At 37.5% G+C, this 72,089-nt stretch overlaps 4 protein-coding genes across 11 annotated transcripts in view; 1 reads left to right on the top strand and 3 right to left on the bottom strand.

Annotated features, from left to right (window-relative positions):
* CHRM5 (cholinergic receptor muscarinic 5) overlaps positions 1-5,885 on the top strand; it is a 62,764-nt gene extending 56,879 nt beyond the window's left edge. For all 6 annotated transcript variants that reach the window (XM_027708830.1, XM_027708815.1, XM_027708824.1 and 3 more), the window contains exon 3: positions 415-5,885. In XM_027708830.1, coding sequence (XP_027564631.1) covers positions 498-2,084 — 1,587 coding nt within the window. In that variant the 5' untranslated portion in view covers positions 415-497 and the 3' untranslated portion in view covers positions 2,085-5,885. The remainder of the gene's footprint in view (positions 1-414) is intronic.
* A 3,713-nt stretch (positions 5,886-9,598) lies between these two features.
* On the bottom strand, positions 9,599-17,103 carry LOC113981466 (fibrinogen-like protein 1-like protein). 2 transcript variants are annotated; one of them, XM_027708873.1, is made up of 3 exons: positions 14,168-17,103; positions 13,901-14,085; positions 9,599-11,603 (listed from the first exon to the last, which is right to left on the bottom strand). In XM_027708873.1, exons 2-3 carry the CDS (start codon positions 14,046-14,048, stop codon positions 10,903-10,905), a joined length of 849 nt encoding a protein of 282 aa, XP_027564674.1. In that variant the 5' UTR covers positions 14,049-14,085; positions 14,168-17,103; the 3' UTR covers positions 9,599-10,902. The 2 variants fall into 2 exon arrangements, with proteins under 2 accessions (XP_027564674.1, XP_027564666.1); XM_027708865.1 differs by having other exon boundaries at positions 13,901-17,103.
* Positions 17,104-33,046: 15,943 nt separating this feature from the next.
* On the bottom strand, positions 33,047-40,689 carry EMC7 (ER membrane protein complex subunit 7). Its single transcript, XM_027708887.1, has 5 exons — positions 40,421-40,689; positions 38,206-38,325; positions 36,202-36,340; positions 35,598-35,678; positions 33,047-33,524 (listed from the first exon to the last, which is right to left on the bottom strand). Exons 1-5 carry the CDS (start codon positions 40,660-40,662, stop codon positions 33,372-33,374), a joined length of 735 nt encoding a protein of 244 aa, XP_027564688.1. The 5' UTR covers positions 40,663-40,689; the 3' UTR covers positions 33,047-33,371.
* A 12,140-nt stretch (positions 40,690-52,829) lies between these two features.
* KATNBL1 (katanin regulatory subunit B1 like 1) lies at positions 52,830-70,361 on the bottom strand. 2 transcript variants are annotated; one of them, XM_027708851.1, is made up of 10 exons: positions 70,264-70,361; positions 63,232-63,359; positions 62,444-62,484; positions 61,792-62,071; positions 60,369-60,487; positions 60,155-60,205; positions 59,976-60,065; positions 59,335-59,424; positions 58,805-58,898; positions 52,830-57,281 (listed from the first exon to the last, which is right to left on the bottom strand). In XM_027708851.1, exons 2-10 carry the CDS (start codon positions 63,343-63,345, stop codon positions 57,249-57,251), a joined length of 912 nt encoding a protein of 303 aa, XP_027564652.1. In that variant the 5' UTR covers positions 63,346-63,359; positions 70,264-70,361; the 3' UTR covers positions 52,830-57,248. The 2 variants fall into 2 exon arrangements, with proteins under 2 accessions (XP_027564652.1, XP_027564658.1); XM_027708857.1 differs by lacking the exon at positions 70,264-70,361 and adding an exon at positions 69,913-70,091.
* Between the last annotated feature and the right edge of the window lie 1,728 nt (positions 70,362-72,089).

Here is a 72,089-nt window from a genome sequence, read left to right as displayed (position 1 = left end):
TTTCCAAAGATAATTTCTGAAACCTTGACATGCCTTCTACATAGTACTGTAGGAAACAACACAGTCACTCACTGTCTTATTGCACTGCAAAACTTCACGTCTGTCTTTGAGAATATGTAGAGTGTCTCCTAAGGTATTCAAAATGTAGGAGCTGGTGTGATTGACTACCTTATCAAACAATAGTTACATTGCTTTTTGAAATGTCATAGAGTGTCAGAGTACATTGTCTTAGGATGTACATCTGTGGGTTTTAGTTACGTTCGCAATGGTAGGAAGAATAACCTAAATGCAAAAGGAGAACATAAATAATTTGATAGGTTGCTTTACAGGTATTTTTATGGTAACTCTGATGGAAGTCTGTGCTATTTAATGAGGTACTTTCATTTTCTGTTTTTTTTCCTTTGATCTTTATAGCTATCTCCAAAAGGATGTTTTTGAATACAGAAAGCAATATGCAACACTGCTAAGATCCTGATGACAATACACCAAGAACAAGAATGGGAGTCAATTTATTCAGCAATTCTACTGTTGTAAACAGTTCATCAATCAACCATAAGCAGTTAGAGGGGCATAGCCTCTGGGAAGTCATTACTATTGCCACTGTAACTGCAATTGTAAGCTTAATAACCATAGTGGGAAATATTCTTGTAATGATATCCTTTAAGGTTAACAGTCAGCTCAAAACTGTCAACAATTATTACTTGCTGAGCCTTGCCTGTGCAGATCTCATCATTGGGATATTTTCTATGAACCTTTATACGTCCTATATACTCATAGGCCATTGGTCTCTTGGAAGCCTTGCCTGTGACCTGTGGCTAGCACTGGACTATGTAGCTAGCAATGCCTCAGTAATGAACCTTCTAGTCATCAGTTTTGACAGATATTTTTCCATCACAAGGCCTTTAACTTACAGGGCCAAACGCACGCCCAAAAGAGCTGGCATCATGATTGGTCTGGCTTGGCTAATTTCCTTCGTGTTGTGGGCACCTGTAATCTTGTGCTGGCAGTATTTTGTTGGTGAACGAACAGTACCACCTGAAGAGTGCCAGATACAGTTTCTAGATGAACCCATTGTCACCTTTGGTACTGCAATTGCTGCTTTTTACATTCCGGTGTCTGTGATGACCATTCTGTATTGCCGCATCTATAAAGAGACAGAGAAACGTACCAAGGACCTTGCTGAACTGCAGGGTTCAGAGTCTGTGGCAGAGTTTGAGACAATAAAGCCTCAGAAAGCTCTCCTGAAGTCTTGCTTCAGTTGCAAGCAACAAAACTTAGTCAAAAGAGAGAGGTGTCAGGCTTCTTGGTCTTCATCTAGTCGAAGTACGTCAGCCACGGTGAAAGCCTCTCAGGCAGCGAGTACTTGTATCGACTGGGCTAAGGCTGACCAGTTAACCACCTGCAGCAGCTACGCATCATCAGAAGAGGAGGATAAACTTGCCGCTGACTCAGTTTTCCAAGTAACTTATGGAAGTCCGTCTAATAGTAAGGCAGAAGAGTTTCATGAGAGTACAGATGTTGTTGTAAAAGACCAACCTGAAGAAAATGATTTTGAGAACCAGAAATACTTTTTGTCACCTGCCAAAGACCACATACAGAAAAGTAAAAAATGCGTAGCCTATAAATTCCGATTGGTGGTTAAGACTGATGGCACCCAGGAAGCCAACAATGGTTGCCAAAAAGTAAAAATAACTCCTTGTTCTGCTGCTCTGTCAAAGGATCCTTCCATCAAAAGCATGGATCCAAATATAAATAACCAAATCACCAAAAGGAAACGGATGGTTCTTATAAAGGAGCGCAAAGCAGCACAGACTTTAAGTGCCATTCTTTTGGCTTTTATCATGACATGGACTCCCTATAATATCATGGTTTTGATCTCCACATTTTGCCCTGAATGCATTCCAGTAACACTGTGGCACCTCGGATATTGGCTATGCTATGTGAACAGCACTGTTAACCCCATGTGTTATGCCCTCTGTAATAAAACTTTCAGAAAGACTTTTAAGATGCTGCTTTTCTGCCAGTGGAAAAAGAAAAAAGTGGAAGAGAAACTATACTGGCACGGCAATACCAGACTGCCATAATTGCTTTTGAATAAGGAATAAGGGGAAATATATATATTGATGTAACCTAGCAAATTGACTGTAATTCTGTCTTTTCAAAGCTGTTGCTTTATGTGTCTAGTGGTTAAAAAAATCTGCTGAAAAGTTAAATTTTGCATGAAAATAGCGTGTGCTTGGGATAAAAAGTCAGTGGCTGCTATGAACGACACAGTTTGTTTTTGACTATGCAGTAGATCTGCATTAAAGTTACTATGTTTGGGGTCTTATGTCCTTTCTTTCAGCCTAAGAATATGTAGAGTAAATTATGAACTACTAGAAATTAGACTGGGATGGTCACCCAATCATCAGGTTAGGTCATCCAGTCTTTCTCCCTGTAATTCCCTGTCTTTCTATAATTCCTTGCTAGTGTATTTTCTATTGAGTTTTCAATGTACCAAGCAATGGAGCTTGTATTACTTTTGTTTTGAGACTTTTCTACCTGCTGTTAAAATGCAACAAGGAATATGTAAAGGGATAAATGCTGTCATGCCCAATACTAAATGGTTAGGGAGATTATTAATACTCAAAATGAACACATATGGCAGGAGATTGTGATACTGATAAAATTTCCACTTTAAGGAGGACTTTTGTGGAGACATTGGAAGGGCTCATAGTGAAGGGAATAGATAATGTATCTTGTATATGAAGAAGCCAGTCCCAATCTCAGTCCCAATCCATCATAAAAGTGACTGTCATCTGCAAAAATGGTGTTGATTAGCAGATATCTCTAAATTTCTCCAGTTCCCAGTACCTCTGAATGAAATTTTAAAATTTTATGCAATACTGACAATGGTACAAAACAGAACTGACTGTAAAGCATAATGGATACCGTCTATCTACAACACAAGGAAAGCCTTTTTCCAAATTACCTTTGTTGTGCTTCCCCTGAGCCCAGAATTTTCCATTACTGATGGAATGATGCAGAACAAGAGAAAAATAAGTATTGGTACACTGTACGTTTACCTATATATAAACAGTGACAGAATTGGCATCCCTGAAAGAAGATTTTTTAAAGTAACTTTTGAATATTTCTATAAAACTATTAAGGACACTTTACAATTTTTGTCTTTGAATAGCTTTACAAATAGTAGTCAGTATCAGGTGCTTGGAAACACAAGTTACCTTCAGGCACTGTCTTTTGGTCCAGCAGAACCATATCTGCTACCGTACCGGGGGCTGGAGTCAACCCCTCAGGTGGCTATAGCTTCTGGGACTGGGTTGTACTGGCCTAGTTACAATGACCTGAGGCACTGACCACTAGCTGAGGTTTGCTGGGGCTTTTGGTGCCGGGGCTGAACTGCCTGTGCCTGACTGATGTCTGTGAAAGATTGGCAGGAGTCCTGCAGCACTTACTGGGTGCATAAGCAAGGGGCTGCCTTCAGCAGAAGGCCAGTGGAACAGAGCTGCTGACCTGCCTCTTTCTGGCAGGAACAAACAAGAAGCCTCAGAAAAGACTACGAGAAAACAAAGTTAATGACAACAGAAGTCACGAGGAATGAAGATGTAAAGGAAACAAATGTTTATGAATAAATGAGAAAGATCTTCATGTACTCAAAGTTCAGATTCAGTTCTAGCCTTTCTATTAAAATTCTGAGTGAGGTACTCTGGAATATTAGTTTGGGACAATCTTCATATAATATCTGCTATACACGTTAGTGGGACATTATAGTGGTGACATGACCCAGTTGCACATTTCAGGGATTGTATTAGTTATCATGAATGTACCATTGCTCTCAGTGAAATTGTTTGTATAATTTATTAAATTATCATACCATCAAAAATTTCCCTACATATGAATAATTCCACCATTTCAACAATCACAGTACAAGTAATTAACATTTTCTGTATCCCCAGTCTCCACAGGGCAGAATTGTGTCAGTGAAAGGTTAGCAGTGTAATAATGTAAAAATATGTTCTCTAAATTCACGATTGATTTTGTAATGCGTCATACGGTGCCTATTATTTTTTGTGCACTATGATTACTTATTAAAGGAAAGCAGAGGTTTTTATAAAGACCCTTTCATCAACTTTGCTCTGTCACTATCCAGAGCTTTTCCTGTGTACAGTAACTACGTACACATTGGTTATTATAGTGGGTTTATTTTATATTACATTGGATCAGACATTCAGTAAACTATGCTTGATTTTTAGCAAATGAATGTGCCCCTCTGGGGCAAAAGCTGTAGTTAATGGCAAAATTTATGAGGTAGTAACAGTTCCTGCTAGCTGCACTGTTATTGCTAAAATGAAGCATTGGCTTCTACTGAAATTAAATGGGATATTTTTTGTTGGTTTCGATTTCTGTTGAAGAATGTTCTGTAAGTTTTTATGGACTCTGTGCTCAGTAAATGTATTAGAATACATGGTGATGGATGCAACAATGTTGATTTATTGTAATTGTGAAATATGTGCTCAAATTTTGCTGCTAGCACTTAATCATGTGAGAGATTACATGGCCAAACATGAATACATTGTAAATATCAGGAATTATATAAAGAGTTGTGTGTTGCTTTATTGTTATGTAGGATATTTTTTCTTAAAAAAGAAATCAAAATCACAAAAAGACAAATGTGGTTGTCATCAGAGTATCGCTTAGTACTTAATTATATTTTGTACCTTTGAAAAGTGTTGTGGGACTTTTGCAGTGTAGGACAATCTTGTTATCTGTATTTCTGTACTTTTAATGACATTTTTACTGATCCTATAATTGGTTATGGTCATAGACTAGTGAAATTTTTTTGTAAAATTACATTTTATTTATACATAATTACATACACATACATATATATACATATATATGTATGTATTACCAATATAGATGCATAAATATACATCCCTAACTAAACTTTTCAGAGACCCAGCAGCTTTTATATTTTCGAGTATTGAATTTTCCCAGAAACTTGGGGTAGGATTTTTGCCTCTACCTTTTCATATATGCCAGCCTCCCTGTATGTTCCAGATCCCCACAAATTATCAACTAACATTAATTTTCTGTAAATATAATTTATGTTTGTAGATAAATATTTGGAATAGTTCCCAGAATTTTTAAACAGGTATAGAACACCTGGATACAGTTGTGCACTTTCTGTGACTACTTAGAGTGAAGAGCTTTGCAAAGGACAGAAAGTCATGATAGACCATAAATGCAAGGGTTTCCTTTACAGAAAAAATCTTGTTGAATTGCGAAAGAATGAAATCAAAAGACTTACAGAGAAAATAACCTAAGAACCTGTAAAATACGATAGAGAATATTTTTCCATTAATTCTATAATTCAGTTGCCAATAATGCTTATCCTACTCAACTATTCGTGTCAATTATTAACTGCTATTAACTGTTGAAAATTATTTTTATGTGTGGATTTTTGTTCCTCATCTCATTTGTATCTCTAATGAGACCTGCACTGGGAAATATGGACTTGAGGAGTCTAGATCCAGAGTCAGTGATGGACTTCAAGGCAAAATACTTCACTGTACTTTCTCATCACACTTTAGATATTGTTCCAGTTTCAGAGCTGAGTCTCATGAAAAGTCCCCATCTCTAATTCTGATCATTTTATCTGGCACATAGAGCTTTTTCTCAGTAATCTGTGACATTGCCTCCTTGTCATATTTGATAGATTACCTGAACATGTCAAATTAATTTAACTGATAAATCTTAATGCAAATGCAGGTAAGGATAGTCACATCCTTGAAGGAATAAAAATCTCACTGAGGTGTGGTAAGCATGTTAAATTTAACTGAGAAGTCATTACAACAAATAAAGAATCCCATATCGGTTTGGAAGGTGCTGTTTTCTCTTAGAATGTAGTTATTATGGAACTGGGTACCCAGTTTAAAACTGAACTTAAAAGCTGTGGACTTTGTTCAGATTCTGAATTTTGAATAGGATTTTGTAAGATGCTTCTTTACTTGTGGTAGGAAACAGTTTCCAAATTGCCCACTCGTAGTTTTAGATTCCCAAAATCTTCACATTGAAGGAGAATTTTTAGATGCTTCCTTTTTAAAGTTACTCTGTAATTTTTAGGGACCATAATTACTGCTGCCTTCCCTGGATTCTTTGCTCTAGGAAAACAAACAGATGTAGCTTTCCTCTGAAATTCATTTTCTTTCCTTTCTATACAGATAGAAATAATATGAAGAATATGAATATGTTTCTTACTTGGGCTTAGTGAGAAACAAAAACCTGTTTCCTCAGATGTACCTAACAATCAAGCTGGAGTTACTACAGTCAGTTTGCTGTGAAGTATACATCTAGGTGCCCCTCTGTTGGAAAGAACTCTGCCCGAAAAACTCCATACTGCTTCCTTCTTTTTGATATTACAAAAGGTTTAAAAAAACTCAAACAAACAAAACCCCCACAAGAACGGCCCACATCCACTACTTTTATGAGCTACAGACCAGGGTCAGAACTTTCCTCTGAAATGCCCGCAGTGTTTGCCTTGGGGAATCCAAGGCCTCCATCAGTTCCTGTAATGCTCCTGCAGCTGCTGGGTAATCAGTGGCTTTTCTATTTTGAAACAGCCTGCTAAATCTTAACTCCAGAAATGGATATTGTGCCTTTCCCCCCTACCAAATCGGAAAGAGGCCAATTATTTCATACATGGCCATCCCAAGTCTTCGTTGCTGCCTTTTGAACCCACTAAGAAATTTTCTTCCACATACAATTGTGTCATAATGCCTTAAACTCTGACCATTCAAATAAGCGTCTTGTTTATGATTTTATTAATAGTGATGTCATAACTATAACTACTTTAAAAAAATTGATAACATTGTGTTTTAAAACATGAGATAATCTGTGACTATTAGTGGTTTCAGAGAGGGACGATGTTGCAATTGTTCTTTCTATCTTGGCAAATGTATTTCTTCAGAATTAAGGAACTTCAGTTTTCATTACACTCAGTAAAAGTGCTGCCTTTTACTCAAGACTTTTGCCGTTAGCCACTAAATGCCATTCGTTTCTATGTGTATCTGCTGATACATCAGTCAGTCTTCCTCAAAAAACCCCAAATATTTGAAGTCCTTCAAAAGTTTTCTTCTCAACAGGTACTTCTCCAAACCCTGGTTGCTGATGGCTCCTGTTTCAGTAGACATTTTAAGTTTGGGGGTTATATAGAATCCCCGGATTACAATGCCAAGATATAAACTGTAATATCTTTTACTCCTTACATGGTGCAGCTACCTAGACATAGTGGAAGTCAGACAGTAGGTTTTACTGTATGCTGTCCATAAGGCCTCCTTAGGTGTGCAATTCTTCAGCTATGGGAGGAAGAGTGGAGAGAGGGTGCAGAGGAGGATACCAGCTGCGAAGCACAGCTGCATTCGACTCTGCCTGGGCCCTGATGCCTTCTGAAGTGCAGAAGATGTTAGAGTGACTAAAGGACTCCTTGTTAATTCTAGGAAATAAAAACGAGGTGGGGCAGCTAATGTTGTTAATTTATTGATGCACAGGATTTTTGGTCCTAAAACCACTTTGTCATACTTTTAAACCTATGGTTAACACATAAAAAAAGTTACATGGAAGGCCAAGAAATCAGAAACAAGAGCAAGCATTTTCTCATATGAAAATTGAATGATATTTAAAGACAAAAATAAATAAATTCTGAGTTGATTAATGTGGTATCGGTATGTGAGAATGTGCTTACCTTTCCTGCAGTTGAGAAAACAGGGATAGGGAGAAATGCAAAGTAGCAAAGAGGTGAAGAAAAGTATTTCATTGCTATTGTTAGGAGATTGCTTGTTAAAAAAGGAACGTCTCCCATTCACAGGTGCTTAGAGCTGAAATCTATTACTCTAGACCTTGTCATTTTGGAAAGATATTTATTTGACCGAATAGACTTGTTTCAGCAGATACTTGTGGGAAGACTCTCCTCCTTTCATACTGCAGGCAACAGTATAATCAGGAAAGGCTAAGAAAGAGAGAGCATAGGAGAAATGTGATGGGCAAAAGAAAACAGGAGTAGACAGAATGGGAACCCCCATGCCTCAGTCTGAGATTTCACTGACTCAGTGTTGAAGGCCAGCTGCCTTCTGGATTGCCTTTCTGCAATCTGGTGATTAAGGTTCAGCAATGGAAGAAAAAAAGTCTGTTAAGATAGTCTTTTGCTATGGAATTATGAAGTAGAATTTAGTCCACTTTTAACAGTTCCATGGTGGTGGGTGTTTTGGAATATTCTTACTTAGTCCCAAATTAAGCTCCAATAGTAATATCCATCCATACTTTCTTTAGAAGTGTGGAATGTACCTCAGTCCCTGAGTTCCATGAAATGTCTCTGTTTGAACTGAATTAATATTTCTGTCTTTTTTTTCCTCTTGCTTATATGTTGTAGACGACGGGAAAGTATCACACGACCAAGTGATTGATCATGACTAATCCAACTTTATTGCTGTAAGCTTCGTGCTTATAAAGGTTAATAATTAGCCTCATACATATTCCAAGCATAGGCTCATCATTGGCTTCTAATTACCTAAGGCATATTTATGCAAATGCTGCTTCTTTCTCATGCTTATAGTTACTTTATTTGCTACTTTGCTACTTTCTCTACATTTCCCATCCTGTTGCTCTAATTTTTCTATCACGTATGCATTTTCTTAGACAATGCAGCTTCACAGCAGACAATGCAGCTTCACAGTTTCTTAGACAATGCAGTTTCACAAACACAGTGAACAGTGACCTTCTGGTAGTTTTCCTTGCTTTAGCGTGTGACCAGAGCTATAGAATCTTTCTCATGCCCTCTTTCCAATAACCATGTTTCTGCAATACTTGTAGACTTCTTATGAGTTTTTACTGCATTTTTATCTAATTCCTATACTGGAATTCAGTATCAGCATAGGTTTGTAGGGCTCTAGTTAATACTAGAGTCCCTTCAGAACTGGGCAGCTGGATTTGGGCTGCCAGTGCCCAACTCATTTATACAACCTATTTGCGGAGTCCTTTCTTTCAAAACTCTCCAAAACAGGCCAAGGGTAGGCTGCAGAGCAGGTTACTTGCATTTGATGATCAGATGCAGCCTGTGGACTTTCTGTTATGTGCTTTGATGTCAAGGTTATTCAAAACATATTTTTGGAAGGTGTGTGAGAATCTGGCTATATGGCCAGGAATTCAGATAAAAGCTATGGGAGACTGGCAGCACTTAGGTGATTTTCTTGTATCCTCATTACAACTTTGGAGGCATCCTGATAGAGTTACAGCAGAATCCACATTACATTGACTCAACGATAGAAACCCAATTCAGGTATTAACTTTTTCTTCCTGTATCACGCTTCTGTCTTTGAACACAAATTCAGTGGACAAAAAAAATCAAATGCTGCAAAATCAACATGTGTGCTATGTTGGCCTCACCCAGGTAACATAGCTGAATCTCTTTCTGAAAATGTTGCAGTGCATCATGAAAAAATAAATATTACTTTGTTGGCTTTTCTGCTTCCCAATCCTGATAGTCTTGGTCTTCTCAAAACACAATATGATTTATTTTCTGTGAAGCAATTTTAATGAAAATGATGATATTTTATCATATTTTAAAATAAAAAGCAGGAATTTGCCAGTATTTGTTTGTTGAGTTTCTGTAACTGAAACATCTAAGAAAATATACATGATAATCTAATTATTATCCTGACACTTTGTATAATGCAACAATAAAACCTCCTCAGTTATCATTCAGCTATTCCAATGGCATAGAAATGTGTGAAGGCACTTAAACAGAGGTAAAAGAAAACAAGGTCTTTGAGGTTATCAAAGCTAAAATTCTTTTATTTATTATTTTAAAACAGAAGAATATATAATTTTTATTTTATTTTATAATTAGAAAAAAGGCAGTGTTTAAATAATGTCAGGTCTGAGTACCAAAACAATTGAAGCTAGCAAATGTGAAATAAAGGCAATGCTGTCTTCTTTTCTCACAGTGGAATTAAAAAAAGAGAAAGCTGAAGCACATCATGGAACAGGGAGAAGCAACAGTCAAATCATGGTAAACAAAGTGAAGTGATATTCAGGAAAAAATGAAGCAATAAATAAACAGTTGCAAAATCAATTTGATCTTTTAAAAAATGTGTTGTCTGAGTTTCTTGGGGAAAAATTCAGATGGGTTGTAAGCTTTGGATTAGTAGTTTTAAATGGCAAAGCTGACAATCCCATTAGTGCTGGGTGCTCTAAACTGAAGGAAGAAAAGCCTATGCTGAATATTTCAATGTGTATGGGATCATTAAAAAGTAGAGATAAAAGAAGAGTCAGTGAATGGGGAAAGAAGCCATGGGAGATAAGACTAATTCCAATGTTATAAATTAAAATACTGTTCACTAAAGTTAGAAAGAAAAGGCCTGTTGCTGCCCTATGGTACACAATACTCTTCAATATGCATTTTGTAAATGTAGGCACTTCACTGGAAATTTCTCTCATGCATGATATATGAAGATGTGCAATTATAGGAGATCAATCATGAACATTGATACTGGAACAAAACCTTCTGAAATGCATTTATATTCATGTATATGTTGTATAAGACATCATATCCTGGATTTCATACCTGGCTTGTCTTATGGCTAAAATACTATAAAATGAATTTTTTAAATCTTCTGTTTATTTAAATCTTGTGGTAGAGGCCTCAGTTTCTGACAGTTTCTCACTTGTGTGGTTGGCATATTTCTATGACATGGTCCAGTCCTGGACAATATGTTATCACAAATCCCTTGTAGAGGCCCAATTTAAATTTTCGACCATGTTTACTTAGTGTGATTATCAGTCAGTGAGTTCACTTCAGTCACTGGACAAAAAGTCCATGTTCCTTTCAAAGTACACATGGCTTATCTACAGTTCAATTTTCTGACACGGGCAGGACTTTGATGGAGATGACAGGTGGTGCTCAATGGGTTTGATCATCATCCATGCAAACTTGCATAGGCGTTGCTTGTTGCAGTCTTTTTGCCAGTATATCATGTTCCTACGGTTTAGATTTGCTCCAGCACACGCGTCGTACCACCAGCCTCCCCCAGGAATGTCATTGAGTTCCAGTTTAGCACAATTCAGAAAGTAGTTGTCGTTGTCTCTGTCCTTGGTGGTGAACTTCTGGTTGTCATGGAGATAGGCTTCTGTGTCCAGGGTCAGCGCATCAGTGGCATTACCTTTGTATAGACCAACCCTAATGCGGTATTGAGATTCCTCACCTTCAATAAGGAATGGTTCATACTGTCCCCATTTAATTTCAGCATTTAGGTTGACAAGTTTAACTCCAAGTATATATTGCACAGAGCTGCTAGTTAATTGATGCATATATTCATTTCCTAACCAGTGGTTCTCATGAACAGAGCCAAATCCATATTTGTAGTCCTGCCAGGTCCTGTCAAAGTCGACAGTACTGTTGGCAGTAATGTGCTGGATTATTGTCCAGCCACCATCCTGCATGTTACAAGAGACAACAATAGGGTCCTCTTTTGGTTGGATGATGTAAAGACCATCTCTGGAATTTCCTTTGGAGCGCTGAAAAATCTCAAAGCAATCTCTTGGATAGTCTGAGAAAAAAAATAATTAAAGTAAATTTCTGTTCAAATAGTGAATTTTAGAATTTGAACTCTGTCCTTTAGAGTGAGTGAATGATTGTCTTTTGATTGGAAGCTGACTCTGACTTCATCCCAGATGGTTGACACTCACTCAGCTAAAGAGGGAAGACTTCAGGACAGAAGATGCAGCAAATGTTCAGAAACTCAGAAAAGGTTTGTTACCCTGTGATACAACAGAAGTGGTATTGCATGGTCTCATGACCAACAGAGCAAAAGTACACTAAACAAACTGGTTAGTGTAAAAAGCAAACAAACAAAAATGACAACAAAAAAAAGTGCCCCCTATTTTCTGGAAAGACAAGGGGACCATGAGTGACTATTTTATCTACTACTGGTCCTGTAGGGAATTATATCATACAGTCTTCTCACAGAATAATTAAATTTCTTCTCTTCCAACTGAAAAGCACTGTAGACTTCAAGAACTGTCACTACGCTGACAGAAATCCTCATCTGGTTCCCAATCTAATTTCAATGACTTCCACTGTCCATCTTCATTTCTTGTGCCATAGTATTCTTTAGTTAAATAAGTGCTTCTTCCTGTGTAATAAGCCCACACGTACCATGACAAAACTTATATTTTTAATAAGTCTTCGTTTTGTTAGGGTAAGTTGTTAGGGTAAGTAATTTCTTTTATTATTTCATGTAAGATAAATCTTCAGTTCCTTATTTGTCTTAGTAGGTTTTCTGCACCTTTTCACTACATAATCTCCTGGAATGTGGGTATAATTTGCACACAGTATTGCAGATGGCCTTATAGGGTGACACTGATTCTTTCAAAGTCTTACTAAAACATCTTTATTGATATTTTCTAGGATTGCATTTGTATTGCTTAGTTTCCTTTAAGCTGGAGTTTGGTTCTTTGAAACTGGTAAGGTCCTCACCTTGCAGTAAAACCACCTTGCAGTAAAACTTAAAATTTTGTACTCTATTTTTTGTCTCAGTGGTATTACTTAAAAACATCTATGGGGTTTTCTACATAATATTCCTACTTTTTGTATTTGCATTTCTCTCCTTCATGGTATCATTAAATTCTATCATCATATTCCTATTTCTGCACTGGTATACTCCATAAGAATATTGAAAAGATCACTAATAAGCAAATACTTCCAGTCTCACCTTGACTTTATGGCTTACTTTTCTACCCAGCTCATTGTCATTTTCTTTTCAATGTCAGTGTAACTCTGTCATCTCTGATTTAATATTGTATTGTATCATAGGCTTTGTAGAAATCCAGATGGACTAAACCTGTTAAATAATTATTCAATATAGTCTTTTATATTTGATATTCAGAAGTTTATTGATACTTCTAAGCCACTCAAGACAGATTTACAGGAGTATATAGGCTTTCTGAGGTCTTAAGTTTTCTGCCTTTCATTTCCTAATAGAATCTACAACCATGAGTAGAATAAATTTAAATCTCAATACTATCTGCATGACCTTATTAAATATCCTGAAAGAGCAGACCTGTGTACACAACTCTGTACCCCGGTTGTTAGAACATTTGCCTGGCAGACATTGCCTGCCTGCCTCCAAACCTGATCCCATGATTTTATAGAAGGATTATTTAAGTCGTGTATAGTTATGTCCAAGTCAGTGATATACACAGTGACACTTGTATTTACCCCTCTCGGGGAACATTATAGAACAACTTCTATAGACAGATAACGAGAAAAATTTTTAGGCTGATTGTTATAGCCAATAAGATTAACTTGTAAAGTAAATTTTATAAACCCCGAAGTGCCATTAGTTAGAGGATGAAAATGAATCAATCCCACTACTCTTTGTGTACATTTTATGTGGGATCTACTCTGGTAAATGTATTAAAAACCTACCAAGCTGGATCTTGAAAGCTAGATAGGCAGAGGGTTGCTTCAATTATAGGTACCAATGAGATCTAGGTATTGAGATGTAAGATGTAATTTAGGTATGATTGTTCTAAGAGTAAGTCTTCAAATGTCACAGAATTTTATTTAAAAATACCAACAAACAAACAAAAACAAACAACCCTCCAAACAAAACAACAACAACAAAAAAATCCCCACAAAAAACCAACAATGTGTTGATTTCTCTTGAATTAGATGGCTGCAAAGTAAGGTTTTTAAAGATTTGGGACTTTGTGGCAGGACATGTTCATATTGCAAACTATTTTTTCAGGGCTAACTTTCAAATATATGAGCTGAAAATGTTACAACAAAGCAATAAAGTAAAACAGAGCATGCATCTAAATCTCTCATTGTCTTTGTGAGTACCTTTTTCATTGGCATTACCCAGTCTCTCATAGTCTCTCTGGGGGAGAAGGTGGGCATTAGCCAGGACCACTGCCTCTTTGGTGCTCAGTGACACAGTGCATTGAGAGAGCAAGAACAGCATAAATCCTGCTGAGCTCATCAACAGCATCTTCCTTCTGAGTCAGTTCTCCTGCAGAAATACAGAACTGTAACACAGACTAGAGCTGAAAATGGAAATATTTAGGACATTTAGAGTGGAAGTCCTGAAGGAGAAAGGCTTTGAAATACCTAGCTTCAACATAGTAGGCCTCTGTCAAAATTGGCTTCTTCCATCTTTGAGGTACCTCTCCTTTCCTGGTGTCTCACACCCCATTTCTGACTAGTCACTCCTCTGACACAGAGCACTGTGCTGCGACACTTAGAACATCTCTCACCTCTGTCACCTTGTGCCATGCTGGGCAATGAAAAAAGCCATTGAGAGTAATGTAATGACAAAAGAAAAAGTACATCTTATGTTTATCAGAGTTGAATTTGTCTTATGCCCTGAGTCCAAACTACAGTGAAGGAGAGACACCAATGGTCGAATTGGCAGAAACAGTAACATTAGCTCTGCTGACTGTCTGTAGCTCAAACAGTACTCAAAGACACGGTTTTCCTAGTGCTGGGAATGTTTCCATGCACTGGAAAACTCACTTAAGCACATCTGAACTATGCTTTTTGTGAATTTCTATCTACAGGTTTAAATAATAGGTCACAGGTTTAAATCAGATTAAAAACCCAAAAGTTCAATAAACAAATCAAAAAGAACTTTCCTTTAGCCTCTCCAAAACCCAGAGTGCAATATATTGAATTAAAACAGCTTTGAGCCTCATTTTATCCACCTTTTGGGGTACAGAACTTGTAACCCTCCATCCGATGCAGCAAGAAGGCTTAGGCTATTACTAGACTAAATCCTGCGGTCCTCACTTGGGCAAATCCCAGATTCTCTGAAGAGGAGTTTCTGTATCAATGACAGATTAGACTGAATCAGGATAACAAATGTTTCCTATATTCTCAAAGGATGCATTTACGTAGTCTCTAGCCAAACTTTTTTAACTTTTAATTTTTTTTTAAACTTTATTTTTAAGGACTGGGCTCCCTACAGTGACTTTGATGAAGGCAGAATATAGATCCAGCTAACAGCTCTTCAGTCAGAGCTTATTTCCTGCCAGTGTCAGCACACAGTCTGCAGAGGCCAGTATCCTCCGCAGCGGCTTATGTTGCAACAAGATCACATTCCTTATAAATCTAATGACTTAGTAGCAGATTCAGCAAACAGTTTTCCAGAGTGAAAAAATATTCAGCATATTTTTTAAAAAAATGTTCAAGATAAATCAACGTAATAAAGCTCAGGTTTGAGACTTAAGTTTTATACCTACCATACAAAACACCAGCAAAACAGAATTTTCTACTCTACCTAAAACTATTCAGTAATAACTATGATTTACTATTAACATATAATTTGCTATTTTATGCAAAGTTGGTCATTTGACATTAGGATCATAGTAAATTCGAAAATTACCTTCCATGAAATTTGGCACAGTGCTTCCCTTAAAGCATTTAAGTTTGCTCTGCCTGTATTTCCTACTGTCATGTATCCTGAAAGCTTCTATTATTATTGCTATTACTATTAAATTTTGAATGACTTGAAATCAAAACTTAAACCACAAGCATAATTAAACTTCATGAAATTTGACCTTCAACCTGGAGTTATTTTTTGAACTGTTTCATCTTTCTTTTAGCATTTTTGAATGAGTCAGTCTTTTCTTTTTTCACGCATATTGAAGTTATTTACATATCTGTTTAATTTCGTAATAGAAGTTGATATTATAAATTATTAAGAAAGCACCCAAAGAAAACAGCCCTGGGCATGCACCTTACCTCTTTGAAGTGAAGACTGGCAAGGAAGAACACAAGTAAATGAGCTCACTCTCTACAGTTGTACTTTGCCTGCTACTTAAGTCCAAGTGAATAAATCAGCTCCAGCATGCTATCACAAATGCAGCAAAATTGCATATTCCTTATTTCACACTGTGCTTATTCTGCTGAACTTTGCTCTGACACATTACACTTGCAAGTATGTATGAATTATAAAGTACAAAGTTCTTCTATAATGATTAAAATGACATAGTTACTAAATTATATTTCCTTGATTAATCAACAGGCACAGTGATGGAGAACCATGAAGAAGTTTCAGTTCAGTAAATTATTTATGTTGCTTAAATAGACACAGGCAGATGCTCAAATTTACTATGTCATTTTGCACAGATGAATTAACTAGAGCTATACTGCTAGCCACATTTAAATTGCATAGAGACAACTTGATTTTTAATTATTAGGAACAATCCAACAATAATCTATGTTGTTACTTCATGTTTTAACGTGAATGAATCAGAAGCAGTGTCTCAGAGCTCTAAAAATAAAGAAAACAAAAACAGAACAGGCTGGTCAACAGGTTTGTATTTTAGTTTATGTGGATTAACAATAATTAATTAACATTAATTCAGGTCACAACTGTAATGAATTAAATGAATTAATTGTTGCTATGGATCTGAAAGTTGTACTGTCTGTCTGCATGGCCTTTAGATGGTGTCTAATCTAGCATTTGCCCTTTAAAGATGAGCCAACACTTAAGTTTTTGAGCTCCTTGATCCACTCTGGAACCCACTCTGATCAGATTCCATCCTTGAAACAAACCACAATTAAAATTGATGGAACATTTAAGTCCTGTGCAAGCTCTACTTCAGGATTCATATCAAATCATAATTTCTTCTTCAATACTTCATCCTCAGTGAGGATCCCCATGTGAGGATTTTATTTACGTACAAATAAATAAATACCCCTAGAAAATGTTTTAAGAAATATTTGCTTGTAACATTTAAAACTCAGTGATATTTTTCTTCACTTTTAAAGTACAAACAATGCTTTATTATACAGGAGGATGGCCACAGAGAGTCAGAACAGTATCTTCTCTCTGTCACTGGTCAGTAGCAGAGCTACTCTGCTTTTAGCATTATGAAGCTCAGGGAAGTTCTGATATCTGTGTGTTTGACAATATGTTATTTATGGTTAGTACCAAGTTTTACAAGCCTTGCAAAGGCCTGAAAATATTGTATGGTAGAATATGAAATAATAAAATTGCTTTGAACAGATAAAGATCTTGGTGAAACAGTATGCTAAGAAAAGGCATATTGATACACTCTGAAAAACACCATTGGCTCTACTATTGTTTATTGATAGGCCTCTCGTCACCCTGATATAAATTGCAGTACATCTTTGTTTTGTGCCTTTTATTCCCATATATTCCATCACTGTTTATCTCCTCCCCCATCTTTCCATTTTTCTTTACCTTCTTGCTGTTTGCTTCTTTGTTGACTTCCAAACTTTCATTTGAGCTGGCAGAGCAGAATTGAAGTGGGAAGTGTTTAATTAGAAGAGAGAGGAAAGGGCATCAGCATTCATTCACTCGTGCTCAGAAAAAGCATCTATTTCTGTAGCTGAAAACTTTGAAAAAACAACTAAATCTTTACATATCTCTCTCTGTTCTTGATTCTGAGAATAATTTTTCAGCCCTGAAAATTATATAATGATCTTAAGGTCAGACTACTTTACATTAGTATGGCTTGGTCATATACAGATTTCAAAATAATGCTATTGCTATGACTTATTTTTAGCCATGTTAATTAAAACACTTTGTTTCCTAGCCCAATGACCACATATTCCTTCCGTACAATATACTGAAGTTTTAATTATCCTTCTAATTCTGCTCAGCTTTAACTGGCAAACATTCATCTGATCTTTTTCCAATTCAGGCTCTTCTATGTGGAGAGACTCTTTACAAGTTCTCTGTAATTCTATGGCCCACTGATCTAGCCTGTTCAGATCCCTCTGCAGAGCCTTCCTGCCCTCCAGCAGATCAACACTCCCACCCAACTTGATGTCATCTGCAGACTTACTGAGGGTGCACTCAACACCCTAGTTCAGATCATTGATAAAGACATTAAACAGGACTTGCCCCAAAACTGAGCCTTGGGGAACACCATTGGTGACCAGCCACCAAGTGGAGGTAGCACCATTCACCACCACCCTCTGGGCCAGGTATCCAGCCAGCTTTTTACCCAGCAAAGACTACACCCATCCAAATCATGGGAATCCAATTTCTCCAGGAGAATGCTGTGGGAAACTGTGTCAAAGGCTTTACTAGAGTCCATGTAGACTGCATCTGCAGCCTTTCCCTCCTACACTTGAGTGGGACACCTTTCCATAAAAGGAGATTAGGTTGGTCAAACAGGACCTGCATTTCACAGCCCATGCTGCCTGGGCTTGATCCCCTGGTTGTCCTTTTGTGTGTTGTGTGATGGCACTCAAAATGACCTTCTACGCCACGACCTTCCCCAGCACCGAGGTCAGGCTGACAGGCCTGTAGATCCCTGGCTTCTCTTTCTGGTCTTTCCTGTAGATAGGTGTTGCATTTGACCTCCCTGGTTAGCCAGGACTGCTGGTAAATGATGGACAGTGACTCAGGGACCTCTTCAGCCAGCTCCCTCAGAACCCTCCTGTGGATCCCACCTGGCCCCATAGACTTGAGTTTATCTAAGTGGTGTAGCAGGTCACTGAGCATTTGCTCTTGGATTATGGGGGCTTCATTCTGCTCCCTGTTCCTATCTTCCAGCTCATAGGGCTGAGTACCCCGAAAACAACCGATCTTGCTATTAATTTGTCACTGAGGCAAAGAAGGCTTTAAGCACCTCAGTCTTTTCCTCATCCCTTGTCACTCTTTACCCCCACATCCAATAAAGGATGGAGATTATCCTCAGCCATTTTGCTGGTAATGTATTTACAGAAATAGTTTTTATTTATTTATTTTATTACAGTCTTCTAGGGCACTAGTCAGATTAAATTCTGGTTGGACTTTGACCCTTCTGTTTTTATCCCTGCATAACCTTACATCACCCTTGTAGTTCTCCCAAATTTCCTGCTTCTTCTGCCAAAGGTCATAAAATCCCTTTTTTTCCCTGAGTTCCAGCCCAAGCTCTCTATTCAGCCAGGTCTTCCTTGCCACCTAACCTTTTGGCACATGGGGATGGCCTGCTCCTGCACCCTCTTGAAGAATGTCCAGCCTTCCTGGACTTCTTTGCTCTTCACGACTGCTTTCCAAGGGACTCTGTCAAACAGTCTCCTCCACAGGCCAAAGTCTGCTCTCTCTCATCCAAGGAGGCAGTTCTGCTCTACCTCCTTACTTGTCCAAGAACTGAAAAATCTCTCATTTCATGATCACTGCCCAAGATGGACTCTCTAATTATGGGAAAGGCTTTGACACAGGTTGGCAACTTCCATACCCAGGACCTTCAAAAGGATTTGTATGGTTGCCAGAAACATGTAAAATTCTAACTTTCATGCATGAAAGTTGTTCAGCATACTGAGGAACTCAAGAGACAAAGTTCTAACAAGTCAAAACACATAAAACACATAACAAAGGGCTCACTGAGTATCTGTCCTGAAAGAAGTTTCATGGGTGCATAGCACAAGTTGATTCCTTTGGGAAAACAAATTGACAAATCCCCACCAAACAACAAAATCAGGTGTCCTAGTTGCTGGGGCCGGGTCCAGTTTATCACTATGTGGGTATAACTAAAACTGTGTATTCTACACCCTCTATGTCACTTCTGACAGACTATTACTAATGGATCGCTTGCAGCAGCTGCCCAGGGCACACCTGACACCTTAGGCTAGTAGCCGAGGCAGGGGAGTGTTTCTTTGTCTTCACACCAATGACTCAGTTGTGATAACTCCCCTCCAGGGAGGCATTAGCACCTTCACACCCAGCCTGAGGGGTCATCTCTGCTAATGGATCATACTGGACTGGCATAATAGGCAGCTGCAAGACCTAGACCATCAAAGATTCCAAAAGTATCCCATGACTCACAGAGTTAAATCATCCATTGTGAAACTCCCCGCCCTGTGCAAGGTACTGGACATTCCCACCTGAACCTGAGCATATATAATCTTGGGGTTTTGGAACTTCTCCTACCGCTTGTCGGATCCAGAGGAGGACCAGAACTTCAACAGGACTGCGACTGCCACTCTCGACAAGACTGTGATCATTACTTCGACAGAACTGCCACCATCATCTGGACCAACAGGTTTCCTTTCCTTTTGCTTTGTGCCCAGGGGGGCCACGTGGTGCTCAGCACAGGGGCCAATGGACACCATTCTGTTCTTGTCCCAGGGTGCGGGGTTATACATCTGTCTTTGGGGGTTAAAACCAGTAAAGATACAGTTTTCTCTGTATCTTTTTATCTATTCTCTGCATTGTATTTATCATAATCTTTATAGTAAATTGTAACTGACTTGTAATATCTCTTGAGTTGGGTTCATTTCTCCCATTGGTTTACTTTTAAACCAGCACATTGGGCCATAGAAATACTTCTGCAACTTCGAGTGATTTTCAGTTGTTTTGCAACCTTAGCTAAATGCACTTTGGTATCTATGCATAGGATCACTAACAAAAAAAAGTGTTCATAACAGTTTTCACTTGGTCTTGAACTTCTGAGCTGGCAGTGGCATGTGAAGTGTGTGTTTTGTCTGACAATGCAGAAAGCAGTTGCACATAAGGCTATTTTCAATATAGCTTTTAAATCTCTTTTTACACATTCATTATTTGTGAGATGAACCATTATTGGGGAAATGAACCAAGGTATACTTTTTCACTGAATGTAAAACAGAACAAATGCTTCACTCTTAGAAACATTTGACTTTTCAGATGTTCAGCAAATTTGTTCAGATTTCTTATGAAAATATTTCAAGAACTGAAGTAAACACTAAAATCATATTCTTCGTCTTCCTGCTGAACTCAAGACTAAATTTAAAGGTGCAGAAAGTTAACTGAATTGAAAAGCATTTGCTTTCCATAAAAACACTGAAGTAGGACCTAATTTGAAAAATACATCCAAATTCATCATCATGGAAGACATTGCAAAATAATTGTTTGGTTAGCTGACAGGTAGGACTGGTGGTAATCAAAAACTTAAGTTACTCAGGTAGCTTTGAAAAACAGTATGATAGGACATCTGGTAAATGACTTTTTTTTTTCTAAAGGTGGCAGAAACTGCCAGATATTAACACTGCAGGTGAAAACTGTTAGAGAGTATTTGCGTGAATGCAGTTTAGGTGACATCTATCTTAAGATGTTAGAATTTGTGGTTCTGAGGAAAAGTATGTGCAGCATTGTAAGGACAATATATTTGAAAAAATACAAAGTCAGGCAAATAAACTTAGGCAACCATTTTCTATCCTCTCTTGCTAAGAGTCTGAGAGAGACAGGGCTTTGAAGGGGCTGGCAATTAATAAAAGGTATTATAATGAAGGTGAAATGACAAACTATTTCGCATGAAGAAAGGCAGAAACCATAGTAGGAGCTTAAAAGGTCTGGTTCAAAAGTTCTTTAAAAATTTGAAAGTCAGAAGGAAGTTGTGCAAGTGAGTGGAATCAAAGGACAAATCCTAAGAGTGACTATATAGGAATAACACAATAACTGCTTATGCTAAAATTAGAGGTTAAGATTAAAAAGGTTACCACTATCAGGGAACATAAAAACTCAACAAATGTTCTGTAAATGTATTGGATGTAAAAAGAAGTCCAACCCAAAAATCCATTAGTTAATGAGGGAGACAGGCAAATGGCACTGATTTTTTTTGTTGCAGACTTCATAAACAGTGATCAGATACTTAATGAAATGAATTTTAATGAAAGATTAGGACTGGAGGTATCTCAAGGATACACTTGACACCTAACTACTTCAGTAAGTAGCAAGTGGTAAGGACAGATAAAATTCTATGGGCACCTTATGAACAACCAGAAGTCCTCTCGACTATTTACAATGACCTTTTAGAAGTCATGGAGGTCCCAGAGGATTTCAGTGGGCCTATATTTTGAAAAGGGGAAAAGCTAAGTGAAATAAAGAAGAGTGAGCTACATTTCAAAACACAGAAAATAAGAGAAAAAAACCCCAAACCAGTGGATGATAAGGTGATGAAAAGTAGCCAGCAAAGACTGGTCAACAAAGAAATCAAACCAAGCTTGTACCTCCTTGTTACATGGATCCCTCCCTTTCCCAATCTTTGGTCCTTCCTCTAAACATTTCGTAGATAGTGCCACATGCTCCTACAGTACTATTAAAAGTATCCCATAATAACCTTTAAACAATTCCAAAGTGCCCTTTCCCCTACATCCCATAGTGAGTACCCTGTAGGTAATACTTCATTCTGCAAGGAGCTCTGGGAGTTTTTCTTTGGTTTTACACCAGGGACAATGGTTCTTTGATAGTTTTAGGAGCAAAGAAGTCTGTGCCTTCCAATGTTCACTGATTATCTTAATAGGGATCCTCTTCATGTTATTATTCATCTGAACCTTTACAGCCTTTTTAGTTTAGCATGATTAATACCATAGTCTAAAACCAACACAGTCCAATGACCAGAACCTGTGACTTGGGAGATTGAAACTGGACATTTGAGAAAGTTTGTTCACTAGGAGTAGTGGAGAATAGGAAAAGGTTTCCCAGATGGGTTGTGGAACCTCCATACTTGGAGGTTTTTAATACTGGCTATATATAGCATGACTGAACTGAACTAGTGTTGGTGATAATCCTGCTCAAAGTGAGGTTGCCTAGAGACCACCAAAACAACCAACACTTTACCAACTGTCTGGACTTTGGAGACAATAAACCTTAAAACTATCTAACATTTCAGGTTTGATCCAGATTTGGCATATTGCAAAATATGAGTCATATTTTAAACACTATTTATCTAGGTATCAGTCAGCTTTCAGGATAATTTCTACTATAAAAAACACATTTAGTAAAATCAGTAAGATGAAAATATTTTCCATCTCAATGCACCGGTTTTACCTAAGTACCTGATCCAAAACAGAAAAAAAATTTGATAAGTACCTGCACAAATATTTGATTCAACAATTTCAGATGATTATCACCCCAAAGATTTTTAATAAGCAATGTGTTGATCTTCATTTTAAATCAATTAGCTATATAATTTAGTTTAAAACATTGTAGCTTAACCTTGTAATACAGGAGTCTAAAAATTATTTTCTCAACTGGGAAAAGAAGCAGCTGGGATCATTGCCATGGCAACCATCTCATTTCCAAATACAGATTCTGTGACTTCTGTTGCTCTCTAGCAACCTCACCGCTCAGTAGCATTGCTTAAAAAAAAAAAAGGGATTTTTCATATAGAGCAATATACCATTGCAAGAAATGCTTGGAAGTATCATAAAAAGAATGCTTCAAAACATAATGCAGGCATAATTAAACAAGTTAAATTCTCAGTCTGATGATGAGCCCAAGGAAAAAACCAAACCAAAAAATCACACCAAAACACGTATATCCCACCAGTCTAACTGTCACTCTGTGCAACTGACTGTGGAATCAATCTCTCCTGGAAATGATGTTTATCACAGATCTCACTGTCTCACACTAACTACATGACTTAGTTTCTTGATCCTGCTATTTAAGGAAAATGGATAGCAACATGAAAAATACACAGGGGGTGGATAGGGCGGGAGCAGAAAAATTTCTACCAAAACAACACATTTCACTGCCCACAGCTCTCCCCAGGAGAGGTTGAGATCACATCATAAGAATTAGTCAGAGTGCTCAGTGACTATTGAAATGAACTATTTTAAGGAACTATGGTGTTAAGAACCTATAGTCTAAGAACTTGAACAGAAAACCTGCAATACTGGTTCTGAAACGACCTATAGAATTTAGAAATTAAGGGAAGTTCATGCACAGATCTCAGGTTATGGTTTAAATTCTCATTTATTTATCCTTGCTTCAGTCTGGTTGGCTAAATGACCTTTCCTGACTACTACCTTTTAAGCACTGCGTGGTTATGGCGTATTTGTGCCACAGACGACAGTCACTCAGAGGAGACTGTCTGGAAGTGCTACAGCAGTACAAGGCCATACATATGCTAGAAGTACATTCCTACAGTGTAGGCTAGGAGTTTTTAATAATCTACTATCTGCAGCCATGCTGTCTGTGTTCCACTGCTAAGACCAATAGCACTTGCATTGGCTGGAGAAAGAATACTAAACTTCCCCTCAAAAGAAACATTGTGTAGAAGAGCAAGATCTTTGGATGTGTTCACATCTTTTTCCACAGGTATTAATATAACCTGGTTTCACTGGTAATTTTAGTCTGTATTTTGTTCATAAAAGAGCTAACTGAAGCATGGAAGCACTGCTAAAAATAGCAAATATGGTAGAGTCCAATTCATGGTTTGGACTTCTGTTGAGAAACCATATTAATATTCTCAGCAAAACATATCATTACTGCAGAAACACTTGCTTATTCATATTCCTAACTTGGAACATAAAAGAATGATTAGCCAGTAAAAATATGTAAATACAAACTCTATGTAAAGTATTAAAAATACTTAAAGAAAAGAGTAGAAAATATAAGCACTATTAAAGAATAAAAACAACAAACAGTGCTTAAATCAGGTTAAAAATTTAAGTCTTTATAAACGTAACCACTTCTTGCAGAGAAGCAAATTTGAGAAAGTAGAAGTTTATTTAGTTAAAAAAAAAGCTATCAAATTTGAACAACGTACAAGAGATTAAAAACGGCTAATGATGGACTGCAAAGCTATAAAGGAACTTAATGAGCTTCAGAGGGCAAGTGTATTCCATCATATACAAAAGATGTAGAAAGAGCTACCATGTACGAAGGAGAGCAGAGTTTCTGTAATACAGATTTAAGATTGAAAGCAGCAGAATTCTACAAGTGTGTTTCTTTCCAATGAAATACTAATGAAATGGGTTGAAAGCAGCAGGCGCCTTTAGGTATTGGTTACTAGGATTGAAGCTGACATTTTTCATGACAAGCTGTCTAGGCCCTTTGGACATTTTGTTCAATTTTATTTTTTCCCAATAAAAAACCTGTAAACAGTACATTGTGTTAAACTCTTGTATTTGCAGTGAACTGGGTCTGATTCTGTACAATCCTTCTAATACTATCCTCAGGGTACACTTAAAGGTTTTGAAAAAAAAAAATCTACAATAAAATAAATCTCAAACATATTACAAAGAAAGCACATCAATTTGATCAGATCTTTCCAGGACAAATGACCTTTCCACTGTTAGTCAGCTACCTGGTGATAGAAATAATTGGTTGCTACCATGAAAACATTTGAAAGCACAAGTGATGTATACAATTATTTCTGCCAACACCAGCTGAATAGAGTTTGCTACAGCAGTTTCAACAACACTCTTGTAGTCTTCAAAAAAAACGAAGGGCAAATAGAAGTGAAAAAATGCTGTGTAAATACCACGTGAATAGAAGCAGCAGAGAAAAACAAACCAAAACAGAAGAGGGAGTATCAACACTACAATTCAAATCCACACCCAAGATGTTTACAGGAAAAGGTTTCTCAAGGAATCTCTACTGTCTATAGATTCACACGTCTAACATGGGGAGCCCTTAAAAAGCTACAGGTACAGGTACTATTTTTACGAAAGGACCATCTGGATACTTTAATCACAAACCTGGTAATAACGTAGTTCAATTCTCATAATTTCTGGTAAATATGATGATGGATGCTGCACTTACTCCACTACAAGCCTGTCTTTCAGTAACTGCTCAACCTCTCATCTGAGTTCCTCCTCTTTCTAAGAGAATGTTTAGCACTGCAAAAATACAGCCTCATTAGAAAGTTTCATCTCCAATTTCTTAAGTTACATTTTTCCCTCAGGGTGTCCTAGTACCACATCCAAGAAATTATCTTTACTAATACAGCTTACACATTTCACACCTGCCAAGCTGAAGCATTCTGAACCACAACCATGGATGCCTGAGAAAACCAACTGGTAGGAAAAGAAATGCTTCTCCCTACTTCCAAAAATTTGTTTAAAGTCTTATTCTGTTCTGATTCCAAGAATGGAAAGTATTATTCTGAAGTATTTAACTGGATTCTCCTTGCATCTGGATGGTCAATAGCAGTCCTGTGCCCTGCACACCAGACTATGAGCTTGGGTGTCCCATTCTCCATTCTGAAACACAGGGAAAACTCACATCTGTGTGTAACAGACAGTGAGAACATCCTTAAAGAATCTAGAGAGATTCTGAGGAGAATATTCTAATATTTCAAAGAGGAAAAATGTTCCTTTAAAAAAATCCTTTTACTTTTATACTTGCTCTGTTTTCAAATGAGTTTCACCACCTTTTATATTACTTTTTTTAAGTTAATACTTAGATTAAAAGAACCAGTTGAAAATTCAGTTTTGGTTGAAAAATGCCATGAAAAGTTTTCTTTCTGGGGCATATTCACTACCATTTGCCCTTGACTGAATGACAGCCTTTTTATTCTTACCAACCATGCAGAACCAAATACATAATACAAATGAGCTCAAATGTAATGTTTTGTGCATCACTAATAAAGGAGCTAACTAGCTAAAGTTCCACGTGCACAGAAAATTATATTGTCATTAAATCTTCATAACTTTACTGGAAACAAAGTATTATCAAGGGGTCACTGCCAGCATAATTCAAGGACTAACCTTATAATTTCAAAAGTAGACACGTTTTCCTGAAGAATCGATATTTATTATGACAGAGGATTCATAATCCTTTATGGCTTTTGAAACAATAGAAATAAAATAAACTAAAATGCCACAACCTATTTGTGACCTCCAGAAGCTTTCACTAGCTCAATCTGAAAAGAGACTAAAACTCAATACGATTCCTACTGACAATTTTGTGACTAAAAGCTCCCTAAATATTGTATTAATTTATGGCCTGAATCACCTGATTTTACACAAAGTTCAAAACAGCCATTAAGATCTAGAGTCTTGTCTTCACAGCCACTGAAATGATGAAAGAGGTAGGACTTTTTGAAACTCAATTTTTTTTTTCACTATTGATACTGCTTGCTTTTGGGCACTTAAAAGTATAATAATGTATTTAACCAGTCCATTGGCAGACTATTATACAGAATGAAACCTATACTAAGTGGGGGAAAGCTGGCTACATTGGGAAGATTTAGGGAAGAGCCTTAAATGGGTGCCCAGTTTTTATGTAGTGATGGAGGGAAAGACTGATGATCTTGATCTCTTGAATGGTACAGCAACCCTATCCAGCTGGAAAGAAACATGGGATCACAGCTTTTTCTTCACTCAACTGGGTAACATGGAAAAACAGAAATCAGTGCTCTCCTAAAAGCTGTGACAACTGTTCATTTGCTCACTTATAACCATTTGTCCATATATGCTGGCATTACTGCCAATGCTGCAGTCACCTAGAAAAAAATGTCTGTAGAACATCACAAAAATATTTTTCATCTACAATTTTTAGCAAACCTTAATATTTGTGTCAAATATGCCATGACGGCAATGTTTAAATTTTCTTCTACCTTTGGAGTCTTTCTCCAAATTTTTCTCCTTACAGTTAGTTATAGCTTCAGGTATTTTACTAAATGAAACTGGACATGGGAGATAATTAACGGAGATATAGACCACGATTAAGCCTATTAAATAGGACGTTTCCAAGCCCTGTGTACCATAGGTGCATCTTGTGCTTTTCCTGCCCAAGAATGTGCAAAATGTGCATACATATTTTTTTTTAATCTTTCAACATACTTTCCTCAGTAAATCTGGTTTTCCACTGATACGAAGCTCAAAATTTTAAGTTCTTTCTTAGCCCAACAACAGTAGATGTAAACAACTTGTAAACAACTTCAGTTTGTTAAATAAGTATAATATATAGCCATATGTATCCATATTTCATTTTGACACATCAGAATAAAAACAACTAAGGATTTGTTATTATTTATATTTTATATCGGTTATTTTCAAATTGGTTTCAAATGAAACATAAAATTATAGGAATACAAATTCACTGTTTACTCACTATTAATAGGAGCAGGATTAAGGTCAGACATGATGTTTTAGACACAAAAGCGAAATCCTTTTAGTACCTTAAGGTATTGCTATCACCGTTAGCCTTTAAAAATAGGGTCTTTTATCGAACTGTAAAAGAAACTTCGCCCTTTGAGGTACTGATCACACACGACTTTTATGCAATTCAAGGAACTTTAACACCCAGGTGGAGATGTTTAAATGGATCTCAGTGATTTAATATACTTTTCACTAAGTTGGAAAATGATAAGCACTTAAAATTGCCTAGATTGCTTTGAAAATCTTGACATGTGGTTACTGAAATGGGTTGCTCTAGTAGATACGCATCAAGAGCTACATAATAATGCTTAACAAAGGTACTTTTTAACAAGATTACATACTGGATTTTCTTCAGTAAGTTCATAGTCATGCTATCTGAGTACCCAATATTCATTACTAAATTTATCTTCACAACTACTTTTATGAGACAAGCTTCTCATACCTCACACACAAGAAATTGAAACAGAAATCAGAAATGATTTGCACAAAGTCCAACAGTTGCATCAGGACCTAAGGCATTTGATTCTGAAGTCCTCTTCACAAACACAAATCCTAACCACAAGTCAGCTTGTCTCTGTGAAGCAATATACACCCCATTTATGGAGCCATTATCGTCCCCACTTCATCAAAAAGATAAAGAGCATCAACAAATACTTTTTGTTCAAAACAGTGAGGTGAGATAGCTATGCATTAATTTTTTTCTTTACATATGAAGAATGTAAGCGTCTTTGATGATGTAATTGATAAAATTATTTCAAACTGTTCTAAACACCTTCCAGGCCATCTTAAATGACTAATAGCTAAAACAGACTTCAGCAAAATATGTCTCCTCTCCCTTCTACATGGCCTGGCATAAACTCAGTTGCCCACTCATTCAGAATGTAGCTAAATGAGCTCTTCAACTACAAATCCTTAAGACGCAGTGAGTTAATTGTATTACGCACACTCAGTGCCAGAAACAGAGAATTCCTGCCTCTGACTGCATGTTTCTGGCACTTACTTTCTGCTAGCCTTAGGATTTCTTTGATCCTTCTGTGAGCTGATTTAACTCTCTAAAACATAAGAGAAATCTAGCAGAAGGATGAACCAAATTCTCTTGCTAAGTCAACGAATAACAAAGCCTGAGAACTTGTACCAGAACTTGTAGTCAGAAGGCAGCAGGGTTACCCAGTCGAAGAAGAAGAAGCATGTCTTCCTCTTTTTGCCAATAAGGAAATCAGCTTGTCTATAGTCCAAGTAGATTTTGTAAATCTTTAATTTCTGTTCTGAGGTATCAGTTGCTCCAACATACAGTCTGCCTTATCTCAAATAGCCTCACTAAAAAGCAGCTACATTTTTGGGGGGGAAAATGGAGTTATCAGACCTAACACAGAAGAAAGACTACTAAAAATCTGTAAATAAGAAAACAAAACTGAACTGTAACAAATATTTACTTTCTGCAGAAAGAAAACCTTGCATTATAATAGTAACTGCAACAGCAAAGCTATCAAGTAAGTTTTGCCTAGTGGCATTTATGATAGTCCAAGACCACATTACAACTTTAATTGACTGTGCTGGTTTTGGCAGTGACAGTTATATCCTTCACAGCAGTTAGTATAGGGCCACGTTTAGCATTTGTACTGGAAACAGTGTTGATAACACTGGGACATTTTTATTACTGCTGCACAGTGCTCCCCCAGAGCCAAGGCCTTTTCTTCTCTTCACCCCACCCTGCCAGTGAGGGGACTGGAGATGCACAAGAAGTTGGGAGGGGACACAGCTGGGACAGCTGACCCCAACTGACCAAAGGGATATACCACACCATATGGCCTTATGCGCAGTTTATAGAGCTGCGGGAAGGGGGGTACATGCAGAGTGTTGGTGCTTGTCTTCCCAAGCAACCTTTATGCATGATGGAGCCCTGCTGTCCTGGGCATAACTGAACTCCTGCCTGCCCATGGGTAGTGGTGAATGAATTCCTTGTTTTGCTTTGTCTGCATGTGCAGATTTTGCTTTCTCTATTAAACTGTCTTTATCTCAACCCACAAGCATTCTCACTTTTACCCTTCTGATTCTCTTCCCCATCCCATGGAGGAAAGTGAGTGAGCAGCTGTATGCAGCTGAGCTGTTGGCTGAAGTTAAACCACAACAATGACCAAGTGACTTTAAGTGCCCAAGGCACTCTGGCTAGATAGAACCTCTTTGCTCACTTGACAGACAGATTCCAGCTCTAAAATAAAACAAAATTAAAAAATGGCACCATTGTAACTGGCATTAATTCAGTAGCAGAATAATAGACTTCTACAAATTACTTTATCACAAAGGCATCTGAAAAGGAGGTGAATAAAGTACAAGATTCAGGTAATAACATTAGGGAACAAGATTTTTGGGCTTGGATTTTTCAGATAACAGGTTTCTGAGAGTTGAGGAGAATTTTCTGTGGAGGAAGGCAAGGGAGAGGTACACTGCATCTGATCCTGATTCACAAAGAAACTGCCTGGACCTTTTTATATAAGTTCTAAGAAAAAGAGAAGTGTTTAATATTCCATATGCTCCTTTCAAAGTTTTACTAGGATCTTTACAATTCCTGTCAGCTTTTTTACTCTGAACATTTAACAAAGACTTTCATCTTTTCATGGCCTGAAATCTCCATTCTCCCTTGAAGACAAATCAAGAATGTGAACAGACACAATGAAAGAAGGCAGAAATATTGCTGTTCCTACCTAACATGGAAAAATGCATCACTATGATTATTAACTACCAAACAAACTGTGCTTAGAACAACTTAATGCAATTTAATTGTCATTCCAATTGCTGTTAAACAAAAGTAACTTGTGGCTTGTACTTTCAGGATAACATAGTAACAATGCTAAATGCTCCATCTTCAAAGGATTGCTCCCTGTTTTTCATAAAAATTTTTCAGTAAGGTACTCTGAAAGAGGTTGTTTGCTTGCTTGTTTTTCCCCACCAAGGCAACATGACATTCATTTCAGTAAACCCTTTCAGCAAGAATATCCAAATATTCTCCTGTCACCATTGAATACATTTTACTTAATATATGAAACCAAAAGACCATTCAAGCAAAACAAAAAGGGAGCAAAACTGTGCAGCTTACTGTGCAAAGACTGAAGTCTTCATTGTCCACAAAATCCTTGGGTTATTTCTTCTCCAACATCTTAAAAGTTGCCTTAATCCTATGAATGAGTATTTATTCTTTTGCAGCTTTTATGTCTCACAGCATACTTCTAAGTACGTATTCTAAGAAAATTTATACCTCTCCTAAGTGTTTGGCACAACAAATAAATGTATTAGAATTGATTTTGCTTCAGGTGTACTGTAGGTGAATGTTAAATGTTAAACCCATTTTGGGAATCAGATATACATTACCGACACTGCACAGATACTGTTACCTAAGAAGTTAGCAATTGTAAAAATGGAAGAGAACAGCATTTATGGATGGTTGTGAAACACTGGATTATTATATTAATTATTGGCTTGGACTTAGTCAAGTGTGTGGGGAATGGGGTGGGGGGAATAGGTCGAATTTCAAAAAGGTGGAATAGTGTCCTGTCCCATACTCCAGCCCTTCCCATACTCCAGCTGCTTCCTTGAGCAGCCCCAGAGCAGCTGTCAGTCACTGGCACATTGGGAGCATTGCCTACACCACACCCCATGGAGCCCCTGACCCAGCCCCAGAATGGCTGGCACACCCAGAACACTGCCTCTCACCCTACCCTGGCGCTCCAGAGTGGCCAGTGGGCCAGAAGTCCTTCCTGGAAGGGGTGGCCACAGGAGGCCAGAGCAGATAAAACCAGCACCATGCAGCCATCATGTGACTGTGACCCTGCCATCTCCTGGACTCCTGGTAGCTGGATCTATGCTGGATCTGGGGTGGTAGCTGTAATTCTCTCTTTTTCTCCCTCTTTCTTTACTACTTCTCCTAATCTCCTTTCTTGATACTTGGGTAACTAAAAACCGGATGGGTTGGATTTTGCTAAGCTGTATGGGCTAGCAGGTGCTAAGTCGTTGCTTTGTGAAATGCTTTAATTTGTTTGAATGTTGCCCTTTAAACTTTTCTAAAGTTCCCTCATTTTCTAATGTTTGCCAGTAAAAGCGTGTTATTTAACCTGGTGAGTAACGTGCAGTACCCTTTCCTGTGCGCTCTCTCAAGGTATAAAAGACCTGAAGGCCCTTTTAATAAATCCAGTGAGTGAATTTTTCGAGTTTAGAGTAAAACCTCTTTGATGAGCTTGTGGGGCGAGCCTGGGGTCTTACAAGTTGCTAATGTGGTTTGACAGGTATTGATGTCAGTTTAATTTGCAAATGTTCAGCTAGTGGAAAACAATCAATTTTTTCAACTTTTCTCTGAAGTTACCAGGCAGCTTGAAAAGATACTGCATAACATACAGGCATGCTCAAGAACAAAGTTTTGCCAGTGACTCAGCATACTTAGTAACAGCCATATACTTTGAAATATAATTTAAAAGATGAGTGGGATTTATCTTCCTACTACACTTTTAGTTCTTTTCTTTCATTTTAAAATGATTGGATTTTAGTCATTTAAAATCCTGTATTTGGCCTCAAATCATACCACCAATAAGATGAAAGCACAGCACACAGAAAACAGTAAGAAGTAAAAAGTGTTGCAGAAGTGATACATGTGATTTAGAAAGAAAAGATCCAAGACAAACATTCATCATGTTATATAGATACCTTGATTCATAATTAACTTGACAGCTTAAAAGACTTTTTGATGAAGGATACCTTGCTTTTTTTTTTTAGCAGAAAGTAGATCAGAATAAAACTGGGCAATACAAAGTAGAAAGTCTTTGAACTAAAGATTACCCAGACAGCTTGAGGAGTCTCCTTCACTAGAGATATTCAAGAGCTATTTGGATGCAATCCTGTGCCATGTGCTCTAGGACAACCTTGCTTGAGCAGGGAGCTTGGACCCAATGACCCACTGTGGTCCCTTCCAACCTTACCCACTGTGTGGTTGTGTAAATTGTGTAGGCAGTAAACAACATAAAATAAAATTATTTTATATGTAACATGTGACAAGCTGATAGAGCAAACTACTTAGTAAACCCACAACTCAATTTTGAAAGGGTGATTTGTTCATTTCAGGACTCAAGCAAGTGTAAAACATTAAAGACATCTTAAGACTGAACTCCACTTGTATTATCTTTGAAATATTTTTATACATTGTCTTAAGACATTCATTACTGTGAAGCACATCATATAATTTATTTTAATTCTCTACAGAACAATATAGTTAATTCAGTATAATCAGTAACTTTATACAGATACAGTATTGAAGCCATGTCCTCTTTTGCTTACTGTCAAGTACAAAACAGCTTATAACAGTCTAAAAAAAAGCTACAAACTACAATTGTAGCATACTGATTTTCTGCCTGGTTAAAGTTTACAGTAGTGGCTTTTTGATCTTTCAAGACAAATAAACACGACAGCACATAACAAACAGTTGTGCAAACTGAAGACTCAACTACCTCCTTTTCCCAGAACTACTTTTCCCTGCTTTACTGCTGCTACCACCAGACTTGCTGGAAGATTTTGAAGAGAAAAGTCTTGTCATGAATTCAGACACATCTGGCAGCTCATGGTTGGAATTCAGCATGTTCATTGACTGCTCCATTTCCTGCATGCAAAGATCAGATAATCTTATTAGCTTGTAACAATTCTGGCTGTAGTTAAGGCATCAGTTGATTGCATCAGAAAGATTTCAAATTTTCCCAAAATACTGTTTCACTATTTGTAGTCCTCCAAGGTACATATTGCTATACATTTTCATGCAAGCACAGCCAACACCCAGCTACACACAGAAACATAAAACCCCAAAACTAAAAGCACTGGTGTATGGAAAATGGTAACCATGTCTTAAGCAGTCTTACAGGCAAACATCTGATAAAAAATAATCTTAAAGAAAAAAATGACATTATTTATTTTCAGCACTACTTTCCTCCATTTAAAATTTAAGCTTTTGTTTAGATTTTCAGATCTGTGCTTTCATACATTCACACTTTGACGTTTTCAATTTAGTATTATTTATGCTAAATCTAACAAATTTTTGTTGCTGTTTGAAGGGATTAGATACTTTTATTGCCCTACTTTCTGACATTAAGCTATTACAGTACAGCACTTGAGTTTTCTTTGCTTCATGAAAAGAAGGATTTTAATGAGACCATATATCCAGGTAAGCTTAATGTAACTTTAGAATTTAGCGTAGTGGTTCTATGAGATGAATTAGCACGTTTCAAAACAAACCACCCCTGAAGTGCATACAGCAGCTGAACTGCACATCCACAATGGGATAATGCTTACAGCAATTGCCAATTTAATGTGGCATTGTCACCTTGCTCTTCTAGTTACCATTCAGAATGATATATCTTTAACTGTTTTCAGGGCATTTTGCTAGACTTTGTTACTATTCCATCCACACTACATCTACACTTAAAGCCTCCACAAAAGGCAGTCACTAAATCATTAACTTTCTATACAGACTAGTACTGTGCTGATTCCATAAATAAAAAACAAGTTAACTTGAAAAATATTATACAAGCTCCATACACTCCAAAAACAAATGGAATTTGGATATACACTTAACAATTTAATACATGGTCATCTAGAGAATACCACTACAATTAAGTTCTTAAAAACTCCCTTTTCCTACTCTTTAAAGATAATTTAAATGACAAGCAAAATTCCTTCAACTTAAAATTTCTCCTTAACAAGTCATATTGGTCAGCTAATAAGAACTAAAGAAGTTCTTTAGTTCAGAACTAAGAAGTTCTGATGCTATTACCATCAGAACAGCCTGCCTGTAAGCAGTGTCAGGCCAGTGAAAAAAGTAAGGAATAAACGATTTTTTTTTTCAACTTCCAGAGTTCAGCTTGGTTTGAAGAACATGCTGTGTATATCTAGCATATATTTGTATCTGGTTTTTAATGAAAATTACAGCCAAAATAGCATTACATAGCTCTGATATGCTTTTTATAGGTATTACTTATAAAAAAAAAAAGATTCAGACACCTATAAAGTACTACTGAAGACAGTGGTCATTTAGTGGAGAAGGAGTTTTTAGTTAACCAAGCCCTCAAAAAACAGCCACCCATGACAGATAAGGAATACTTCAAAAATAAGAAAAGATTTAGCAAACACCTTGAATCTCCATTTTGTCCTAGCCTTCTGCTATTCGGCATTTTGCATGATGAAAGGACAATATATCAGGCAATTTAAAAACTACATTAAGAGTCTGTATCATATACACTACTGTGACATCTGGATTTAACATAGTAAACTGTGCCTTAGCCTGACAGGAAAGAGAACCCCAAATCATACTCTTCTCAATACACACTTATTAAATGATGTCTAAAAATAAAGTTCTAGATTTAAACATAGTGCAGAAATATACCGGAAATTTACAGAAAAAAAATCCTTTGAGAAATTATATTTATCACTCTAAAGAAAGTCTGGAAAACACCATTCATACTGTAACAGCTTCAAAGTTGTGGCAAACAATTTAATTCTGTGTTGTGCCGTTTAACAGCAAATTCATGAGTCAGGAAATGTCAGAACAGCAACACTGCATTAATTGAATAAATGATGCCCATTAAGACCTCTTTAAAAGTCCAGTTTTGTTTTTATTGCTTCTCTGTACCCTAAAACCTCATTATCTTTGGTCTCTATGTATGCATCAACTGAACGTACTTACCCGCCTCATGTCAGGATCACTGGTGTTGACAACTTTAGGTAAAAGCACAAATATCAGTAACGGAAGAACCATCATCATCACCTACACAGAAAACAGGAAATACTTCTTCAGCTTAGTTGTTGCTCTAGACACTTTCAGAAATACTAACATAAAGCTTTAGCTAAAAAGCCAAATTCTAGAACCACTGCATTCAGAGTCAGTAACCCAGTAGCGGTAATCCAATTGTCAGGAAAGAAACGTGGTAAGGGAGTATTGTGCTTTAAATAATACGATTTCAAAATCTATTGCAATAAAGCAAATGGTTGTTATATCTTAAAACTGTTGTAATTACAATTCTGCAACATGTTGATCTCCACATTATTAGAACAAGATCGTGTTGTCAAATGAAGCAGACTACAGGCTATTTTCACAGAGAAGGTATGTAAGGAAGGAGAGGTCACAGAAAAACTGTCTATTTGTATGCAAATGAAAAAAATAAAACAATCCTCTCAGAAGAGCAAAGTGTGTACATCTTTTCTCATTTACTTTATTCTTGGTATTCTGAAAAACAGCTGTATTTGGATCCTTAGCATACTTTTAACTTTTGCGTGTTGCTTGTACATACCATAGGGTTCATGAGGAAATCTGTCCATCCCCAAGATTCTCTCTTTATAAAGTATGAAGGTGGTCCAGAAGATTTCATCTGCAGTGGGTATGGCAGCCTGACAACTTCGGAGGGTTTGATGTAATTCACGTATCTTGCTCTAATGAGCAAAATGTGAACAATTGAAAATATAATCATAGAATCTTTAACAAAATAAAAGGTGATTTTAAAATAAATCGAAACAAAGTTTTAATAATAGACTACAAACAAAATTATGCAGTGTCAGTTAGGCTTCACTTTTCAGAAACTAGCTCCTCTCAGCAGCATCTTTTACAGAATCAAAAACAAGCCATTTTTTGTCACCTTGGTAATGAACAAGAAAAACTACACTCTATAAAGACAGATACAGCTTTGCATACTATAGTCTGGTTTAACCAGTTTGCTCAGGGATCAATTATTTGTATGTGAAGTTAATACCTTTTACCTAAGTGCATTACTTTGCATTTATTAATACTGAATCTCAGTCTTTATTACTTTATCAGGTTTTTCCATAGTTCTTCACTCATATTATTTATTTGGGCCTGGTATTTAGACAGTTACTCAGTTACTACCATCTTTGTCACTCTTGACCCATTTTTCATGATTTACAAATATTTACTTGCCTTGGTGCAACTCCAAGGATGACTTCTGCTCATTACAAGAGAAATAGTTTATTCCTTCTGAAATTTTCACCAAATACTCATCCACAGAATGTCTTTCCTGCCTACCTTATGACTAAATATTTTCTCCAAAACTTGAGCTTTTAAAGTACATCTTATCAAATATTCTTTTTCCTCCTTGTAGGAATTACATTAATTTTTTAAGGCAGAATGTTCCCTAGAAAAGCCCTGTTGACATTTTCCTCAAGTATCATAGTTTTTCATGCATCTCTGATTCCTCAGCTGTATTCCTCTTTACAGTTTCTACCTGTTTGACTGGCAGACATGCCAAGACTACCGCGACTTTCCTCTGCAGACATATCTTAGCAATTTACTTAACATCAAATTTGTTACCTTACTAGTCCTCAGATACCCAAACAGTGCTAGGGGTGACGTTAAACACACTATTGTGTCTATTTCTCCATATTTATTACATATTGTTGCCAGTAAGATATTGCCTAACGAACTATAAAAATAAAAATTACATGAAGTTTGGAAAAAACCTAAGCTCAAACAAATTGTTCCGTTATTAAACAAGCACCATTTTCAGTGAGATTTCAACTTTTAACCTCCCTTAAATATACTGTTGGAGTATTTATACTGATGTTTGTATTTCTAAAATGTAATGATAACTTTTATAAGATACTGTAAAAGACAATAATGAATTTAAGAAACTCTATGTCTGCCTGAACAAAGAAAAATTAACTACAAACATGTTTATTTAAATGAAAATCACCTTACTACATCAGATATATAATTTTTCTGTATTTCTGAATACTTGCAGTTACAGGGGTACAGTTAGAGAGGTTTGGTATAACATATCTTGCCATAACATAAAAAACAAGCTAATGATGCTACAGAAATATTGCAGGCTAGCAACTACTACTATTAACCAGTAACTGTAACAAGTGTCCTATGGGGATGTAACAGAAATACTTTGGAGTTTCACTGTGCCAAATCCTAACAGAACATTTATTAAAGAAATGGAATACGGAAGAAGGAAAAAAAGGTATTGGTAAATGAGAAAGCAGTTAACTGATTCATGCCCAGATTTTATTTCAGGATAGCTGCATAAGAAGATAATAAAAGTAAACAGAAAGACTTTTAAAGTCTATTTTCTCTTATTTAAGGCCATAAATATAAAAAGAAAGAAAGAGATCAGACTTTGGATTTTAAGAAACAGGTCCTAGAAGTGATGTTAAAAGAAGCTAAAACATATGGTCTGACATGGAACATCAGACCTACAGCAGTCTTTACATTAATTCTTGTACTGTGCTGTCAGGAACACGTAATACACCAACACAGAAGCAAATCAGGAAAGGCTCACCTCATTTTGCCTTTTGAAGTTATGTCAACTCGCACGGGCTCAAATTTATGAGCAGGGGATATAACTTCCACTACATAAGATCCTGAAGGTATATCATGAACCACAAAACTTCCATCTGTCCTGAAAAAACAATAAGTTGCGCTACATTTCAATATGCTCCAGCATACAAGACAGCAAGCTTTCTGGTTTTTTAAAAGAAGTTGTAAGACTATCATTTTATATTATAAATCTTAATGTAACAATGGCTAAAAGAAAAATTTAAATCATTCAGCACTCACAATATCAAACCCCTTAAGATCATCAATGTATGCCACAACAGTAGCAGAAATTACTAGTTTTGTTAAAGATTTTGTTGTGCCCTCAAGTTATTGTCTTGCTGGAAGAATAATTCAACAGCCCAAGTAAGATCTGAAGCAGTTACAGTTCATGTATTCAAGTAATAGCAGAAGGAATTTACACCTTCTTTCCTCCCTCTGAAATACATACAATGAAGTTTACTTCAACACTTCTGCGGGAAGCAAACCCCCTCCCCAAACTGACATCCTGCATAGTGCGGGTAGATATTAGGGAAGATTTGCAATGCACAATAATAGTAGTTTGTGCCTTTGTTGTGAAATAGAGGAGTTTAATTTTAATGGCTCCCTTTAGGACTAGCCCACACCGGAAAACTCAATCACAACACTGAGGAAACTAAGAGCTCTGAACATATACACAGAAGGGAATTTTATACAGATGGCTTTTATTTTAAAATATGAAACTTGAATATTCAGTGAAATTACTAAAAGGATACTTGAAAGCTTCAGCTCCAGTTGTCTTAAAAGTACAGAAGTTTTCCTCCTATGTGTTTCCAGAAGTTTCCAATAAGAAAATCTTAGTGTTAAAAGCAACAGCAGTGATCTCTCTTCTAAAAATAAGACTCAAAGTTAAGACAAAAAAACCTGACACATTAGAAACATGCATCAGAAAAACAAATAAATGAACCCTCTTAAAGGGAACTCTCAGAAAGAATTTTGTCCTTATGTCCTTTACACCAGCTCTTTTTCAAAGATGTACATCAATTAAGCATCTTCCCACTTTTATGTGATGATTTGAAGCACTAAGAATGCTTACACTATCTTATATTGCAATTGCTAGAAGGATGTTTCCCTATGAATTTCCTTCTAATTTTTCATTCTTTACAGTATCACTTTCATAAAATTCCCCTAATTTTTTTTCTAAAGATGTATTCATATGACACAGCAAATTCTCACTTCATATACTGGTATCCAATACTGACTTTTTTAGAAGAAAAAAGTTCCATTTTTACCACAGTGAGGAAACTAATCAGATTTATAAAAATACTCATACTAGAGAACGACTCATGCAATACTCAAAAGCAACTTTACTATACTAAATAATTATTTTCCTATTTTGATAACTGGAATGGTTTTGGTAACTTCTACTTTTGAAACTATGACATTCTTAATTGAGGACATTTTCTATGTCTTAAAATCTCTAGATCCTTTGTTTATATACACCCACTACCACCCGAGACTGAATAAGATAATGTGATTCTTTACAACTTCCAATTGCATTTGCATGATGTTGTGTGAAGCGCTAAAGTCATCCCTTGAACTGGCTTTCACCAGTACAGTGAAAGTTTTTCAAGGGTACTGTAACACAGAACCACAACTGCAACAAACATTTCTCAAGAATTTACCCAATGGGTAAATTCTTAGCAAAGCTAAGGTTCTTGAAACGAAGTGGCAGCATTTGCACCAACAGAAGCTGAGAATAAACACTGTCCTCCAGACAGTGCAAACGCGCTTGGGATTTTTCTTTGTTTTGGGGTTGCTTTTACTTATAACTCTGTTCCAATGTTTTTGATCGCTACAACGCCAGCAGCCCGAGCCATCAGTTTGGATACGCCTGCAGGAGGCTGAGGCCAAAATCTACAGCACTGCAGGCCTGGCCGTTCCTAGTCCCTTACAAGGCACGGGGCCAGCGTAACGCCAGCAGCCCATCTCGGCAGCCTGTGATTCCGCGATCCCACAACCGTGTGCGGCTGACCGGGACACGGCAGTGTCTGGTAGGAGCCGCCCCGCCCCGCCCCGCCCCTCGCCCCCTCACGGCCGGGCCGGGCCGGGCCGGGCCGGGCCGGGCCGAGCCTGCCGCCGGCCCTCGCCTGGCCAGGGCCGCCCCGCGGGGCCCGACCCCCGCCGCGCCCGCCGCTCACTTCAGGAAGCCGACGTGCTCCTCCCCGTCCACCAGCACCCGGGCCCCCGCGATCCAGTCCTGCGGCTTCACTCCGGGCACCACGGCCCGGCCCTCGATCTTAAACCGCTCCCCGGGGCCCGCGCCGCCTGGCAGCTCCGCCGGCCCGAGGAGCTCCGAGCCGCAGGCGCCGCGAGGCAGCGGCGCGACCGACAGCCAGAGGAGCGCCAGGCACAGCGCCCCGCTCCCGCTCCGCGCCGCCATCACTGCCCGCGACACCGTCGCGCGCCTGCGCCCGCTAGGGAGAGGGCGGGGCGGCGCCGGAGCCGCCCCTCGGGCCGGAGCTCTGGGACAGAGGGAGAGGCGCGGCTGAGCTTTGGTGTTCAACCTGCGCGATCTGCCCAAACACAACTCGCTTATCCAACAGCCCGCGTCACACGCGGGTGTTGGAAAGGCAGGGCGGGATCCTTTGTTTTTTCGGATTGTGAGGAAAAACAAAGGATAAGATAATTTGCTGCTCAAAAAGTGGAATGGCAGAAATATGAACCTGAAGAACGTAAATGTGTATGTTCCTTGGTAATGGATCTATTTAAGGCGTTTTAGTTTTAAATCTTAATAGTTATCATGCAAAGAGTAACAAGCTTTTTCAAGGGAAAACAAGTAACAAGCTTACGAAAGATTAAAATGTATCATAAAATAAAGGCCTTAGCAGTGATTCATAGCACTGCAGTTTGTTTCTGATTAAGTACAATAGCATGAAAATGTGTTACTTAGTGGGGAGGTACAGACTTACAGGAGAAACCACAAGGGCTGTAGTACCTTCCCTGTCACCTAATTTCCCTTTGTGGAGCACATCGTGTTATGTCATATGTATTTATTGTCACGTTGTAGCTACACTTGCTTCCTTTTTACATCTCTTATTTATGTCAGAGTTAATTACTGAACATGTGGAAAACATTATCATTAAACAAGATTAACCTGGTCATCAGCGGATAATAAAAACATTGTATCATACTAGGCATGATTTGAAAAGCGTATGTCATCCCATGTCAGTGGGATGTTGTGAATTATTTGTCTGGCAATATCTTTTAGCTGTGTCTGCTTTGGAGACAATGATCTATGAGGTTCTTCCATCATATAAGCTCATGAAAGCGTTAACCTCCACCAGTTTTGGGAGTGAAAACCTAAGAATGCCAGAACTGAATAGTGTTAGAAGTACTTACCAATAAAACCACTAAGCAGTAAGATTTATGTTAAAGCCACAGACACAACACTGTTTCCATTACAACATCACAGAGACACATCATCTTCATAGTGACACCTCGTGCTAATAGTTTTTACATGCAGTTAGTGTAAAAATGCTCATATTTTTAAAATATCCTCAAGGAACTGTATTAGGATACTGTCAGACCACAAAGAATGATCATGCCCTCCAGTTTTAAGGATTTCCTCAACCAAATAATTTATTTTTATAACCTACATAATAGAGTTTCTTGGTTTAAATACTTGGAGAACCTAAAGAAAAAAACCCTCATTTGTTCTTTCATAATCTAATCTAAAAAGCTTCTCTCTCTCTGTATCGTCCTGCTAACAAACCTAGCAGCTAATTAAACAGCATCTTGGCTAGAATTTTATCCTCATGTAGAAGCCTTGACTGTAGTTGCAGCTTTCATTGCAGAGGCATATCTTTATATATGACTAATTATATATATATATACACACACACATACATATATGCCTTATCCAATAGCTGCACTGGCATGCAACCTTTCCAATGTTAGGTGACCAGTTCCTTGTCCTCTAATCACATAATTTCTTTACATATAAAAGTTCTATTTCATGCAGATATATTGGTTACCGTATTTTTAAGTGTACACAACTGAGAAAATAATTGATTACTGCCTTTTTTTCAATTAAGACTAGCTACAGTGGCAGCTCACTTGAGCGGATTGCACAAGTCTGTTTGTGAGTTTTGATATCATGCTATTGGTGTTTGCCTTCTAGGTAAAAAGAACAAATCCCAGACCAACAGTAGTACAAATGGAAACAAAGAAATAAAAACATCCAGGTATATATTTATCAAAATAAAAAGTACTTCACCTAGGAGATGCTATCTGTTTTTTTCTGGAAGGAATTTTACTATTAGCAAAGTCGTATCTGCCGCTTGATTTCAAGTGAATCTCTGATCAGAAATCAGATAAAACTGCCAAGCAACAGCTTCAATACAATTGAAACAACCGAACAATTCCAACAACTTGAAAGTGCAATCAAGGATGACCTCCATGTTTTGTAGCTGCCTCTTCATTGATGGATCATTCCTTGAGTAACAGCTACATAGAAAATGGCAAGTTTCTTAGAAGTTCTAACCTGCTCACAAGCACATTTATGGTTTTGTTTGAGTTACTTCAATCAGCTGTGACTAACACTGTCAGCCAGATGGATGAGAGCTGACAGTCCCTAATGGGTTGAACAAAGAGGAGGTCTAGATTAATATAATTCCATCACACTGATAACACTGAAATCTGTCTCAGATTCTTGTCACATGTGGTTTCACATACAAACTGAAAAAGCAGAGGACATCCATTAAATCTCTCTGAACAAAACATCAAAATCCAAGACCATCATAGCTGTTTCTGAATTAAGTGGTTTGGGATACTCTTGGATACTCTTAAGTAGCAAGAGAGTTTTTTAATCCTGCCAGGATAAAAGGACTTTGCAAACAACGTAGCAGAACTTATTTTTGCGCTGAATCCTTTTCACAGTTGGAATGCTAGCAAAACTTGCTATATATTTTTTGCTTACAGGACACCATTAGTAAAGCATTTAATTCATCCTTGAACATGTCAGTGCAATTTCTCTGAAAACTTCTCTTTCCATAAAGCTGATAGCACCTTGGCTAGTATTTAAATAATTACATTTGAAAAGGAACATGATCCTGTCATTGATACTAGTTTACTTCAATACACTGGACCACAAACAGCAGCAGCCCAAAATCTGGTTTGTGTATGACTCAGGCTGTAATATGCAGAGGTGTTGACTTTGACCAGACAAGCAGGGAGCAGCTTCAGCCATCTGCCTCTAGTCTTATCATAATCTTTGAGTCAGTCCCCTGATATAGGTACACAGATAACAACACCCAGCACACCAGATGAGTAATTCTGGTTGACATATGTTCAGTGGAAGCAAAGATACAATCCTTGCTGACATGAAGAATAAATAAGAACTACATGTGCATTGGAATACTGTAGCACAGCTACATCCTATTTTTTTTTTTGAGAAACTAATTAGAGGTGAGAAGAAATCAAAATGCCCAGCCAACGACAGCAGATTTATGAGAATACACAACTGAAGGTAGGTGGAAGAATTCGGCATAAAGGTACAGTGACAGGCTACAGCCAGGTTAACTCATTTGCTGAGCTCTCTCCTTACCAAGGAACCTTACTATGATTAAACACAGAATTAACAAAAATTGTGGTGCATATCTTTTCAGCACTGATTTATTTTTTTAAAATATATTTATTGTAGTGTGGAATCATAATGCCATCTACTGGAAATTTTCTGTTCTACACTAGAAATGGTTGGAACACGGACAGAACAAGTCAGGATTGCAGACTGGATTCAGGAACAGTCTTTTTGTTGTCCTGAATATAAAATGCCCTGAGAGGGTCCTACATCTGACTTGAGGCAGAAAGGTACACAGGTACACCATTTTCAGTTGCTCCAGAATCCCACTCTGCTTCAAACAGATTGCCTGTCCAAAGAAGGGCAATGAAGCTGGTTAAGGATCTGGAGCATATGTCTCATAAGAAGCAGCTGAGGGATCTGGGGTTGTTTAGCTTGGAGAAAAGGAGACTCAGTGGAGATATTATTGTTCTCTACAACAACCTGAAAAGAGGTTGTAGCAAGGTGGGGGTCAGTATCTTCTCCCAAGAAACAGGAAGAAAAACTGCCTCAAATTGCACCAGGGGAGATTTAGATTGGACATTAGGAAAAATTCTTCACCAAAAGGGTTGCCAAGCACTGGAACAGGCTGTCCAGAGAAGCGGTGAAGTCCTCATCTCTGGAAGTATTTAAAAGACATGTAGGTGTGGTGCTTATGGACCTGGTTTAGTGGTGGACTTGGCAGTGTTACGTTACTGGTTGGACTTGATGATCTAAAAGGTCTTTGGCAACCTAAATAACTGCGCTGGGGCAGAAAAATCTCTTAATCCCCTGTGAACTCTGTAGTTGTCAGAATAATTTCTACATCTCCAACACATCCATCCCCACAGCGTGGAGTCAGCACATATGATGAGGACTTCTAAGTCTCAGAGATCTAACATTCATCTACTCCCTTGTTTGCTTTCATCTCAAGTTGACTGGACAAACTTCTTCAGGATGTGGTTTTTGGTTTTTTTTTTCAGGAATGAATTGTTTTCATCTTTTTATATGTCCAAAACCATGAACAGGATACTCTACTTTGGCACACTCTTCACAGGAGACAGCAAATGCTGACATTGAGATTGCCAGATAATAACCAGTTTTGTCTGGTTGCAATTGAACTGATCTTTACTGAATTCAAATTTCATTCTTTTGTGGAAGAAATTTAATTAATAGTTTAGGTGCAGGGAAAAGGAGCATACTTTTCCTGCTGTAAAAATTTCCAGACTCCCTCGTGCAAGCAGAACAAGTATGGGTGTAACATGATGGTAACCTGGAAGCCAGTTTTACAGTACTATGACTGCATTCCTGATGTGCTCCTGTTCTCCGTAAAGATTTGTCCCTACATCTCTGTTAAGCAGCAATTGTTCAAAAACCATGCAAGCAGCGTGCTTAAGAACTGCAGCATTCATTAAGCTGACTAGTTAAGAAGCTATGCCCCACAGGATGGTGCTACACACGTTCTCAGATTCCTGTGCTGTTACTCGTATGGACAGGACCTGTAATCATTCACGAGGCTAGAATGACGCATTACTGTGATATTTGGTTTCTAAAAAATAAGCAGTTTAGAGTCCTTATTTTTCAGTATGGAGTCTAATGCTGTGTTATTTTTTTTACATCTGGATTCTACTTCCATAATGCCACAAGGTGGCCTCCACATAATACAGCATTATCATCACATCCTTTACAGAAGGACATATGAAAGCATGTTTGTGCTTTACTGCAGTATCGGTAATAGACTACCACAAAACAACATTCCTATATTTGTATGTCAAGCTCAAATAGTTCACATGCTGTGTAGAACTGGTTCCCAAGAGACAGGAAGTCAGAGCAACACAAAGCAGCTGCAAGTGCTTGGGTAGGATGTTATACCACTGAGAAGCCTCTTCAGGAACCAAGCAACACGCTCACAGAGATCCACAAGTTGTCTGCCCTGCAGAGAGTCTGAGAAATCCTGAATCTGATATGCAAAGCGATGCTCTAATTCAGAGAGCCTTAAGCAGTTGCTTAAATTATGCTACAGTTGCTTCTGTGCTAGGAGAACCTGAAGAAATAATGGCCAAAAGCAGCAGAGATCCTCCTTCTGGTTGGAAGTTTAACTATTTCTGGCCTATCATGAAAGTTGATGCTGGTTTTCAAGGAGGTGAATGACCAAAGGCCAAAGATTGATCTGCATAATTTCAAAGCCCATCTTTCCCTACTCTTTTTTTTTTTTTTTGTGGAAGAGCTTTATTTTACACAATTTATAGTGGGACTTAGAAGTATAACAATGCAAGGGGAATTGGAATAGCAATTTCTAGATGATATTCTTTTTGGTGTATTAAATATGTTGTTACAAAAACTATTACAGTGTGTACCATTACCAAATCTGGATTCAAACTAAATATGAAAGTAGGAAAACCTCTGAACTCGCATTATTTGACAAAGCAAAAGAAACAAAGCTAGGCCTTAAACTCATTCTCTTATTTATAGAGCAAATTAGTAGTTCTGGATTCAGTTGGCTATTTCTTGATCTCAGAAATGATTCTGCAGTGTTTTGGGTTTTTTTCTGAAGCTTTAGCTACTCCTACTACTTACCTTCAGCAGTAGCTGTAGTAACTTTTTTTTTTTTAAAACACATTCTGGCTGTTCTTGAGAAGCTGAGAACTGTAACTGTCCTTGGCTTTAAGTTTATCTGTACACACCTTTCTTGTACACTGGCATTTGAGGTACATAACTGTACATGTGCACAGCTGATACCTGAGTTTACCAGCTGCTACTTCTTTGAAGAGTAACTGCTGATAGCTTCTCCTACTGTCTTCTTTCATTGTATTGGCCAGTACTACTTCTGTAACTCTTTTCAAGCTATTATTGAAATAAGCAACTTTTTTTCTTCTACCCTTCAATCTTTGCCTTGTTTATCTGAATGAAATAATTTGGAGGTGCATTACACCTCTATTACACTGTAAATAAGCTAAATATGAATCCTGTCTTTATCTTTAAAGTGCATTCCTATTTGTGTGGGCCTTTATGCTGAATCAGACTGTACAAGTAAAGGCATGCCTTGATGAGCCAGAGTTTGTACATCACAGAGAACTGCTCAAATGAACCACTGTGGGGAACTGCACACATTATCTATCATTAATCAATGGCAAACAAGCTAATTTTCTATGCGTTGTTACATTGCTATTCAGTGTGTTAAACAGTTTCATTAAAGAAACATGATTAGCAGCTTTGCAATACGCAGTAGTAGTTCCTGTTTGACTCAAATATATCTGTCTTACTTACCTGTAGTCTAAGGCTGAGTCCTATAGGAGTATAGTGATTATTTCTATACTATATTAATGTTTCTTTTTTATTATTTTAATAGAAAATCCTGCTTCAGGCTAAACTATTTCTCAGATAAGCACTGTGGGGTTAAATGAAATAATTTTTAGATTTAAAATACTAGCTTTGTCATATAAAATATTTGTAGTTGCAGCATGATGTGTTGTAGTTGCCATATGATTCATGGGTTTGGATGCATATGTTTCCTTCCTCCTTAATTTTTTGAGCCATGTAAGAATGGGTTATTTTTCTATGTCTCATATATTTTTGGAAAAAATAATAGCATAAGTCACCTTGTAATGCCTTTTCCTCCCCTCTAGCTACTTGCTTTCATTATTTGTAAATGTATTCTAATCGTATTTGACAGCAGGCTCCTCTGGCAAGCTCTACTGTATAATGGCTAGTAAAATCCAGGGCCCGCTGGATTTGACACAGCTAGCAGAAATCCTGAATTTAATTTTGTGTTTTGGTTTTATATTTTTATTTTAGGCAAATAGAGTAACTATGACCTACAAAAAGATTATTGCAGGATTTCATTTATGACTTTCACTGTTTTCTACAAGCCTAAAGAATTCAGCTAAGCATCTTAAAAGTGGTGTTCGCTCCACGTGACAGAGACTCTGGTGTCTAGTTTAGACTTACTCTTTGCAAGTGTAAAGATATGCTTTTAGATATTGACATGTCAAAATATTGGGAAGAGGAAGCAAAATCAAATAACTGCCAGGGCTGCTTTGTATTCAAACAAGAGTTGTGGGGATGGATGGGTAGGATGGAGAGGGAAAGAAACAGTGCATAAACTCTTAAAAATATGTATTACATTGAGCTCCTAAGTAATACTTGTTTAGAAAAGAAGAAATAACCCCTCCAAACAACAAAGTAAATAAAAAGTACCAATCTGGTCGTCTCTGAAACTGATAATCTCTTTCTCTATAAAATAATGTGATGCTTGATGAAAAAGCAACTGACTTTTTACTGGCTGCGGCATAGCTACCTGGAATAGGAGCATTCTTCAGCAAGGCCACAGTAAGCTCGAGCTCAGGTGAACCACCAGCAAGTCCCACCGCAGGCTTTTACACAGCCCATTATCCGGCTGGACAGTCTCTGTGGCAGACAAAACATAGGGAGATTAGAAAGTCTGAGCTTGTGCATTTAACATTAGAAGATTCTCCTGGCATACAAAGCACACAGTGGCATCTTAACCTAGAACAGGCACATACAAGACAGAAAAGCAGATTCTTTTATAACTGAATCTTTGACACAACTTGAGATGAGTTTGGAATATCTCCTAAGGGAAGTTCTGCTACGAAAGAATACTAATGGTTCAGCAAAAGGGTCTCTTAGCAGAGGCAATGCTTTGTCTGAAGCTCAAACAGAACAACAGATCAAGGAGCAGTGCTGCAGCTCCACACATGCCACAGCTCTGCATGGCTGACAGCTGGCAGTGCCATGAGGAGAAAAAGCAGTATATGAGACAGTAGATGTGACTGAGGCTGTCCTTAAAGCAGTAATTGCTGTTTATCTTCCTTTTATCTCACCACTAGATGTGGGAGCAAAAGGTAGGGCTTGCTGGAGCCATCCGACTCAAATTAGTTCTTCCTCTCACTCAAGTCTCTCATTGATGAGACAGTAAAAATCAATTATACTGCTGCAATGCCAACTAAAATGATACTTTCCTCAAAAAGTATAATGCTTCTAAACACCAGTGAAGGTATTACTGCAGACCATTAAAATCAGTTCAAGTTCTGAATACATTTCCTGGCCATAAGACAACTTCAAGTAAGTCTGAAAAATCAGTTAGTTATGCTGAACACCAAGAACATGTGGGCTGCAGTAACTTGGAGACATAGAGTAATGAATAGGAACTGCTCTATAAGGTATGAAAAATAGCATAAGCTTAATAAATACTACAAAGCAACCACTGACCAATCCATTTTGTCAGGAAAAAAGTATTAATGAGGATACCAAGACCTGTAGATTAACAATTTCTCAATACAAAAGCCTATTACAATCAAGATTTAGATTTGGTGAGTTTATGAATGATGTCTTGCAGTTCCTTTCACATAAGCACAATCCTTGACTGTTTCAACCAGACTGGACTTGAGGGAGTCACCAGGGGCTAAACGCTCATTTTCCAGAGCTCAGAGAGAACTATCAAATGAGGAAACAGTATCTGAAGTATGTATGCCAAATCCTGCACGCAGAAATGCTGAAATATGTTTTGCTGGTCCCCAAGGTAAAAGCTGAAGTTAGCAAGCTGCCAGTTGTAAAGACGGCTCCAAGGGCGTTCTCCTCTTATTTACAGCCCTTCCAAGTAGAGTGGCTGAGGTCACAAACCAAATATTCAGACACTGTGGAAAGCAAACTAAATCACAATACACTAAAATCCTAAAAAAAACCCCAAACATTCTTATGTCCCCTTTTTAATGACAAATCGGTAGTAGCATTTGTTGTCATCTGGCCACAGTGCTACTTTATGCTGGAGACAAGTACATTCTAGTTTGTTGTTTTGGGTTGTTGTTTGTGCCGAGGTTTTTTGGATTTTTTTCTCCTTGTTTTTAGCTTCAGTAGCAACTTTATCTGTTCATCTGGAAAGCAGCTAATCTGCTTTCTTAATCAAGAATTGTGAGATGGAAAGAATCCCTTTAGAGATGTTAAGGGATATGCCACCAATAGAAGCATAAATGTATTGGAATGCAGAGGAAAGTGCAAAAGATCATACTTCTGCACAGCAACGAGTGCATACATGTGCTTACGCAGCATCGTGTGAACAAGACTTGTTCTCACTCTGCCCAACTCCCTGATTTTGTGTGGTCAGAAAACCCTGAAAGACTGAATTTTCATTTTTTGCAAGCTTATAAGAGGCATCAACAAATTTAAAGAATTGTACTCGGAGAGGGAGGCAAGATGGGTGAATATGGAAAAAAACCCAACCCAAACCAACAAACCTCTTAGACCTCTAAGCAGCAGTCACTAGCCTACCATTTGTAAAGGTTCAGAACTGCAGGCATTTTTAATTAATACTAGTAGAATACTGGTGTTTATGTTCAAAAAACATTTATATACACACACTCTTAATACACCAGCTTCATCTTAAACCTCCTGACTGAAACAGCCATCACATTAGCATGCATCATTATGCTTCTCTAGTGTTAATCTAAGGAGTAAACCAAGTGGTAGCATCCACAGTTGCCCTGCATAGGGCATAAGACTCTCTGAGTTTTCACAGTTCGATGCCACTAAGCTGATAATTTGTTTTGTAGTGAGAACCTGGAAGACTTGAGGTACAAGACACCACTTGGGAAACTAGGTGTGCCAAATATGAAGGCATTTTATTCTCACTTGGATAAGTGACAAGGATGTGGAGCAGGGAATTCAGCCAAGCAGATGTGCCCCGACATGTCAGAGGGGTGGGAAAGCAGCAATTGGGAGGAAACATGACTGCTCTGTGAGCATTAAGTCTCCAACCTTCCTTTGTGAAGTGCCTCATTGCCGTGGATTAGGCACACAGGACTGGAAAGACTTCCAGTATCATCATACCCCAATCACCCAACAATCACAGGCATCCTTTTCAGGTGATAGGAATTTCTGTACTGTATCTTAAACACTCCCCTAGTTTTATGCAAGTCAATTCTCTACATTGCCAACCAGGAAGACACACATCAGCCACAGTCTGGCAGTCTGGATTAGAGTTTGCCTGTGTTTGAGCTCTCAATCCCCTTTAATAATTACTGATGCCACCACTCAGAGGACAGTATTTTTAGAGGTATCCCTTGCAGCAGTACTCTATCATCCAATTAAAAGGACATTTAGAAAACTTACTCTTCAGAATTCCCTCTCTGCCCTCTTTATCCAGAAACACCTTAACTGTAGCATCTTAAAAAAAAAAGAAAAAAAAGGCAAATTCATTTTTACTTATAAGTAACAAAAAGTTTCACCACTCATTCTGTCTGATTAAAAAGTCAAGCTTTTAGAGTTACTAAAATACAAGGCTGAGAAGAAAACCTGCCCATTAATTCTTTAGTTCTGCTTTGCTTTACTCCTTTACTAATTTGTTTTACTGCTTACTTTACTTGCCTAAGCCTTAAAAAGCTGAAAATAAAGTTTTAACACTATTTGTACAATGGTGGTTAATAGTTTACTATTTTCTGCAGCTGGAACATGAGGTGGCACAGTCATCCAGAAATGAACTAATGCAGCAAGGGTTTTTTTCCTTTTTTTTAAGCAAACACATAAATGCCTATGCCTTTAAGCTTCAAGACATAGTACTATTAGCAGACACAGAAAGTATTGACTTCTGTTCTCCAAACTGAACACACAAAATAGTTCCTTTCTGCATTAATTGCAGCAATTTCATCAGAATGGAAAGAACAGTTTTAGTTTCTCACAGCCAAGACTTGTTAAGACTTCAACTCCTCAATAATCCATCACTCCACTTTTATCTAGACTAAGTAGATAATAGGACAGCTGATTCACATGTGATAAGACAATTCAACAGTAATGAAATGTGCATTGTCCTAACAGCTGCCTGTATTTGTGCAATTCCCCCATTTAAAACCAAACATGCCACAGGCTTCTTGTATGTGGCAATCCTCCTCTGAAAGTGTCTCTAAAAATTATTTAACTCTTACAGAAAAGAAGTTTGTTTCATGCAGAAGAGATGTAATGAAAGCCTGTTGTCACAAAGAGGAAAAGACCAGCTATTTTTCTGAAGCTGGAATACTTATTAAGTCTTTCAATCCACAGAATATCTGAAATAAGAGTGAAAGTGACAACTGCAAGATCCAAACATAATTCAGGCTTTTCAAAGTGAAGTTCAATAGATTAAATACAACTTGTCAAAGAGGCATCAAAGTAGACTACAAGAGCTATTTGAAACTGTCTGCAGGTCACTTTAAAGTATGATACTAGGGTGCATATGTATTTCAACACTTACACCTGTAAGAGCAGGTAGTCTTGGAATGTAATATTATCTTGATATTTAGATTTGGTTTAACTGTTTCACAATACAAGTAATGCTTATGTAAAAAAAAATTATCAAGGATATGAATACAATTTCAGTAAAATCCATTGTTTCTGTTTATTTCAAGCCTACACACATAGAAAACATCCTCCTTCCCAAATCCACAGAAAACTATTATTCACAAAACTGTATCAAAACAAGTCAGAAGTGTATTTGTAAAATCATTTTATCACATTTTGGCAGCTATCATTTTCCAGAAGGGATTAAAATGCTTAAACGCATTAAATTAAGGAATAAGGGAAAAATATAAAGATGGAAAACATAAACATGGCATACTTGTATTTTGTTACAGCAGAGCACAGATGTTCGAGACTCCAACACTTAGTTGCTCATCTACACTTTAGCGCTCAGAGTAATGACTGTCTGAATTGAAGCAGTGTTCCATATAAATCAGAAACAACTATGCAACACATTCAACCTGAAAGTAGCAGATCTCATTTTACAGCAATGTGATCAGCAGCTACAATTTACAAAAAGAGATTACAAAAATCCAGTCAGTATGAAAACAAAAATATTCTAGGTCTGCAATAGTTGAAGATTATGTGAATATTTCTATTTTATCCCTTTAAGGGACAGTGCTACACATCCTGTCTCCCTGACAGCAGATTAGTCTAGCTAATAAGAATCCAGTTTAGTACTCAATGCAACAAACCAAGAAGAAATAGAAACAATACTGCAGCTATGGTTATTTAGAATGAAAACACTTTATTTTTTTCCAACAAGGTTCAAAGTCAAACTTGCGTCTGTGAGTGCCCACTTCAATTAGCAGGTATTAACAAAATTTGTGTGAAAAGTTTTAGAGATGAAAAGTTTTCACAATTGCTTCAAAATGAATCTTGTTAAATAGTTAGCCCCATGTTTTGCCTGGAATTCTCATCCTCCCTTCCCCCCTTCTAACAATAGACACTCATATGATATTTAAACTAGAAGAGGAATAAATAACTTCATTAAGACTTGAAGAACAAATGTGGAAGCAGAGAGAAAAACACTTGCATTCAGTCTCATTCTGAGACAAACCAAGCCATTTAACTTATAGAATAAACATAAATTGTTTAAGGAAAGATAATACACAAGCATGCTCAATCTATTTTCTCTGAATGTTTATCTGTAGCCTACAATGTGTAGGATAGTAGACTGAAGACAAAAATTAGACTATGCTGTCTGGCTTTTACAAAGGCTATTAAAAATGGCTTTATTTTTTTTCCTCCTCTAATGCAGCATCAGCTCAATATAAAGTTCCTTACATAAGAATCAACTGCCGTCATAAAACTAAGCATTTGCATTGTGCAAAGCTGGAATAACTTCACACCAGTAGGATGATTTGCATGGTTTTGTATTCTGAAATAGTTGACTATGAAACACCTGTTTCACTTTGTACCAGAAAACTCAGCACAAAATATAGCTGCAAATCTCCACACTTAGACAGATGTTCAGTCTTCTGTAAAACTGGAAGATCTGGCAAGATGAACTGGCAAAAGCAACCACTTGCTAATTCAAAATGTAAGCTTAGATACTTTCAAGTTTCTACACACAAAAGTGTCCACTCATTCAAGAAAAAAAAAGAATCAACACATCACAAATTAGCACTATAGCATCCATCTTCAAAACCTTTCTCTCTTCAATGCAAAATGTGTAAAGACTTCCAACTCCAAACTTGCCTGCTTCAGATGCCAGAAAATGAAAACACAGCCCGCTTTAAGTTTGGTATAATGCAGTGGGGCTGATGTCCCTCTACACAGCACATGTGTACTTTTTTGTCCTTTCCTATTCTCCCAGCCCTCCTGCACCTCAAGTGTTAAAACTGTGATAACAATAAAGCAGCCTGCAGGAAGGGAGAGATCATTTTATTTACATCTCACTGCAGAAGGTAAGCTCCTGGAGAGCTAATGCTAATTTTTTTAATACCAGGAACAATCTGTAAGCACTATTAAGTAGCAGTACCTGCGTGATATGAGAGTACTCTTTACTGAGAAATAGGTATAACTCCTTCAAAACTGAGACATACATAATCATTAAGACATGCTAACTTCTTATCCAGCTAATTAATGGGGTAGTTTTTTCTATCAGCAAGCTCTAAGCAATACCTAAACTTTGACTCTTACAGTTATAAAACACTGGATTGTTTTTCCTTAGCTCTGCAGAAAGAGAAAGATTGCCAGAAGGATTCTTCGGTTTCAGTTTAGGGGATGGGTAAGTCCTGGGTCACACTTCAAATAAGTACTCTTTAAGCAATACAGCCTCAAGTATTTTCAGGGGACACTGAGGCAAAAGACACACTGTTTTTCAAAGATATTAGTTTCATATCAAATAGTATAACATGAAGAACAGCTTTGTGGAGGAATCCTCCATCCTCAAGTACATATGTGCTTCTGCATCACAAGAACATATAGGAAAAGGATTAATTCTGCTTGATTCTTAAGACATATCCTAGAAACAGCATTTTCAGAAGGTATCACATGATAGCATTTATGCCTATGATAGTTCATAAACTTAATTCTTGGATTCACTGAGACAACTATATGGAATTAATGGAGTTATACAGCTATTAAGACATTTTACTCATGTCCTTTGACCAGATATTATACATGTACATTCTGTAACAGCAAAACTGATTCCTAGCCATTTGAGAACTAAAGAGAATACAAGAAGCTGAGCCTGAATATAGTGTGAATAGTTTAAATTAAGATCATGACAGAAAAATAATTTCATAATGGAGACATCAGAATCCCGTTCTTACAGTCTAGCAGCTGCCTGAAAACAGTAAGAAAATTCATTTAAAGTAAGGCACAGATACTGACAATGTTTAATACTGTATTATCGATGCTGTCAAAATACAACTTTTGGCAATTAAAAAGAATGCACTATTTTATTAGTAATTTCTCAATAACAATCCTCAAGTCAATCTTACCTTGCCTCTAGAACAAAAGCACCATCCACAGTTATGATTTGGTAACTCCATGACCACATACAGAATTCATTACAAGCCCACATATTTACACCTACAGTCAAGCCAGTTTTTTAAGTACTAGGGTATCCCTTTAATCAATTACAACTATTACTTCTATTATCAGAAGTAAATGGCCTTGAGTTACTTAATTTTGTCCATTAAAAAAAAACCACAAGAGAAAAGATCTGCGTTTCCATTGCCTTTACAGTATTCTCCTTGAGGAATAATCTAAGAGCTTCAGCAATTGCTACCCAAATTATGAAGCTAGACTTTATGTTACTTTTACATTTAATTGGTCAACAGAACAGTAAAGTAATACAAGAATGTTGTCATACTGTAGTTTCTTAGAACTTTTCAAATGTTCTTGCTGTCAATTAAAAATTTAATCTCAAACTCTTTTGAGCATGAAATATCTCTAATGATAACTAGCAAAAATAATTTGGCTATGTGCATGTCTCCAGATTGCCCCACAAAGTTATCGGGTTTGGGATGTCCCAGAAACTTTTCTCTGTTAACTGACTGCCCTGGGGAGTGCAAAACCTTTGGTGGTTTACAGGATATTCAAATAACCAAAAGCACCAAGTTCTGATGACAGATTTCTACTTGGCCTTTAGAAGTCAGCAATAACAATATGTAAACTAAATACAAAATGAAGCATCGGGAGGTCTAAAGTTGTTGACCACTACAGGGGTTTAAAATTTATTTATTTATTCTGTAAAGCAAAAACCACTTGGGGCTATCAAAAGGCTTTTCTCCTGCACAGCAATAAAAGTGCACATGCTTAATGCTAGGTATGAGAACAACCCTTGTAAGTACTTAGCTTTCTAAGAAAGAAGATTTGGTCATACATGCTGTGCATGTATATCTATGTTTTAAGTAAAGCGCTGGCACTTCGTAAGTTTTAATTGAAAAAGCATTCTTTCTAATCACAAAATTAAAAAAGGCAACAGCAAGCCTAAAATCAAGACTCTCTCAGAGCTATTAAGGTATAGCTTTTAAATTAAAATAGAACAGCATAGCAATATGACAGCAAAAGAACTTATAGCTGTATTCTCAATGCTATTGTTGGTATAAATTTGCCATCACCGATCAGGCTGAAACTTAATTTTGCAAAAGCTCTTTGTCAGTTTCTTAAAGGAGGTAGTATAAAAAGGGTGTGATTTGAATAACATGGCCTCACCTGGCTGTAAACATTTCAAACAATAGACATAAATATCTATGATAAAAAGTACTGCGGAACAGATTCTAGAAATTGGTATTTTTTGAACTTGAAAAGAAAAAACAGTAGATATATTTAATATATTTACTTATTTGCATGTAGTTTAAATGATACAGAACAAGATTACTGTGTTAGAAATCCACATACAATATAAAAACATTTGTTAGACATAAATTCACCATTCTGCTGACACTTGCAATAACTGTTTATCCAAGCTTAACTTCAGGTATTTATAATATTTTTTCATACATGAATCTTTGTATATGTGCAATATTTCATTAACTACACAATGTGAAACCCTGATTTTTGTAGTTTTTCATCACAATCTTGAACATAATAGCTATTTGAATCTTAACACATTGGCTTTTCGAAACACTAGTAATTAAGGCATCTTTGCTGTATAGTTTCTATTTAGTGCAAACAAAACTGTCTTTAATAATTTGATTAAAACATAGAAGTAACTGAATATCCCAAAGATGGGTTTTTTAATGTAACTGGAAGATAGTTGTGCATTTTGGAGTTCTCTTGTGAAAGAGACATTTAAAAGCTCTTAATGCTGATTGCTTTTGTTGGTTCCTTATAACTGGTTCTGCTGTCTTGCCTTCATGACAGTATAATTCATCTTCTTTTATGCGATGTTGTAGGAAAATACAGTAGCATTTAAATGAATGCCTAGTAATTGAGTGAATCCCAAATGCAGCAAAGGCATACAGTTTTCATAGCGCACTTTCACCTCACTGAAGTAAAAGTTGCTCCTACTAGACATTTTTCCACTTCAATGTGAAGTAGATTGCTAGGATTTTGTTAGTGGTTTCATTAAACAGCTTGACAGTTCAGTTCTCTTCTGCCAGTATTTCTCAAAAGGCTTTCTGTATGTATTTCAGGGATACTTTAGGGGATTGTTTCACCACATGAGCACACATAGTTTCTCAATCATGTCAGTGTAGCTGTAATAAATAAGCATTTACATCCTAGAAGAAAAAAAAAAAAAGGAGAAAGAGTTTGTCACATTACTTATAGCTGTAATATCAACTCTATGTCTGAAGTGGGGTAACCAATCAGGACCATAACACAAGAATAATTATATTAGGCCAAATTTCAGAGTAAGTTATCTTCATGATTACTTTCAATTAATGCTTTCAATGACATTTCTTTATCTACTAAAAAGCCTGCAAGAACAGCAGGATTAGTTTACAAAGCCATCAATTTAGTCTGTTATCCCTCTGCTCCCTGAATACACAGCAATGATAATCATCGTCATACAATCATGTAGTTTAAACATGTCAAGCGTGATATTCCTTCACCCAATCCCTCCAACACTATTGTACCCAATCCTTCCAACATTCTTGTACTGCTTTTGCTCCTGACTCTCTCCGGTGACCATGGCCACAATCTATCCTGATATATATTAAGAAGCAGGCAAATGAACATAAGGGTAACCTGAATCCTAGAGAAACAAACTGACACTAGCTGTTATGTTGATCTAGTAAAAGAACTAGGCAGTCAATGCTAGATGCTCTCACAGCTCTACCAGTCGGGAGTTAGAACGCAGTTATTCTGCATCCTTGCTGACAAACTCTGCAAGGAGCTCTTAATTATCTTTGTAGGGATACCAAAACTGAAGTCACGGGTGCACGGCAGTCCCAGAAAAAACAAGATATAACTTACTGGTTTGATACATCAAAATAGGCCAATTCTGTAGGCACAGAATTATGAATTCCACAAAACTTCTTAAGATGTAAGTAAAAGATCCTAAGTTCTTTTCAAGTTCACTCAAATCCTGCACATAACTAACCAAGTGTCTGCTGTAAGCTCTTTCTCACTTGTCTACCTCCACCAGGTCCCTCCATGTGGAGAGGTTTCTTGCTCAGTAAACTCTTTGTGTCACTAGAGACAAGAACAAGCAGCAAAACATGCATCTACCAGACACCCTCATTATATTACTGACACCACAAACTACTGAGAAAGGCAAACAGGGATTTGGCTTAGATAGATCTGCTCTTCTGCTTTCCACAAGCTTAGAATTTTCTAAGCATTAGGTCAGCAATAAGCTTTAGAATTTAGTATGTTGTCATTTGCCCCATCACCTGATGCGCAAGTACTAATGACATTCCTGGGTTAAGATTTTCCATTCTGCCTCACACTTACAACCATGGGTACAACAGATTTCAGAGAAAACATCTGTCTTTTCCACAGTTTACCGACTCATCTGAGTCCTTTTTTACATCAATTTTAAGGCTTATTACTATTAGCTACTTTGTTATTAAGGAGATGCTTCCTCTGTAAAGAAAGAAAAAAGGATAAAAAACTATACAACTATCATCACAGGGAATCCACTCCAGACTTCTGTAAAAATCATGCAATACACTTGAGCATTAGTGGAAAATAAGTAAAGGTGTTTCTATCCATCCACAGTTTAGCATAAATAAAACAAGAGGAATACTGCCAGTGATACAACATTGTTTGCTACTGAACACAACTGGAACTGGATTACCTTAGCTATACTACCAGTATATCCTGGAACCATAGTAAGATGATTCTCCTGTTCCCATAAAACACTCAGTTGTTGTTTTAAAATATGAATATTTCTGAAAAAAAATGAACAACACTTTATAACATATGTAGTACATTTCAGCAGTCTTTTTCACTAAAATGCATTAATATTGCATACAGACAGCCTATACAATAGATATTACCACAAGATCCGAAAAATTTTGATCCAACTTCTACAGCATTTGTATAACCCCAATATGACTATGTTCTACATGTCTTAAAACACCAGTAAAAAAACCAAAACCAAAAACAAAATCAAAAACTTGGATTACCCTTAAAGTAAGCTTCCAAACACTATCTGTGTCTTATGAACAGAACTACTTTTAAGTACTTTTAAACTTTAACTTTGAAATTATGAGTATAATTTTGTCTTTTGTAGGCAAGATGCGCTCCTATTGATCAGAATTGAAACATACTGAGATGAAATAAGCTACAGAAACACATTTAAATATTTCCCAACACTGTACTCACCCATCCTCTGCCTTTTCTGTATGTGCAGATAGTTCTGACCACCATCTTTTAATGACAGCCTGAAGCCAGTTTAAACCAACTATCACATATCTGTAACAACATATTTTACACATTATGCACTTCATCCTCTGCATACAGTATCTACAGGTCAGATAGAGTGTCAAGATAAATTGGCAAGCAATTAAGAAAGCAACACATTTGCTATTCTGGAAGAAGAAAAACCTAGACAAATTGGCAAGTTTAAATACTTGCATACATTTGCCATTTCTAAGTGGTAAACTGAAGTTCTTGCTGAAAAAGTAGAAATTTCTCAGGTATTTTGCCAGAAAACTCTGCCTTGATTTTATGTTATAAAGCATACTAAACCCTTAGTGCTATTCTGTTTTACTGTTTAGGATAAATAAATCTGCATAAGGGCAAAACCAGTCCTATCCCCCAAGTCCTTAACCTTGCAGAAAAGTTTTTGCACCTCTAGTTTGTTAACAGAAAGCTCCCCCTCAGGTAGGCACTCCTGAGAAAGGCAAAGCTGGGAGAAGGGGCAGAGGGAAAAAGAGTCAGAGGACTAAAATCCATTAATTTCCAGGGCTCTGCATAGCCAGGAAGTAATAAGTGTTTTGAAAACTTTCAGAATTGATACTTACTCTTCGTATTTGCTTTTAAGCAGAGATTTCACTAAAGGCAAAAGATCTACACAGCAGCCAACTGAAACATATGCTTTTTCTTCCTGTAAACTTAAAAAACAAGATGTTTCAGAAGTGTTTGAATTCCAATGTTGTTATAGGAGATTCTAATCCCCCACTTTTTTTTTGTTTGTTTGTACCTGTTTGTAAGAACAGGAAGGCAGTCTACTACTACTCCAAGATCTTGTATCCTAGAAATATTAAGAATAAAATCAGAAATGTTGCTAAAGTATATGCTTCCACTATGATTTAAAAAGTATAACAAAGTTATAACACTTAAAGAACTGCTGAAAATACTGCAGCATATTTAGGATTGCTATTATTTTAAGAACATAAAAGAGACACTTATTTTACCTCACTAAGTAGGCTACCAGTTCACTTATACTTCTCCTTCTCCAGAAGGTTAAAGCTACATTCAGCCTCAGATTCCTGCTGAAAAGAACTTGAGCCATAGTTTCATGGTCCTGAGAAACCTGTATGTTTTTGAAAATATAAAAGAAGTTTGCCACAAGTTAAGTAGCCAGGAATAACACAATAAGCTGCTGTACTATAGTAATCTAGGATATGAAAATATACTTTTCTACCGGTATGCTAATGAGTTTGTTTTAGAAATTTAGCTGACAATGGCCTTAAATCCACAAATTTCCCTTACAAGGAGACAAAAATATTAAACCTACTTTACGCCAAAGCTATAAGGTTTGTATCTCTTTACCACCTAAAGAGAGGTATCTAATAATTAAATAGAGCACTCATGAGCATCAAACTGTAATTCTTATGAACTCTGAGAACTTTTTACTCAGATGATTAATAATTTTGACACAATTCAGACATAAATAAGTACATGTTCCAAATTCTGACAGAAAAGGTTCATTTCTAAAAAAAGCTTGTTCTCTGAATGAAGTTCAGGTATTTTATTAAATTGACCTTGGATTGGAATGAACACTGCAGAGCCACGCATATCTCTCAAAACAGTTCAGTAGTCATCTGTGTTCAGTGATTTGGTCCTTAGTTTCTCAGAGAATGAATCTTCCCCAGTGTCCATTTCTTTATCCTTCTTTCTGCAACCTCTTTAACTGGAGCTATTCTGCTGCTCCTTTCCTGAAACTATCAAATTAAACAGTGCAGGATGCCACAGACTTGCACCTTCAGTCCACCAGACTCTCAAGGCTCTCTTCATAGATGCCCAAACTTACAGCTCCATGAAAAGACAGCATAGTCTTTGATCTTATCTTCCCTGCCATGCCTCAGGGACTTAAATGGCCTTCACTGTCACAAAACCCATTTTGTTTAAATGTATGACCTTTTAGCCAGATTCAGGAGCCCTGAAAGCATCTACCACATTTCCTCCAGCAATCTTAACAAGAAATACAGCCTTACACAAACACTTAAGTTAGTTTCACACACACAAATTTGATACTGCTATTAAAAATTGTCCAAGTCTACCTCACCAGTTTATTCCCATTGATACACTTTCACACTTCTATAAACATGTACATGGCCATGTGTTCAGCCAGATCATGAAACCTAACCAAGTCAAAACAATTTTAACCCAGTCTAGTCTGGCAGATCTGAGCTTTTGACATGACACAAACATGGGGAAAACTGGCAGGACTATTACTGTTGACAACTGTATCACCATAAACTGACAGACAGTGATTGTAAATCACAAGACCCAAAATTTAAAGAATTGAAGAAAATTAATCTGTATGAAAACAACAACAGTTAACTACCAGGAATACTTTTATTTTAAACTAAAGTTTCTTCAAATGTTACTTACCTCTGAAAAAAATCCACTGTATTTGGATGAGGGGCCTTCTGTTTGAGATGAGCCAGAGTCACTAGAATTTAGCAAGTGTGTACGACTGTTGTGAAGTTTTGCTGGCAGATTCCCTGCACAAGCCAGTTCATTTTCTTTATTTGCCATGTCACAGCCCCTAGATTTAGGGCACAGTTTCTTTCTGTAACAAGGCTTTGGAGTATAACAATGAACTTTTCTTTTACAATATACCACTTTGAAAAGAGAGAGGGGACTGGTCACCGTTTTTCCAACCGTTATTCTGCAATAACAAAGCAGTATTTTAATGAAGGTTGCTCTAAACCTAATCAATACTTTACATTATTAAGTTAAAATATATAAATATAAATTCAGTAGTCAACTTCCAGGTTATTGAAAACGTTTTTTTCCCCCCAATATATACTTTCATGACATTTGGGTTATCAGAAGAAATGTCACCAATATTCTTCTGTGTTTTTATTAATGCAGAGACTTAGTATTATGGAAGGGAACACAAGAACCAAGTATTGTCAGTAAAATCAAGACCTATCTTCTATTTGTGTCTGCTTTGGTGTTGTAATCGATTTCAACTCCTTCTTCCTCCCTACCTCCATTGTACTTGAAACTCAGATACTACAGAGCACAGTCCTCCTACCTGTTTGTGTATGAAGCCAGCTGTTTTGGAGATTTCTTACCCTGGGAGAAAGGAAACAGAGAAGAAAAAAAGGTTTAATAATAAAAAAGGCCCAAACACTCCCATTTATACTATTTAGCATTAATAGTAACATTTACATTGTGCACATCAGCAAAACAATGTTATCACCTTTTTTATTAACACATAGAGGCTATTGGCACCTTCATCACTGTTTGAAGAGATCTCACAGTGAGTTTACCTCCTTAGTGCTTCCTCTTTACTCCACTGCCTTACTCTTCAGCCAGTAACACAGGTAAGAGGTTATGAAAACTGGTTTTGAATAGCAAGAATTCAGTGAAAATATATGTGTTACCAGACAACGTGGTAGATCAAGCTGTACAATTATAAGACACAGATCCATTTCAATGAAGGTGTTTCACCTACTCCACCTCTCACTTGTACCATAGAGCTTGTACCAGAGAGAACTTTTTCATGACAGAATTCCTGTATTTAAACATTCTTGGCTAGGTTGCAGAAAAACAGGTATGAATAAAATCGTATCAGTACCTACTGCTCACCTGGACAATACAATGCACTTATGAGTGCAGCCACTGCCTGTGTCTATTGTAATGCATAGTTTTCATAATGTAACCGCTGTTCAAGCTAAAGCTCTATTATCTAAACATGAAGTGCCTAGTAGCGCTGTGCTTCTAGTTTTAGACTGCTCAGAACTACGAACATGTTTGAATGTTTACTTCAGTTTCATCAGGGGACATAAAAAACCCCAACAAACACTACAACCAGCTCACCTCCTTCATGATCTTTTTAGTGGAAGAAGAGATTCCTTTTCTGTGGAGATCAATGGGATGACCTTCGATATGCAAAACTTTCTGGTTTTTAACATTGTGAGCTTCAGATGCCATAATCTCTCAAATCCCTGTTCTCAAGGGAAAGATATTTAGTTATATTTTAGTTATATTTTCTAAAACATGCAGTCAACTTTCTTCAAATGCAGCTGGCAAAACTAGGTAAAAGAATTCAATTATTGGCAAGATCTTCCATCATATAAATAACCCAAGACATCATCATTTAGCAAATGTTAGCTGGAGGCCTTATCATTAGTAACATGGTGATTAGCATTCCATAATCCCTATTTAGCTTTAAAAAAAAAAAAAAAAGGACACAAACCAGAAATCACCCCAAGAAACAGAGATCTTGTTTTCAGACTAGCTTTGTGTACACTTGCACTGAGGGTGCCATACAAGCAAGAATTCAAGAAAAGAATAAGGTAATTTATGAGACTCTTTCCTCATACTATGAATTTCATCTGTTGCCTAGAGAAAAATAACTAGTCCCACAAATGCTTCCAAGAGAGAAAGGCAGTTAAAAAAATAATTACTTTTTTCAGGAAGAAGGCAAACTTACCCAAAATAGCAAAGGTTAAAAAAATTGGAAGTAAAAGATCTTCCCCTTAATTTATTGGTAAATGCACCCCTGTCCATTTTTTTTCAACGTACGACTTTGGCTATTTTCCATACTAAAACCCATTATTCTATGTCCAAAGTACTTTGTCTTTGGAAGTATGCAAATATTTCCTTAAGAAGCAACACCAAGATTGAGACACTTGTACATATGATTTTGCATTTTTTTGGAAGTGATCACAAAATTCATTGCTTGAGACTGGATTCAACTACTATGTCATCATGGAGCATTATTCTTAAAATGTTTTAGCAAGACATTCTACACTACTTTTAAAAGACAATGACTTCCCCTAATATTATTGTTTTTTCCCCTAAAAGGTAAAACTCTTGTCCCAACATGAGTGCTCTAATCTCTTCCCTCCACTTTTAGCAACAGCCCTATCCTTTTTCTTCTATGTAGCAGATTTATCCCACATTAAGAACTTCAGTATTTAAAACACTAAGACACTGAGCACTGAAAAAGCCAGATGGCAAACAGCTTATTAGCCATGAAGATCCTTCCATATGGCATCTAAAGGCCATCAAATAAAATAAGCAGGTGGCAGGCTCAAAACAAGACAGAAGTTGTACTTTAAACATAAGGCATATTAAAATCCATATTGTAAGGTACAGTGGAAGCAATGTTTCAATTTTCTTTAGAAGAGGATCAGTACTAAAGATCTCATTTGAGATCTCTCTCAAAATAGGGAAGATTTACTGACAGAATCCCTTACCCTGTAAGATGGGAACATGGAGCCCTCAGACTACAGCAAGCATTGCAAATGGTAGCATTATTTAGGACAAGACCTATAACAGTTGGTGGTCAATACTTTTCCAGATATAATGCTGGCTTAATACTGGTTCAATAACTTGACTCTTTTCCGCCCTATGGGATGGTTATAACAGAATAGTTATCACAGTTAATTCTCACTTCCAATTCCTGGTTCTTCCACACCAGGCCTATAAATAAATATTAAAAAAGGGTTTTCCCCCCTTGAGGTTTAGAAAAAAAAACCAACAAACCAAACAATTTCTCCTCTGCTTATGGTTAAAACCATTTGGACTCAAAATGGGCCGTATATTAAAATCTGAACTTGGAGCACAACAAAAAGGCATATGCTGAGCAACTGAACTTTTGAAGAAAATCCCAACCCAACAACCCTAAAATCCAAACAAATCAAGCCTTATATTCAGGCCTATGATGAAAGCAGAATGGTAGGAGAACTTGGAAAAATCTTGGTATTTTTTTTCATCCCCTTTTTGACAATAAAGGTGAGGGGAAAGCAATAAACTCCAAAAGAATAGGGAGGACAACCTGCAACTACCAGAGCTAACCCCCACAGGATCATCTCATCAGAAGCTAAAAAAAGCCATAATCTCTGTACCTGAAGAATAATTTTTCTGATTACTCCCTTAACACACTACCAGCTTACAATTCTTCATGCCTAACACTGACCTCTCCTTCCTCTTTCCCACTAAGCAGTACGCAGGAATCTGATCGCCAATAAAAAAGACAGCACCATATAACTAGAATGCCCTTTACCTAATAGAAGTGTAAAACATCAGGTTAGAAAAAAAATGTCTTACCGAGGAAATTCAATTAGCATGTCAGTATTTAATATTGGGCTCTAAAGAGCCTAAAGCAACATCTCAAAATACCTGAACTAGAGGTATCTGAATTGGAGAAAAAGGGCCCTAGAGGGGTGGAAGTTCCCTACCAAAAGTTGCATGTGTCCAAGAAGAAAAATTAAGAGAACTACACTCTTTGACAAATGTGATCTAAAAACATATTACCCTCCAGCCTTCCACTTGAAACAGGAAGACAACAGAACTATCAATTCTTTCCTTAAAGACTGGTAACAGAAATCCAAAACAAGGCCAATAGACAATCAAATATAAAGGTACATCTGATGAAGCAAAGTAGAATTCTTATGTATATAGGAGAGGTTTCCACAGTTTAACCTGCTTTGTGTGGGTCTCAGATCATGCAGAAGCATCCGTGAACATATAAGCAGTAATGAAATAGCTGTGTTGTTAGCCAAGGTGCGGAACTTCTCCCTTGGAGCTGACAAAGCACCTAAAGAAATCATGTTGAAAATATAGTCAGTATTTAAAGACAGCCTCAAGGAAGATCCAGACTGACATCTCTGTTGTGCTAATTAGTAAACAATGTAGTCAAGAATAGACTTAGTGGACACAAACAAATAATATACTGGGAAAGATTCAACCTGGCTGTCATGAAGGCAACACAGCCTGGAGACGAGGAGGCTCTGGGGTGACCTCATTGCAGCCTTTCAGTACCTGAAGGGGCTACAAGAGAGATGGAGAAGGACTTTTTACAAGGGCATTTAGTGATAGACCAAGGAGGAACGGCTTCAAACTGAAAGAGGGTAGGTTTAGATTGGATATTACGACAAAATTCTTTACTGTGAGTGGTAAGGCACTGGAACAGGTTTCCTAGAGAAGTGGTGGATGGAAGTGTTCAAGGCTGGGTTAGATGGGGCTTTGATCAACCTGGTCAAGTGGAAGGTGTCCCTGGCCATGGCAGGGGAACTGAAACTAGATGATCTTTAAGGTCCCTTCTAATCCAAATCATTCTATAGTCCTCTCCTCCAAAACTAATGGAATTTATCAAGAGTATGTGGTAGTACAACATGGATAAAGGACAGCTGAATGATAGAGACTACTTGAGTTTCCAAAAAGCTTCCACAAGTCCCTCGCTTAAATTTTGAGGAAACTGTGCTTCCAAGTCATAAGGGGGAAAGCTTTAGCATGGAGTAATACTTAAGGAACAGCCATAAACTGTCTAAGTGGTTTCCACACTGCAGAAGGTCACCTCCAAATCCCTGCAGAAAACCTGCATTGGTTTATGCTCTTTGATATAGTCATAAGTTACATCACAAAAGGGATGAGTAGTTAATTGATGAAGACTGTTGACAACACAAAGTCACACCACACTGTGAAGATGAGGGCTAACTGAAGAATTAGAGAAGGACTGTGATGTACAATAAGCAGAAGCAATGACTATAAATTAATATAAAGCAAAGCCTGTGTGTCTGCAGGCATGAGGAAATTTTGGGTTCCTACACAGAAACACAGGCTCTGAGCTAATAACTGTCACCCACAAGATCTTTTAAACTAAGGATAGAATGCATGTTCCTTCAGCTCTGCCTCAATGTATCGTACAATCCCAAATTGTTTTACAACTATAACAAAGCAGACTGCAAATGTGAACAGAGATGGACAATGTCATTAAGATAATAGGCTCAAATTACATCGATTTCCCTCATCACATAGATGATTTCTCATAGCAAATGACAACCTTCCCTTCTCCCCCTTTTGTTCTCCTCAATTTTCATAAAGCAGAAGGACTAGAGTAATAGCAGCCATATATCCTGATAGGTAAGCTGTTTTGTTTCCACAGTCAACGGACAACACCTGTGCAAAGTTTTCTTGATGGTTCTGCTACTTTCTATCTCTGATCTCTCCCAGATGCAATAAAACTCTTCAAGCCATACCAGAATCAAGCAAAGAAAGTCAGCACTAACAGGCTTTCTAGTGCATATCTATCAAAGGCAAGTATTAACAACTCTGCCACTCCCTCCCATCCTATGTTCTGGGCATGGCCCCCAGAGAGGGACAAACTCTTCTTGGCACATTACATAATCTACACAAGTATTAACATAACATTATTTTCTTACAGAACATACACTGGAGTACTTTGCATGGCGGCAAAGAAAACATAAAATAGCTGGATATCTTAAGTCATCAGCAATATCTTTTAAAACCAACATTCTTCCATCCTATTCTTTGACCAAATTCTTAGTAGCTATTTTTTCCTGTAGCATTTCATGTACATTGGCCATTGCAAATGTTCCTGTGATTCTCCCCCACTCCTTATTAACTCAAGTTCAAGGGTGACAATATTAAACTCAGATGAAAGAGTAAATTAATTGTGACTCCAAAGGAGGGGAGTTCATGCTTTGAAAACATCCCAATGAAGTATACATCAGGGAACCAGTAATGGTTAACTAATTTCTCTGGTCATTATCATATTTGAAATGTTCACAAGAAACCTCTAACAACAGTTATTTCAAATTTACTTCCAAAAGGGTAATTTGTCTACAAAAAAAAATTAGCACTATCTTATGATATAGAAGTGATTTTGTAAGCCTGGCATAATTTAATTTCATTTTACTTCTGAAAAATGTTACAGAATCCATCTGTAACATTCTGTTTTAGAAGGCTTCCACATCCTTTGAATATGAAACAGTTTTTTTTCAAATTCCTTTTTTAGTAATTTATGTACTGACAGTTCACCAGGTGTTGAATACTGAATTTTCTTAAAAAAAGAAAGCAGAGTTCAAGATTGTAAGGAGTACGTTACTGCAAAATTTTGCTGCAACACTATAAAAAGTGCCTTATAGGCCAGCAGGACACAGTTTTTTTAATGTGCAATACCTGTCAGGTCATTTGTTCCAGTTTAAAGTTTCCTGTGTTGATAAAAATCACAGGAATTTTGTTAAATATGCAATAAAGACAAAGATTAATTGAGTAACTAATTAAGGTAAGTTAGCTTATACCTAAGGTTTAGGCTCATTTTTCTCTTACATATGGAATTTATATGTGGCCCACTGACAGCCATAATGAACCTCCAAAAATGACTAGAAGTTCGTTCAAGTTGAGCGAGGGTGAACGCAGGTGTGCATTAGCTCTCCTTGTGGAGATAGCCCAGGAGCCTAATAACTGAACCTTATTCACCTTTTCTAAAGAAAAAAAAAAAGTCAAACAAGTATCCAGTTTTCTGCATCTAAAGGTACCATTTACAGATATTTTAAGCTGCCATAAAGTTTCCAATACACCGAAGCTCCCATATTAATATTTTTACAGAAGCTTTAAGAAAATACTTATAAAATTAAATACAGTTTGTTTTTTTTTAAATTTATTGCTCAATCCAAAGAGTTTAAAAAAAACTGCAACAAGATTTTTGAATTCAAACCCAGAGAAAGACATATTCAAAAACCTCTCAAGGTCCACTTAGTGGAGGCATCCCCACTACATCCCCACCTGAATGAACAGTCTATGACTACATTTCACATGACTTTTCATGTTACCATAAAATACACTTCTATTAGTGACTACAATCCATTTATAATATTGAAAAAAATTTTGTAATTTAGAGGCAACCTTATTACACTGGGACTAACACGCAGTTAAAATTAGAAAAAAAAAAGGTTATTTAAATTATTACAATGAAAATAGATTGAAAAGAAAACATTCAAAATTGGGTAAGAGAATATACATACACACTACTATATAATAATACATATGTATCGGAATACTCATGTATATGTTTTTTAGTATACACACATAAAATACCTCAATATTATTTTAATATATTACAATGAAACCCTGAGTTATAAAGTTGAGGAATTCAAATAAATGGTAATTTGAGTTTAATGAAATAACTTCATAGAAATTTTAATCAAAATATTATAAGTTTTGATTAAAATGTCTAAAAACTGTTAATAAGAAGTTATAAGTGACATCTTTTGACAAGAACAAGATGTTCTTTCCAATCAGCAAGTCCAAACAGGCACTAGACTGCCTTCTGTTATGCTTTAATTTCACTAAACAGGGGTAACTATCCTTTTTTAGAACTTATTTCTCTGATTTCAGTCAGAGAATAGTACAAACAAAAAAGTGGGCAAAGCAAAATTCATGTCCCAAGAAGAGATGGAAGAAAGCTTCAAAGCAGAGCATGTTTCAAAACCAGAAACAACAGGTACCTAAAACTACCTCCAAATCTCTCTCCTTAATAAATCTCCCTATTCAAAATGTCATTTAGATCTGCATGCCAAACTACTCCAGCACAACACTGAAAAAAAAATAAATTTAAAGGCATTTGAACAAAGTAATTAATGCAGGATCTGATCTTCAAGCACCGAAGATTCCCCCCGCACCCCCTCCCCCCCTTTCCTCCTTGGAATCTGTCACACCCAAGAAATTAAATCCGTCAGCAGGCCTTACGCCCAGCTTGTTGTCTTCCCTTTCTCTGCAGCACGGGAGCTTTCCTCGCTCTCCTGGCACGTATCTGCCACTTTACACGCTTGTTCCGTGCCGGGGCTCATGGCCCCATCTTAGAGAACGCCCAAAGTGCCAGATCTCGCTCGCGGAAGCTGGGGGCACCGCACAGGGCTGGGCAGGGGCCCCCGAGGAGCGGGACGGAGCGGGACGGATCGACTGGCGTCCCCGCCGCCGGCCCGCCCGCCCGGCGCGGCGCCTGTGAGCCGCACCTGCGTCCGGCGAGGCACAGCGCGGCCCCGCTACGCTCCCCAAGGCTGGCGACCCGGAACCTTCGCGCTCCCTCGCCCCACTCACCCGCTGCTCATGGTCCCGGGCCGTGCCGCGGGCGGGGCGGCGGGATCGCTGGGATCGGCGGGATCGCTACTGCCGGGGCCCGGCGCCCCGAGCCTGCGCCATTCAAACGCCGCCGCGGTGCATGCCGGGCCGCGCGCGCCGCCCCGCGCGACACCGCCGCGCCCCCTGGCGGTCGCCGCGGCACGTGCCGCGCGCTGCCCGCGCCACTGGCGTCACCCGCGCTACTCGCGTCCTGCCCTGCTGCGACACAGCCCGGGAATGCCGAGGAATCTGTGGGTTCTTATGTTCTGTCAGGAACCTCGCAACCCCACCGTGTCTGCGGGATAATGACGTGGGCGTTATTGCAACGCTCAGACTGGCTGAGAAAGCCATACTCGCTCCACACTCCGCTGGACTATAACCAGCACGATCTTTCTGTTCTGGCTCCTCTCATTTGGGAGCAGTGGTATTCGTTATTCAAGGTAGTATCCTTATTTCGGTGATGGGCTCCTGAAAGAGAAGGGCAATACTTTTCCATAAGAAGGAATAGCCCCAGTGCTCCAGGCACAGATGAAAGGCTGCCCGGGGCAGGTAAAGGGCAGCAAGACCTGGCACCTTTTCTGTGGGAGCAATCCTTGGACATATTCAGTTTTGGAGATAGTATTTCTATTTCAGTAATGGGATCCTGAAAGAGAATGACAATACTTTTCTGAAGGAAGGAAAGCATATAGGCTCAGTGTTCCAGGTGGCGATGAAGGGCCAGGGGAGGTAATAACATGCAAGACTTTGTGTCCTGGAAGCTCTTGTGTGAACCTAAGATTATAGCTGAGTGTACCAAGGTACACTACCGAAAACTCAAGTAAATTATAGTTGAGTGTGGATAGTTTTGGTATTCCTGAGGCTAGAGTGTTACTAAGGTTCCCTCTTTAATCTGCTGCAACATCTCAGAACATAGCTAAAGCCAGTGAGAAAAATGGCTTGTTTTCATCATAAGTGGAGGGAAAGGTGAGATTTATTACACGTCTCCTCTCACTTTAGTCCTCTTACCTGTCATAAATTCTGACCTGAAGTGTGTTATTTCCTCATGCAACCTCACAGCATCCCTGTAAGATAGAGACTTCATCTGTCACTGTTATAGGCATATAAGATTTGGATTGGCTGAAACTTTTTTACCTAGTGTACCTTAGTCTCAGTTTTGGGGGATGGAAGTGTAGGCTTTGACAATTTTCAATTTCTTCAATAAGTTATATGACAATTTAATTTGTAACTTGATTACAAAAGCATTTCCTCGATGTCTGAACAACTCCAAGGCTATCTGGATTTAATCAGAAGCTACATTACCACTTTTTGTGGTGTGCTTTTTGTCTTATCATCAGACTTAAAACAAGTTAAACCCATTAGATACCAGTTTATGACAGCAAACTGTTATACAAAGAAGGCATTTAATAGCATGAAAATTAAGTGCAAATATATAACAGGTCTTTAGGTCAGGTAATGATTCATCTGTAAAGTTTCATAACCATATTGATCTTAAAAGTGGTTAGAGTCTTTCACCATCATCATTCTCCTTTTCTTCCAAAATGCCCTGGTGGTTAGGAATGCTTTCTTATTTTCAGTCTAAATTAATTCACATCCTGTTTATTCTTCTAGTGCCAATATTACTCTATAGTTTAAAAAACTTCTATTATGTCTGTCTGCTATAAGAGAATAATATAAGAGAATAATTTTATCCTCTCAAGAATTTCATTTCACTTGCCTAACAGTCTTGATCTCCTATTGCAGAATAGCCTTTCTGTTTGCTTAATCATCCTAATGGCACTTCTACCTTCATTTTTGCAGATGTTGAA

This window comes from Neopelma chrysocephalum, unplaced genomic scaffold (genome assembly GCF_003984885.1).
Source record: "Neopelma chrysocephalum unplaced genomic scaffold, ASM398488v2 Primary Assembly neopelma1_24, whole genome shotgun sequence".
Lineage (NCBI taxonomy): Eukaryota > Metazoa > Chordata > Aves > Passeriformes > Pipridae > Neopelma > Neopelma chrysocephalum.
The sequence above is the reverse complement of the archived record's forward strand: the minus strand, read 5'-3'. Positions and strand labels throughout refer to the sequence as shown.

What these genes read in the sequence shown, in the direction of transcription:
- LOC113981466 (XM_027708865.1), bottom strand. Translation starts at nt 14,048, where the DNA reads ATGCTGTTGATGAGCTCAGCAGGATTTATGCTGTTCTTGCTCTCTCAA. An exon ending in GGGTAATGCCAATGAAAAAG is followed by an intron (nt 11,604 to 13,900) that starts GTACTCACAAAG and finishes TTTTTTTCTCAG; the next exon opens with ACTATCCAAGAGATTGCTTT.
- EMC7 (XM_027708887.1), bottom strand. Translation starts at nt 40,662, where the DNA reads ATGGCGGCGCGGAGCGGGAGCGGGGCGCTGTGCCTGGCGCTCCTCTGG. An exon ending in ACTTCAAAAGGCAAAATGAG is followed by an intron (nt 36,341 to 38,205) that starts GTGAGCCTTTCC and finishes TTTGCTCATTAG; the next exon opens with AGCAAGATACGTGAATTACA. An exon ending in GTGATCCTGACATGAGGCGG is followed by an intron (nt 33,525 to 35,597) that starts GTAAGTACGTTC and finishes CTTTGCATGCAG; the next exon opens with GAAATGGAGCAGTCAATGAA.
- KATNBL1 (XM_027708851.1), bottom strand. Translation starts at nt 63,345, where the DNA reads ATGGCATCTGAAGCTCACAATGTTAAAAACCAGAAAGTTTTGCATATC. An exon ending in ACAGTGGATTTTTTTCAGAG is followed by an intron (nt 60,488 to 61,791) that starts GTAAGTAACATT and finishes AAAAACATACAG; the next exon opens with GTTTCTCAGGACCATGAAAC. An exon ending in ATACTGGTAGTATAGCTAAG is followed by an intron (nt 57,282 to 58,804) that starts GTAATCCAGTTC and finishes TTTTTCTTCTAG; the next exon opens with GATGTAAATGCTTATTTATT.